This window comes from Lactuca saligna, chromosome 3 (genome assembly GCF_052625555.1).
Source record: "Lactuca saligna cultivar CGN05327 chromosome 3, ASM5262555v1, whole genome shotgun sequence".
NCBI lineage: Eukaryota > Viridiplantae > Streptophyta > Magnoliopsida > Asterales > Asteraceae > Lactuca > Lactuca saligna.
The window spans coordinates 138,573,042-138,645,130 of record NC_136419.1 but is presented as its reverse complement, the minus strand read 5'-3'; positions in this window follow the sequence as shown (position 1 = coordinate 138,645,130).

The window sequence follows — 72,089 nt, the reverse complement described above, 5'->3', positions numbered from 1 at the left end:
TATACTCTCGGAGTGAGGAAGAACAAAGGAATCATCTACGATGAGTCCTAGAAACCCTACGATCGGAGAAGTTATACACGCAGTTCTCCAAGTGTGAATTTTGGATTCGAAAAGTCGAATTCTTAGGACATGTGGTTGGTGAGGAAGGAATCCACGTGGAATCATATAAGGTTAGAGCTGTCGAGAACTAGTCAGCACCGAAGATGCCTACAGATATTCATCAATTTCTACGCCTCGCTGGCTACTACCGCAGATTCATTCAGAACTTCTCTCAGATTGCAAAACCCCTCACTACATTGACTCAGAAAGGCGTGACATTTGAATGGGGAGAGAAATAGGAGAAGGCATTCCAAACCTTGAAGTGATCCCTATGCACCGCACAGGTATTGTCCCTTCCTGAAGGGATAGATGATTTCATGGCATACTGCGATGCATGAAATCAAGGGCTCGGTTGTGTCCTGATGCAACGAGGTAAGGTCATCGCTTGTGCTCGAGACAACTGAAGAAACACGAGACCAACTACACCACGCACGACCTTGAGTTAGGAGCGGTCGTATTCACTCTAAAGATCTGGAGACATTACATGTATGGTACGAAGAGCACAATATACACTGACCACAAAAGCCTCCAACACATACTGAAGCAGAAGGAGCTCAATATGAGACAACGACGGTGGGTCGAACTACTCAATGATTAAGACTGCGAGATTCGTTATCACCCAGGAAAAGCCAATGTAGTAGCAGATGCCCAAAGTAGAAAAGAGTATTATGGCCGAAGGGTCAAGTCGTTAACAATGACTATCCATTCGCATCTATCCGCACAGATTAAGGAGGCTCAGCTCGAAGCTTTAAATCTTGAGAATGTGGCGGGAGAATCCTTACGTGGAATGGATAAGAACTTGGAGGTCAAGGGTGATGGAGCCTATTATTTCATGGACCGAATCTGGACGCTGCGTCACGGTAGTTTTAGAGACTTAGTCATCAAGGAAGCACACAACACTCGATATTCCATTCACCCAGGTTCAGATAAGATGTATCTGGATCTCAAAAAGTTATACTGGTGGCCTAATATGAAATCAGAGATTGCTACCTTCGTGAGTAAATGCCTTACCTGCTCGAAGGTCAAGGTTGAATACCAGAAGCCATCAGGTCTTCTACAGCAACCGGAGATACCAAAGTGGAAGTGGGAGCGGATCACTATGGATTTCATAACTAAGCTACCCAGGATAATGGGTGGGCTGGATACTATATGGGTCATCGTCGACAGATTGACCAAGTCCGCACACTTCCTACCCATCAAGGAAACAGACAAGATGGAGAAACTCACAAGACATACATTAAGGAAATAGTACGGCTGCATGGTGTCCCTAAATCTATTATCTCTGATAGAGATAGTAGGTTTACTTCATGATTTTGGCAATCACTGCAAAGTGCCTTAGGGACGAGGCTGGACATGAGTACAGCTTACCATCCGCAGATCGACGAGCAAAGTGAAAGGACTATCCAAACCCTCGAGGACATGTTGTGGGCATGCGTGATTAACTTTGCTAAGGCATGGGATACCCACTTACCCCTTGTATGGTTTTCTTACAATAACAGTTATCACACGAGCATCAAGGCAGCCCCGTTCGAAGCCCTTTACGACCGGAAGTGCAGATCCCCTCTGTGTTGGGCTGAGGTGGGTGACACTCAGTTAGCTAAAGGACGATTTCCTGACATCGCTCTCACGGTTCCGGAGATCATTCGAGAAATAACCGAGAAGATTGTACAGATTCGCAAACGACTAAAAGCCGCTATGATTCGACAAAAGAGCTACGCAGACAAACAGAGAAAACCCTTGGAATTCCAGGTAGGAGACCGAGTCCTTTTGAAAGTCTCTCCCTTGAAGGGCATGATACGCTTTGGGAAGCGTGGAAAGTTGAATCCAAGATACATAAGGCCTTTCGAGATTCTCGCCAGAATCGGCCCCATAGCTTACAAACTTAATTTACCCAGCGAGCTCAGTAACATACACTCTACCTTCCATGTCTCAAACTTGAAGAAATGTCTATCCGACGAGACTCTCGTAATCCCACTCGACGAGATTAAGGTCAGCGAGGGCCTTAACTTCGTGGAAGAGCCTACCGAGATAATGGACCAAGAAGTCAAACGAACGAAACAGAGCCGCATGCCAATTGTGAAGGTTCGTTGGAACGCCAAACGAGGACCGAAGTTCACTTGGGAGCGCGAGTACCAAATGAAACTCAAGTATCCCCATCTCTTTGCTTAGTTTTATTGTATAGTTCAGCTACCTAGATTCTAAATTTCGAGACGAAATTCCCTCTAACGGGGGATGATGTGACAATCCAAAATTTATTCCATCATTGTAACCCACTTTCCGCTAATAAAATAGTTTTTATTATTATTATTTCAATAAATTTTTGGGGTTAAACAAATAAAATAATTTTTTATTTTATATTTATATTTATTGAAATAAATAAAACATGTGTAATATCCTTAATTTTGTTTAAGAAAATCTAGTTTACAAGGTAAGCCGGGTTACCACCGTTTAATCGAGTAAAACTTTAAACCTCCTTTAACATAAGTATCGGGTAGTCGTATACCGAGTACAACACTCAAGCCCTATATAAGGGTGAGTGGACATTCTTTAGAACCTTTTACCACCCTAAACACTCTCTCTATCTACTCTCTTTCCTCAAGTCCGATTTCATCCCAAAAACCGCAAGTTTCCGCCTCCAAAACGTAAGTTCTCTCATCCTAGCTTGTTCTAAAGATCCTTGCATGTAATTATAGCTTAAAAATCATCCAAAAAGGGAATGAATAAGGAGTTTACGGCCCAAGAACACTCTTAGGCCGTAAACCCCTAAAAAGATGCCAATCATGCCCTAAATCTCTCCTTTAGGATTAGAAACTAGTTTAGGATTAAACCTTGAAGTGTTTGAGTCGTAAATCATCAACTTTGGGGGCTTGAAAGAGGGTTTGCAGCCCAAGAACATTCTTAGACCGTAAACTCCCTCAATCCATGCAAATCAAGCCTTAAACCCCATTTTGGCCTTATACCTTCATTTAGAAATGGTTAGGAATGAGCAAAGGACCTCAAAAACGAAGATTAAGGGCTTCCCAAGAGTTTACTACCGTAAACCATGGGTTTTACGGCCGTAAACTCCCAAGGAGTGGTCCTAGGACCATAAACTCCAAGGGAGTACCCTCCTTTAACCCTAAATACCCCTTAAGCCTCAGATTAATCCCTAGAACTACCCCTAGTATTGTATGAACCCTTAAAGCACTCAAACCCACTTCTTCCATGAGTTTATGGCCGTAAACGCATGGAGGAAATGGTCCCCCAACCGTAAACTCACTCAAGGTGAGTTTTAGAAGAGTAAACTCCATAGTGAGGTCTCATACTCTTTCATTGCAACCCAATAGCCTCCTAACACTTAACCAAAGAATTTTCCTTCACATTAGGATGTATATATGTTTTAGATTAGTGTTTCATCCACTAAATTTATGAAAACATGTTTCTTCATATGTCACTAGGTTTATAAAGTGTGTTCGAGTCCTCACTTGACACCAAACACACAACCGAGATTCTTATCCGATTCACTCGCGTCAGGTGAGTTCATACCCCTTAATTAACCTTTTTAAATGTATTTTTACATGTTTTAGGGGGGGGGGGGATACAAGTAAATCTAATAAGTTCTAATTTCTAATCATATGTGATTTATAGCTTACAAACAAAAAGGATCTCTCTATACTTTTATCAAATTGTCAATAAAATTGTGTTAAATATTCGTCAAACGCATTTTCTAAATTAAGTTGTTGTTAAACTATAATTCAAATTGTATTTGAATTACTTTTCCTTTAAATTATATCGACATCCATATATTTATATAAATAAGACTTGAAGGACTTAGGACCGATAGCTCACCTTATTTCCTATTATTGTTTGATTGTGGTCTTAGGTATTTTGTTATCCATCCGACTGTCGTTGATTTCTTACTTATATATCATATATATTGTGTTAGACATGAAAGTTTTCATCTTATATACTACCTTTGTAAATCAAAGGCATGCGACTCTACACTCTACATAACTATAATAGGTATAGTTAACACTACTGTTTGACACCTCTATCACCAGGATACCCGGTATAACTACTAGTATCACGAATTTAGAGAAGTTTAAGAGAACCCTCTCTATACTATAACTAAAAGTTACTATACTATAATTCAAGAGAATACCCTAATCCAAAATATATCATACTATCCCTCTATACGACACTCTACTATGTAAATACCATGTAACCAGGGCTTCCCGAAAGGAAAGCAACACTACATGTATAGATCTATAAAGGACAGATGCTACGACATCCCGACTGTTATTTACAGTCCAAGCCGACTAGGCCCAGGGATGGCACTACATCACTACACTGCGGATGAGCCGGAAGGTCATCGGACCCTCTATAATCACTCAGTTTAGTTACATGAGAAATCATATCCATATTCAAATTAACACACTAAGAATTAAAGTCTAAACTAATTCCTAAAGTAGTGAACATACGTTGAAGTTGCAACACTACTACAGTAAATCAACAATACTTTTACTCAGCTACACTACTTGTATGAAACATACTACCTAGTTTTAGCACTGATAGTCTTAATGAAAATACTTTTACACACTCAATTGATTTACCTTACACATATCTAAAACTGGAAAATATAGGATTTTCTAGGGATTTCTACTACTCTTAACATTTATTTCAGCTTTTAGATTACTTGATTCTAAACAGTTTTATACAAGAAATGACACTAAAATCTTATGAACTCACCAGCTTTATGCTGATACTTGTTTTCAAAATAACTTGTATCCTCAAGTCAAAGATAGATATGTATTGATGCTAATTTTGAGAAGATGGAGCATATACAAGACTCATCTTTTATTTTTGTTATACTTTTGGTGTCTATCAATTGTACAGAACACGTTTGTATCTAAAATCACTATATTAATGAAATGGTTGTTGTTGCTTGTTTTTACTATTATGTAATTGTTATGATACTGTACATGACATCCTCCACCCAGAAACGTATTTCGCCGTTCTCGGTTTTGGGGTGTGACACAATTGCATACCTATTTGTTCGAAACTCCGCTCTGAACCATTAAGTACCTCCCTTCGTAACATTGCGATTCTGACTTTGCCACAAAGCACCCTCTATGTGTGGGTTTCCCGACCTCATCGTCTTCCGAGTCTGCAGACCACACCTCGACTCGTCCATCTTCATTACTGTCTTCGGGTACAATCAATGCTGGCATAACATTTGATGCATTATTTCTCCTAAGCTCCTCTCTCTTCTTAAGATAGTAAGCCTCGTCCTTTTCACTCTCTTTCTTCTCATTCTGTTTTCTGAATATGCATTCTTTTGCAAAGTGGTTTTTGCCATGATAGTAATTGCATTCATAACCTGAATCACCTAGAAGCTTCTTTACCTTCTTTTCTTCATCATATTGAGAGTTCTTAAAACTCTCATCTCTAGACTTTTTATAACTTAAAATTCCCTGCCTATATTTGTTCCTATAACGAGATAAATTCTTATTGAAGAACTTCTTAGGGTTTGATACTATCAAAGCTTTATCTTCTTTTGAGATTTCGCTATCTGAAATGTTAGATTCAAAATCATCATCTGCGGTATTGTTACCCTTTGCAACCAATTCCAAGGATCCCATGCCAGAAACAAGCTTCATTTCCTTAAGCACCTCTTCTTTGTGAGATCTTAGAATGCCCACGAGTTTAGCCAAAGAATAGCTTTTAAATTTTTCATGTGCCTTCACAGTGGACACAATAGATTTCTAGTGACCTAATACCGTTCATGAACGTGACTTTCTATTCAATAACACATCGCTCAAAATCATATTTGAGCATTCTACTCAGAAATAGGTTGAACTGATTGAAAGTCTGATCTAACTTTTCATTGGGTTTTTGAACAAAATAACTAAACTCAGATAAGTGAGTCATTTGTAAAGATAGTTCTAGATCAACATCGCCCAAATACAACTCCTTTAGCCTATCTCATATATCCTTAGGAGTATCATATGAGCTTACGAGACAAAAAGTATCCGGAGGAACAGCAAACCGTATAGTTGCCCATTAACTTATTCTTTCCATCTTGAGGAACAACAGTGTGTTCAAGAATATGATCTTTGTAATCAACCTGAGTCTTGATTGCCTTCCTTGTCGTTGTATGAGAGTACATCTCTTGTGACATTAAATGCCATATAGTTGAACCGTGTTCTTCAATACAAAGAACGTAATCTTCAATACTACTAGAGAGATCAGAATTCTTGTTGTGTATCCAATACTACTAAAGAGACTGAACAAAAGAGAATGAGGATCTTCGTTCTACATATTATCAAAAGTTCATAAAAAAGTAATATAGAACCAGATATGTAAAACTTGAATTTAGTTCAAGGGATATTAAAAGATCTAGATCTAGGGTATGCAATTGATTTATACTATTGAGACAAAAAGAACATATCCAAGAAAAACGTAAAACCCTAATGGAACTTAACATAAGAATAGCGAATTACTATCTCCTACTCTGATACCAATTGTGAGGACAATAAATAAGATCAATATATTCTATAATAAAGAACGTGAATTTAATAACAAGAGATAAAGATCAAAATGGTGTTGAGTGCTTTGATTAATCAACTCGAGAAGAGTTCTCAATAACTTCTCTATAAGAGCTTTCAAACGGCAATTACGGTAGGAAAATGTTAACCCTAATGTTAAATGCATGCACTATATATAGTCTAAACTAGAAAGCGAATCCGAGAATTGACAGGCACAAACCGTTACAAAACATACTATAATAAGCATACATTTGACACAATACTTTTAAACCCAACAATTTCCCATGAGAATATGAACGTTTCATCACACTTGGGCAACATACTTTATTTCTAATGATGACAATGAACCTATTTATTCATTTTAGCATCAAACTTTATTTCCCATGAGAATATGAACGTTGGATCCCATTTGGGCAACATACTTTATTTCTCATGATGGAAATGAACTTATTTATTCATTTTAGCACCGAACTTTATTTCCCATGAGAATATGAACTTTGCATCCCATTTGGGAAAGATACTTTATTCCTCATGATGACAACGAACCTATTTATTCATTTTAGCATCGAACTTTATTTCCCATGAGAATATGCACGTTGCATCTCATTTGGGAGACATACTTTAATTCTCATGATGACAACGAACCTATTTATTCATTTTACCAACGAACTTAATTTCCCATGAGAATATGAACTTTACATCTCATTTTGGCAACATACTTTATTTCTCATGATGACAACGAACTTTTTTATGCAAACTTATTTACTCATTTTAGCAATATAATTTTATTTATCGAAACTTCTATCAATTTTTTAATACGATTCATGAAACCAATATTTTTGTAAACCTGTGAAGTCACAAACTATTTTTATAGTTGACGCTCGTTTTACATGTTATTTTTCAAATTCATTGTAATATTTTTCTTTGAAGTTGTTCTAACTCATTGTAAACTATAAAGCTTTTAATACTATGGTTGGTGTTGTCTTTATCACTCTTGTGCATCGTGTTTCCTCTTTAGTGGGGTGTGACATCCTTCTCCCTCTTATTTATTGCATCTCCTTCTGGTTTGTTGTTTATTGAATTTTGTTTAGGTCGGAATCAACTTTGTATTTGTAGACTTCAAGACCTACAATGCACGTGTATGCTTCTATATCACGTGTATGGTAGCTTCAGTGTAACGCAGCCACGCAGTGAACACAAAGCGAACTATTCTTTCACTTTTTACTAAAAAAAAGCTTCAGTGTATTCTCCAACATAGCTATGTAAGACGTATTTTTCTTGTTTTGCGCGACGTGTGGATTGATTTTTCCGGTGCATGGGAAGATTCCAACATATTCTCGAACTTCAAGTAATCCAACTCATTTTTATTCATTTTCAACATCTTTTTAGTCAATGCACCCATTTACCTACAAAATACAAATGTCAATGAATTAAGTACCTTTTGATCTATATTTATTATAAAAATATCCATAAAACTACATAAAATGTCCCTAAAATATGTATACTTTGGAACACATCAGACGTTATATCCCTTGTAGTTTTTTTGGTCTCGAGTAGCTTGTTGTTTGTTTGACAAAACTAATCATTATATGTGTGGTATTTTCATCGAAAAGGTTGTATTGTGGTGAAAAATGTTTATTTATTTCTGTATAACGTGACCTTTTGAATTTTCTATCAAGATGTTTTTTTTATATTACTAGGCGATATCTTAAGCATTATGCAGATATAATTAAAATATTTGATAAATATATTTTATTAAAATAAGTATGTCTTTGCTAATAAATTTAAATTACTAATCTTATACTAATTTATTATAAAAATTCGAAGTATTTTAAACAAATGATAACATATATAAATATTAAATCCACATTATAGCAATTATATGTGTTGTGAATGAAAAAAAAAAAAAAAAAAGAAGAACTCAGTTTAGATACAGTTTAGATAGATATATTTTACGGTGATATTATTTTAATAGTATAAATCTACATGTGTGAATTTGCATTTTCAATTTAAGTTTTGTATTTAATATTTTATTTAAACATTTTTACTTTTAAATAATTTTAAAACTATCTTTTAGTGCATGTTTTATATTTAACATTATATTTAAACTTTTATATCTAAAAAAGAAATTTAACTATCTATTTTGAAGGAAAAAAATATATTATAACAAGTAGTTTTAGTTAACCTTTTTTTTTTGATAACTTGACATTTTGATATTTAGGAAACAAAATAGGGTTTCAATATTTTTTTAAACATAAAAAGTAGGTTTTGATCAATTTTTTTTTTTTTGTTAATTTGATATTTTGATTTAGATTTTATATTAAAAAATTTTAACTATTTAGAAAAAAATAGCTTTTGAATATATTTTTCTCTACGTTTATTTGAAAGTTTTATATATGTTTTGAATTTAATATCATATTTAAATTAACAAATTAAGTATATTAAAAGCTTATTGATCTTAGGAATAGTAGATTTGTGGTTATTGGAGATTGGCCACAAAATTTTTTGTATTCGTCTCCTCTGATCCTTCGACTTTAAAGGTTTATACCAACTGGTATAATTTAGGCATTTAAGTTTAATAGGAAAAGTAGATTTGCGGTTATTGGAGATTGGCCACAAAACTTTTTGTATTCGTCTCCTTCGGTCCTTCGACTTTAAAGGCTTATACCAACTGCTATAATTTAAGCATTTAACTTAAATTATATAAAGTTTGCTGAGCTTTGGGTCTTTCAAAAAAAATATTTAACTTTAATATAAAAAGCATAATAATGAAATATCAGTTTGTCGCACCACTTTCCAAATTTTTACACTTTTAGTCTCTTAGTAACTTTTGTTGACCTTCATTTTACCACATCACTTTCCAAATTTTTACACTTTTAATCTCTTACTAGTTGCATTCTAAAAAACACAATCTTTCTATGACTTATGATTTTTGCTTTCACGATATTACAAAAAAAAAAAAAAACAAAAAAACAAAAAAAAAGAGGGCGAAGCCGATGATTTTTAACTAAAATTATATTAAAAATAAATAACTATATTGAAATTACGATAATAATGAAATTAATGTATTAATTTAAGGAGGAAGTTGAAAAGCTGAAGATATTAAATGGATTTGTTGATAGGAAAATGGCTTTTATTATTTATATATATATATATATATATATATATATATATATATATATATATATATATATATATATATATATATATATATATATATATATATATATATATATATATATATATATATATATAAAAGCTGTCTATTCCTTGTGCTTGTTTGATGTCATTATTTGTCTTTATTTTATGTGTGTTTGTCTTGACGGTTTATCATTTTAGTGGGTTATATGCTTATGGTGAAAGTGTTTGTTGTCTTGTATTTTATCATATGCTTTTTCCATGAAGGTGAATTTTCGAATTGTTTTGCCTCATGTCTAATTGTCTACTTATCTTATCAACTTGTTTGGCTTGTTAATTTTGATGCTTGATGGTTTTATGGTAGTTTGTATTACTTGTTGTAGATTGGCTGGGTATCATTTTTATTGGTTCCTATATGTGTAATCTTGCTTGTGGATACGATCGTCATTCCCCATTACTCATGGTCTTCAAATAATCATTATAATCTGATGCTCTTACATTTTTGGGACATAAGTGGGCATATGGTTATCCGTTAGTTTTATTTCATGGGTATCCTAATATTTGGATGCTTATTTTGCTTTTATTGTTTTTGGTAGAAAGGTATTTTGCATGTAGTTTCTTGCTACTGCTTGAAAATGTTGCATGGCTGTTCGTCCGAATATGACTTTGTAGAGTGATGATATGTATACTACAATAAAATCTATTTCTAAGTAGCACTTTTTCATTTGGAATGGTCTATCAATATTAATGGTAATGAATTAGATCCTCCTGGCCATACGAGATAGAAAGATTAACTTGCTACTCATCAGGTGTGATGTGTTGGATTAGGTGTTTAAGCTCATAATTAAAATTAGTATATACTTGATTTGATAGTGATACGGTCCTTTTGGGTTGCCCTCAAACATAGCAATTAGCATGATTATTTTTAGAGATAGAAAGATTAACTTATTATATGAATAATAATTAAATAAATGGTTTGTTAATGTGTTAAGAAAATAATGTATTAATTAGAAATCATATTATTTAATTACTAATTAATCAGAAATTAATTGGAATTAATTTTGAGATTAATTTGATTAATTAAAAGTACAGAGACTGTTTGGTTATTTATTGATAGTTGAGAAAGGAAAACTCTAGAACCTCACAGAATGAAGTGGACAAAAATCTCTAGGGCAGGCCTAGAATATTTAGTCTAAGGCCTCTTAGATAAGGGGATTGGGCTGCTTGGTAACCACACAAGGGAATCTAGGGCTTATCCGGTAAACCCTATCTTTGGCACCAAGTTTCCTCAACTATATAAGGAACCCCTAGTCCTTGTTTTCGTCCATCCATTCCCTCTACAAGCCTTGAGCGAAAATTGCATCTATCCTCTCATCTCTCTTATATTATCCTCTTGCTAGCTTGAGAATGATTCCATTATATGCACGACACTTCTGGTGCTTGCTTCCAAGAGATCAACAAAGGAGAATTCTATCTATTTTCTATAACAACTAAATTGTACGCAATCCTAAAACCTTCTCCTCTACAATTCAAAAATATCCTAGGGTTTCTAGGGTTCTTTTTGATGTTCTTAGTTATAGGTTCAATAGAGAAAACATAGATCCTATGTAGATTGCATGCAAACTTAAGTGTTTTATTTTTGTTTGTTTACCTAAATCCCAACAATGGTATCAAAGCATTTAGTTTGTTTTTCAGTTAAATAGCTATAATAGAAGAGAAGATCAATTAGGGTTTATTGAAATTAAACCCTAAAAGGCCATAATTTCGACTAGGGTTTTAGAAACCCTAGCCTCCACCCCTTGGATTTCGAAATTTAGGGCTAGCGTTTTGAAGTCGTAGCCTTCCTCCCCAAGAAATTTTGAAAGTTAATGGTTATTAGGGTTTTCATATTTTAAATAATTGTTAGTTTAATTGAATTAAAAGTGATAATTATAAAATTGGATAAATCCTATACCCTAATTTTCAAAAATTAGATTGTAAGGATTATGATTAAATTATTTGGTTAATTTGATTACATAATCCTTAATTGATTTAATTTATTTAGTTAATTGTTAATTAAAAGACAACACTTAAATCATTATTAATTTATCTTAAATATTAATTTCCAAATTTAAAATATTCACCCTAGTATTTTGAAAAGTTTAAAATACATCTTATATTATATGTAAAATTAAAAGCTTAATTAGTAGTATATGCGTACCATCACAAAATTCATGGCCAAAAATTTCGTTTTTAAATAATTTATAAGATAAAAACCATCGGTATAAAAAACATTCATAATGATATCTCATGTCACAATCAATATGTCAATAATCCAAAACATGTCATCATAAAAACCATTTTTGTCAAAGGTAAAATACATCAGAGTACACTCCCACGAAACTCCATGCGGAAAACATGTGTGTGTGTGTGTGATGCGCTACTACACCGCCGACTTCTTCCCCGTAGACAAAGAGGTACCTGAAACCAAAACTGAAACCGTAAGCACGAAGCTTAGTGAGTTCCCCATCATACGACATACTATATAATCACATAACATGCATATACTGTTAGGCATATGTGGGTGCCCAACCTACTCTTTCGGTCCTCTCGACCGGATACTGCCTAGCATTTATGGGTGCTGGCCTCCCCTTCGGTCCTCTCGATCGGATATTGCCTATCATATCTGGGTGTTGACCTCCCCTTCGATCCTCTCGACCGAATATTGCCTAGCATATATGGGTGCTGGCCTCCCATTCGGTCCTCTCGACTGGATATTGGGGACTATTTCACCCCTCTACTACTACTACTACTACTACTACTATGTATCATGTAATACATAATTGTATTCTATCTAGCATGATTGGGTATGACTACCCCCTTTTGCCTTATCGACCAAAAATCTTGAGGACTTTCTCCCTTACTGCTACTAGCATATAACATCATATCATACTATCACATAACATATCAGGTTGTAGCAAACCTAGATGAATATATCAGACAGTCATCTAACATATGACTCCTACCGGTAGGCTGGCATTGGTGCCTTAGACCCACCGCTACTAGAAGGTAACTCACCTCATAGGGCTGACTGCTGAAAAGCTGATCGACAAATCTCTGGCTGCTGCTCCGGTGATCATCCGACTATAAATCCATAAAACACTTAATCAAACATTAATAACTACTCTTAGGTAAAAATGACTATTTTACCCCTGACCAAATCAAAGTCAATGTCAACTTTCAGATGACCTGAATCGCCGAGTTGGGCCGCCAACTCGTCGAGTCCATATCCTTTCATCTGACCTTCTTCATGCTTCTACCTGTCGAGCTTAGCAAAGACTCGAGGAGTCTTCCTTCTAAGATAACCTCAAATGAACCTTCATCCGACTCGCCGAGTTGTATAAACAACTCTTCGAGCTCATCTACAACGGGTGGGAGATTGTCTTGGAATCGCTGAGTCAGCTCATGCACTCGTCGAGTCCTATGAACTCCAGGTATATGGCTGAGTCCAAGACGTTGGGCCACTCCCTTGGACCCTCTAAAACCCTTTTAACACTCAACTGGGTTCCTTTGAACCCTAATAGAAAAGGGGAGTCAAGCCTCGAACTCGTAGAGTTCCAAGAACGACTCACTGAGTCGAGGTTGTCCAAGTCACATTTCTCGATTTTTGATGTACAACACTTGTCCAAATGATAGATCTAGGCTCCTAAGATCGATCTAGCACATAAAGTTACGAAATTTACGTGAATGCATGGGACTACGAGCTAAAAGACACTAAAAGAAGCCCTTGAGTTGCATGGCATTTTCCATGGGTGCGAAAGCAGTCCCTTTCTGCCTTCTAACTCCTTGAGGAGCCTGAATATGAAGCCTCAACCCCTAACCATGCTTACAATCATGGTTGGTCACCAACAATGGCTTATAAAGCCCTAAATCTCCCCAAAAGGGATCTAATGCAAGAAGGAGCAAGGTGTCGACTTTATAACTCCCAAGGACTGTAGATGATGCACAAGCTTGACTCTTTCTGGCTCCTCTTGATTCCTATCGATTTTTCCTTCCTTCTTGACACCACAAGCACTAAAACCACCAAAAATCCCTTAGATATTTCACAACACAATTAGGGTTAGAAATGGAGTGTTCTAGGAGCATAAAGGGGCGATGGAGGCTGTATAAGGTCGTTTAAATAAGGTGCAAACCCTCAGATTAGGGTTTTGCCCAGCCAGAGCCTAATCGTCGAGTCTTTCCGCCGATTCAATGAGTCAGCCACTTAACCCCTGGGTCCAATCGTTACTACTCGATGAGTTGGACCACCTACTCGCCGAGTCTCAGTCCAAATTGCAAAAAATACTTGAATGAAATACATACCAGGAATCGAGTGCTACAAATCTCCCCCACTTATTTTAGACTTCGTCCTCAAAGTCTACAGCTCGCTTCTGGAAAAGCTCTGAGTAATGCTCCATCATCTCATCCACCTGCTCCCACGTCCACTTTGAGCCCTTTTCGTGCTACCATTGCACCTTCACCAGCTTGACCCTCTTGTTCGTCAGATCCTTTGACTTTCGATTGAGGATTGCCACAGGCCGTACGGTGTAATTATGGCCATCGTCAACCTAATATCCTTTAGGGGCACCACTGCCAAGTAGTCCACCAGGCACTTCCACAGCTGGGAGATATGGAAAGTGTTGTGGATCTGATTGAGTTTAACTGGCTGATCCAGCCTATACGCTACCTTGCCCACTCGGGCTATAATCCTGAAAGGTCCAATGTACCTGGGGCCATACTTGCCCTGCTTCCTGAACTGGATGACGCCTTTCCAAAGTGATACCTTCAGGAGAACCATATCCCCAACCTGGAACTCCAGGTCTGAATGACACGTGTCGGAAAAGCTTTTCTGCTGACTCTGTGCAGTCTGGAGCCTGCTCCTGAACTATTGAATCCTCTCTGTCATCTTGAGCACCACTTCGGTGCTCCCCATGACCCTCTGGCGAACCTCACCCCAACATATCGGGGTCCTGCACTTTCTCCCGTATAACATTTCAAAGGGAGGGCGATCGATACTCGCATGGTAGCTGTTGTTGTAGGAGAACTTAGCCAATGGAAGATAGGTATCCCAACTACCACCGTAGTCCAACACACACGTCTGCAGCATATCCTCTAGTATCTTGATGGTCCGCTCATTCTGCCCATCCATCTGCGGGTGAAAAGCGGTGCTACAGTGTAGACAAGTACCCAACTCGTCGTGGAATTTCTTCCAAAATCTGGAAGAGAATCGCACATCCATGTCAGAAATCACTGACAATGGTACCCGTGCCACGCCACCACCTCTCGAATGTAAATATCGGCCAACTTCTCGGCCAATATACTTTCTTGTATCGATATAAAATGGGCGCCCTTGGTCAACCGATCCACAATGACCCATATGGAATCCTCTACTCGCGTGGTCCTGGGAAGTTTGGTGATGAAGTCCATGGTGATAACTTCCCATTTCCACATGGGAATATCCAGTGGCTGCATCTTTTCATGTGGCCTCTGATGTTCAGCCTTGACATTCCTACAGGTCAAGCACCACTCCACATACCATGCTACGTCCCGTTTCATGCAGGGCCACCAATAGTCAAGATGAAGATCCCTATACATCTTCGTCGTCCTGGGATGGATAGAAAACCTGGATTTGTGCGCCTCCTCCATCAATGTATGATGTACACCTCCATGATAGGGGACCCACTGTTGGATAAGGTGTCTAAGTCCATAACTATTTCTGGTATGTACTTGACCCGACCCGGCATGGTCCATTTGGGTTGCATGGCACCATGCAATTGGATAGACTAAATGAGAGAAATAACGCTTGGAGATTATTAATATATTATAAGTTCTAATATATTAATAATATTATTTGATTAGTTTGATCAAGAATTAATTTAGAATTAATTAAGTGATCAAAAGATAACTAATTAAATATATGGGTTGATTAAGTAAATCATCCATATCTTGTATAGTGGGCTAAAAGGCTCCATGGATCATCAAGTTGGGTTCCACCCATAGGATGCTCCATGGATGCTCCATGGGAGTTACAAACCCATGGGTCATGGAAATGAAGAGTCATGACACATTAGGGTTTAACCCTAGATGTGTCAACACTATATAAGTAATATGATCTCCTCCCAAATCGGTTACACACATGCAACAAAGAAATAGAGGGCTTGGCCGATTTGAAGAAGTGAGTATACTCTCATAAGTTCTTCCAAGAGCATTTGGTGTTGTGTGAAGCATTTGAGGCATCACCACTTGAGGTGCTAGGCTCACAAGGTTTCAAGGAACACAAGCAACAACAAGGTAAGTTATTCTATCTATACTTTATGTTAAAATTGTTCCCCATGTATGCTAGATAGGAATATAACCTTGGAATTCAACTTTGCATGACAAATTAGACAAACATAGATCCAAGGTTATTAGGGTTGCATGTACACTTAGGAAGTGTTAGAATGCTCAAAACCCATCAGTGGTATCAGAGCCTAGGCTTGTTTGTTCTTATTTGTTCTTAAAAGTTGAAAACAGAATCGAAAATTTGTTGTCTGCGATCGGACTCGCCGAGTCCATAGGGGGGACTCGCCGAGTCCATGAGTATCTTCAACCAACTCGGCGAGTCATGTTCATGCACTCGGCGAGTAGGGTCGAATGAGTGCAGAATTTCGATTCAGTTGCTGGAAAAATGAATTAGAAACATTACCCTAAACTGTTTTAGTAAATATAAACTTGTTTTTGGTGGTGTAATGTTTTGCTAATTCATTTACAACAACTAGTTATCAAAATTACAAAGTTTTATGTAATTTTTGATTATGTTCATATTCATGTTCTTGTTCTTATGATGTTTTAGATGATCATAGGAATTATTTGTAACCTATTTGGTAGTTTAATTCTTGATCATAATGTGTTTTAATGGAAAACCAAGAGTCACACTTGAGTTAAAACCATTAAGAAAAACACAAGAGTTATAAAAATGAAGAGTCTTCATTTTATGACTCTATTAAACTCATAAGTTACAAGAAATGAAAAGTTTTGAAAGTTACAAAACTTGCCCTCAAGTTTTGGAACAAGTAAAGTTAAGTTAAAACTTTAGTTCCAACCCCTAGAATTTTAAAAGTTAAAATTCAACCCTTATACTTATATTATGATGATTTAATAATTATATATATATGTATAAGAACAAGTCGTCTTACCGCTAGTACGCCTCATTCACGAAGCCGGTCTATAAGGTGGGTATAAGGTTGTTGCCTATAAAATGGTGACTTAATGGGTGTATATTCTCACCCACCGCTTGCTTGACTGGTGGAGGGTCGTTAGCCGAACGGGTAAGACAAGGACTTATAAATTCTCATTCAAAGTATGATGAATATATAAAGTAACTAAATGTTTATTAAATTCCCAATCTTAGTTACTTTAGGAAAAATGTGAATAAGGTGCTAATCCATGAAATTACACTTTACACTTTGTCTGAGTCGTTGGTGGAGCGTGTGTGGTTAACCGGCACACTAACTTGGACTTAACAAGGTAGGTAAAGGGTGACTTAAGGTTTATTATAGTATCGGTGGAGCGTGTGTGGTTTACCGGCACATCGATTGAGTGATAAACTTTAAGGGTACCAAGTGATTTGCATGGTTACTTCACACCTCGTTTTGTGATCCTCGGCATCCCAGTCACAAAACCTGGAGGGCACTCCCGAGATTGAAACATGCCTTTGAAAAGTTCATTGGATCTCAAAGAATCTAGGTATTTCTAAAACCAATAAAAAACTAAATATTTAATATTTCGGTTTTCGTGGTGGAAATTGGTGAATCGTCATTCACCTACCTTTCAAATATGGTATAGCTTAGATTACGGCATACCTCTTCTAAGTTATATTATATTGTGATTGGATCCTAGCCTTAATATTACATTTGGGTGTTTTATTAAGGACTCTCTCAAATCTAAACTAAACTTGTTCTTCTCTTTCAGATGTCTTCAAATAATGCTTCTGGCTCGAATCCTAATGGCTCCTTTACTCTTATGAGTCTGTGCGGGAAAGTCACCTTTGATGGATCCAACTTCAATAAGTGGATCAGAAACATCAGGATGATTACCCGCTACGAGGACAAAGAATATGTCCTTGACAAGGAGCTTAAGGAAATTGACGAGTCCACTGCAACTCCCCAGGAGATCGCTGACTTTCATACTCATGAAAGAGATGCAACCAAGGTGGCTTGCATCATGTTAGCCACCATGACAGCTGAACTCCAAAAGTCTTACGAAGACTTCTACCCTTATGAAATGCACCAAGATTTGATGGAAAGATACCATCAAAGTGCACGACAAGAGAGGTACGAAGTCATCTGCTCCATGATAACAACCATGATGAAGGACGGAGAGTCCGTCACGAGCCACATGCAGAAAATGCAAAGGTATGTGGATCGGTTGCTGAAGCTCAATGTGAACTTCCCTGAGGAGCTTGCAATAGATATCATTTTGCACTCCTTACCATCGTGCTATGATCAATTCCGCATGACATATCACATGAACAAGGAAGAGGTCACCCTCAGCAAACTTCAGGGACTTCTCAAGACCGCAGAAACAGGTCTTAAAGGGAAGTCGGTTGCTATCACTCCTACTCCAGAAACAACTCCGGTCTTGGCAATCGGGCAAAGTCGAGGGAGGAAGAGAAAGAGATCTTCAAAGGGTACCAAGGCTCGGACCCTTGATGGCTCTTCTTCAAGTGGAACCAAGAAAGGTTTCATTACTCCTTCTTCTGACCCAAAAGAGGCTGAATGCTTCTATTGCCATGAAAAAGCTCATTGGAAGCGGAACTGCCCAAAGTACCAGCAAGATGTGAAGGATGGGAAAGTCAAACCCAACCATGCAGGTATTTACACTATCATTTCTAATAACTCACCCCATTCGAAATCTTGGGTCCTTGATACAGGTTGCGGAATTCATATTTGCTGTGACTTGCAGGGACTAGGAAGAAGTGAGAATGTGGAGCAAGGAAGAATAAACTTAATCATGGGGAATAGGAAAGTTACACCTGTCACCAAGATTGGAGTTTATACTTTATCGCTAAGTAGTGGGTTAAATTTAGATTTGAATAAATGTTGTTATTCGCCAGAAATGGCAAGAAATATTATTTCCTTTTATGCATTGTACAAACAAGATTTCACCTTTTCGTTTGATAATGAAGTTGGTTCGATTAATGCTTTCTTTAATAATGTACTTTATTTTAAAGCATTACCTTGTGATGGTGTGTATGAAGCTGTATCTATTGTAGATAACTTAGGAATTAATGTTTTGTGTATTGATTCTACTAATAATAATAACTTGGATAAAGCATCATTATGGCATTGTCGTCTTGGACATATAAGCAAGAAACGCATAGGCCAACTCCAAAAGGATGGAGTCTTGGAGTCGTTTGACCTAAAGTCAAATGATAGTTGCGAATCATGCTTACTTGGAAAAATGACAAAGTCACCCTTCACAGGCTCATGTGAAAGGGGTGAAGGTTTGTTGGACCTTATACACACGGATGTGTGTGGACCATTCAAACATGCCACAAGAGATGCTAATCGTTATTATTTGACTTTTACCGATGATTACAGTAGATATGGATATGTCTACTTAATCAAGCATAAGTCAGAGACTTTCGAGAAGTTTAAGGAATTTAAACAGGAAGTCGAGAATCAATTGGGCAGGAACATTAAGATGCTTCGATCCGATCGAGGTGGTGAGTATCTTAGTTCAGAGTTCCTCGACTATCTAAAGGAATGTGGGATTGTCTCACAATTGACACCTCCCAGGACACCACAGTTGAATGGTGTGGCTGAGAGGCGTAATCAAACCTTGTTGGACATGGTTCGTTCCATGATGAGTCGAGCTTCGCTACCAATCTCATTCTGGGGGTATGCCTTAGAGACTACCGCCCATATCCTTAATCTAGTCCCTACAAAGAAAGTTGCCAAAACTCCTCACGAGATGTGGACTGGTAAAGTACCTAAACTAGACCACATCAAGATTTGGGGCTGCGAGGCTTTCGTGAGACGCGAGACTCATGATAAGCTCGAACCCCGAAGCGAGAGGTGTATTTTCATCGGCTACCCACAGCATTCCTTTGGTTACCTCTTCTACAGACCTAGTGACAACGTGGTCTTTGTAGCAAGAAGAGGAGTCTTTCGAGAAAGAGAGTTTATAAGCCAAGGAGACAGTGGGAGGCAAGTTGATCTTGAAGAAATTCAAGAGTCAAGTGGTGAAGGAACTTCAAACTCTAGCCCTCAACTTGAGGAGGAAACTCCTGTTGAGCCAATTGACGAATCTGTACCTCTGAGGCGTTCCACGAGAGTTAGGAGTGCACCTGAGCATTACTATGGATTCCATATTACTGCAGAAGGTGAGACACTTATTAGTGATGAGACACTAGTAAGTCAAGATGACCCTAACAGCTACGAGGAAGCCATGGCAGGCCCCGAGTCTGCCAAATGGAAAGAGGCTATGGATAGCGAGATACAATCCATGTATGACAATCAAGTTTGGAACTTGGTTGAGAATGTACCAGGTCGAAAGACTGTAGGGTGCAAATGGGTTTTCAAGAAGAAGACCGACATGGATGGTAAAGTACACACTTATAAGGCTAGACTGGTTGCAAAGGGCTTCTCTCAAATTCCTGGAGTGGACTATGATGAGACCTTTTCTCCGGTAGCCAAGATTAAGTCTATTCGGGTTCTGTTAGCCATAGCCGCATTTCATGACTATGAAATTTGGCAAATGGATGTCAAAACCGCTTTCCTTAATGGAAAGTTGGCTGAAGATGTTTACATGAGTCAGCCAGAGGGTTTTGTCAGTAACGAGTACCCTAATAGAGTGTGTAAGCTTGAGAATTCCATTTATGGATTAAAGCAAGCACCTCGCAGATGGAATCTTTGCTTTGATGAAAAGGTCAAGGAATTTGGCTTTTCTAGGAGTGAAGATGAATCTTGTGTATATGTCAAGGCTAGTGGGAGTATAGTTAGCTTTTTGGTACTGTATGTGGATGACATACTACTCATAGGAAACGACATTCCAACCCTGCAGGAAGTAAAGTCCTGGCTTGGAAAGTGTTTCGCTATGAAGGACCTTGGTGAAGCTGCCTATATTTTGGGGATAAGAATTTTGAGAGATCGGAGTAAAAGACTAATTGGACTTAGTCAAAGTACCTACTTGGAGAAGGTTCTGAAGAGATTCAGAATGCAAGACTCCAAGAAAGGAGAGTTACCCATCCAGAGTAGCGCCAAGCTGAGTAAGACACAAAGCCCTAGCACTGAGGCTGAGATAGCAGAAATGAGTCGATTACCTTATGCTTCGGCTGTACGTTCGATCATGTATGCTATGACGTGTACTCGACCTGATGTAGCCTTTGCCTTGAGCATGGTTAGCAGGTTTCAGGGGAATCCTGGCAAGGCACACTGGACTGCGGTAAAGAATATTCTCAAGTACCTGCGAAGGACTAAGGACTGGGTCCTTACCCTCGGTGGGAGTGATGACTTGAGAGTTGTAGGGTATAGTGATGCTAGCTTCCAGACTGATAGGGATAACTTCTGCTCTCAGTCGGGCTGGGTCTTTACCCTAAATGGAGGAGCAATTTCTTGGAAGAGTTCCAAGCAAGAGACAGTGGCAGATTCTACTTGTGAATCAGAGTATATTGCAGCTAGCGAAGCGGCAAAGGAGGCGTTATGGCTGAGGAACTTCATTGGAGACCTTGGAGTTGTACCAGCTATTAAAGAGCCGATGGAAATTTTCTGTGATAGTGAAAGTGCTGTTGCCTTAGCCAAGGAACCAAGGGATCACGGGAGATCCAGACACATCGACAGAAAATACCATTTCATCAGACATCGGATCGAAGAAGGACTCCTCGCGGCAAAGAGGGTATCATCAGATGAGAATCCGGCAGATCCCCTCACGAAGGGACTGACTCGGGTTAAGCATCTCCAGCATGCTCGGAGCATAGGGCTGAAGGATGATATTAGATTTAGTAGTTAGATAATCTCGAAATTTGTAAAGTGTAATTGACATTTGATGATGAATAAAAGTGTTTTATTTATGAGTAAAGTGTTGCTATCTCTTGTCGATCGTTTACTATATTTCTTTTGCATGTTTTGACTTCCAGAATAATTTTGTTTGGTATAACATATTATTCAAACCTCCACAGTCGGTCATATGTCGGAAGTAGGTATGAATCAAGACTGTCATGTTTGATTGTAGAGGTCTGGGACAAGGCTACAACAATCATGAGTGCTCATAAGTTCTGAGCATTGGACTCAACCCACGCTCACTGGAATCACTTCATGGAATTCTATCTCGAGTGATCGTGAGACGGTAATATCATATAAGTCTTTAAACCTAGAGATATGATTTGTTACTTACGAGTTGGTTATGTATTGATTGTATGAAAAACGCATTGGTAACTCGATGTTATAAAATCGTGCTCTTATGTGTAATTCAATGAGTAGTAGAACAAACATATGAGTCAAAGTTTATCTGTTCCTTCTTGGATTAGAAGGTGATATCTGGGCCCCTCGATGATTTTGTTTTGACCTATGTACCGGGCCCAGTCAGAACTAAATTGATGTGTTCAATAAAGTTCTTTGTCAAACAAATCGGAAATCGAGAAACAAATGTTGGACAATAAGTAAGACATTGTTCCATGTATTTGTCCGACTGATATCTAGAACAGAGGATTATATGATCACTTATCTTAAATGGCGTACCATCGTCTTCTCAAGTTTCGAGAAACCTTGTAAAGAGCTACGATTGCCGATCGGTTCCTGAAGTCATACTTGCAGTAATAGTTACTAGACTTATCCAAGTGGGAGACTGTTGGATAAGGTTCCTAAGTCCATAACTATTTCTGGTATGTACTTGACCCGACCCGGCATGGTCCATTTGGGTTGCATGGCACCATGCAATTGGATAGACTAAATGAGAGAAATAACGCTTGGAGATTATTAATATATTATAAGTTCTAATATATTAATAATATTATTTGATTAGTTTGATCAAGAATTAATTTAGAATTAATTAAGTGATCAAAAGATAACTAATTAAATATATGGGTTGATTAAGTAAATCATCCATATCTTGTATAGTGGGCTAAAAGGCTCCATGGATCATCAAGTTGGGTTCCACCCATAGGATGCTCCATGGATGCTCCATGGGAGTTACAAACCCATGGGTCATGGAAATGAAGAGTCATGACACATTAGGGTTTAACCCTAGATGTGTCAACACTATATAAGTAATATGATCTCCTCCCAAATCGGTTACATACATGCAACAAAGAAATAGAGGGCTTGGCCGATTTGAAGAAGTGAGTATACTCTCATAAGTTCTTCCAAGAGCATTTGGTGTTGTGTGAAGCATTTGAGGCATCACCACTTGAGGTGCTAGGCTCACAAGGTTTCAAGGAACACAAGCAACAACAAGGTAAGTTATTCTATCTATACTTTATGTTAAAATTGTTCCCCATGTATGCTAGATAGGAATATAACCTTGGAATTCAACTTTGCATGACAAATTAGACAAACATAGATCCAAGGTTATTAGGGTTGCATGTACACTTAGGAAGTGTTAGAATGCTCAAAACCCATCACCCACACCCTATGGTGGAGGGTTAACAACCCTTGGCTATCATAGTCGAAAGAGGAAACTAACCCACAATACGCTCGCTCTTTCGACGTTCCTCCGTCATAGCCTCCTGCTGGGCCTCTCAGATTTGCTCCAACAATAGAGTTACAATGGTCATCCGCATGCAGATATTCCTGATTAGTACTGCCTTTTGGCTAAGCGCATTGGCCACAACATGCAGATATTCCTGATCGGCTCTAACCACCGACCCTGCCTCATGTTCAGATTCGGCTAGTCCATGAGATAACTCGGGCTCTTGTGGTCCGTGTAAATGGTACAACGAACCCCATAGAGGTAATGACACCAAATCTTGAGGGCAAAAACAACTGCCCCCAACTCCAAATCATGCGTCGGGTAGTTCGCCTCCTGAGGCTTCAGCTGCCTCGAAGCGTAAGCAATAACATGCCCTCTCTGCATCAATATCGCATCCAAACCCGAGGTGGACGCATCGTAATACACCACAAAATCCTCCATGCCCTCTGGCAGGGCTAAGATTGGCGCCTCGCACAATCTCTGTCTCAATGTCTCAAACGTCGACTGTTACTCAGGCCCCTAGCGAAAGACCACAGCTTTCCTTATCAGCCTGGTAAGGGGCATGACTATCTTGGAGAAGTCCTTAGTGAATCTCCGATAATAGTTGGCTAATCCTAGGAAACTCCGAATATCATATGGAGACCTTAGATCCTCCCACCTCATCATAACCTCCACCTTGGCCAGATCAACTGATATCTCGTTCTGGTAGACAAGGTGCCCAAGAAACTGCACCTCGCCAACTAGAAATCACACTTGGAGAACTTAGCATACAAGATCTCCCTCCTCAAGGTATCCAAAACCTCTCCTAAGTGTTCCTCATGCAACTCTCAAGTCTTGGAATAAACCATGATGTCATCGATGAAAACTATCACAAAACGATCCAACATCGGTCTTCACATGCTGTTCATGAGATCCATGAATGCGATAGGAGTATTAGTGAGCCCGAAGGGCATCACCACGAACTCATAGTGGCCATAACGTGTCCAAAAAGCAGTCTTTTGTATATCCTCCTCTCTGAACCTCATCTGATGATAACCTAAATGTATATCAATCTTGGAGAACCAAGATGCTCCCTGTAACTGGTCAAAGAGAACATCAATCCTCGGGAGTGGGTAACGGTTCTTCACTGTTACCTTATTCAGCTCTCGATAATCTATACACATCCGATGCGACCCGTCCTTCTTCTTCACAAATAGAATCGGGGCTCCACAGGGCGAACTGCTCAGTCTAATGAATCCCTTGTCTAACAGTTCCTGCAGCTGTGTAGACAACTCCTGCATCTTAGGAGGAGCCAACTAATACGGTGCCTTGGCTATCGGAGTCGCACCAGGGACGAGGTCGATCCTGAACTCCACCTGCCTCTCCGGAGGTATCCCAGGTAACTCCTCGGGGAATACATCTGCAAACTCTCGTACCACGGGAACATTGCCCACCATCGCCTTACCGCCTCCCTGGTATCTATAACACAGGCGACAAATCTTGCACAATCCTACTGATGGTAGCATCTTGCTCTGGCTACTAAGCATAAGGCTGGTCCTCGCTGTGGCCTCTCACCTTGGATAACCAACTCTCCCCCCCCCTTTGGGGTCCTGATCCACACCAACTATTGTGCGTAGTCAATCACTGCCCCATTGGGGATTAGCCAATCTATACCAATAATAACCTTGTTCCCCCGCAAAGGTATGGCAACCAGATCTACCAGGTAATGCTCCTCGAACATCCTCAAGACACAATCTTTATGGACCACAGATGCTCGCACTGACCGGTCATCTGTAATCTCGACCTCTAGAGGGAAATCCAGCATGACCGAAGACTCAGGAAACCTCTTGCTAAGCGCAAGAGAAACAAACGATCAGGTAGTACCCGAGTCAAACAACCCCTGAACCGGTATACCGTTCACATGGAACGATCCTAAACATATGTATATACAAAGCATATATCAATATCAAAAACATCATATAAATAAATCAGAGGGGAAGAATCATACCCGTCACCACATCGGGTGCGGCGCTCGATAGTCAACTGGAAGGCCCGACTCCTCACCACTGGAGTGTCTGACTTGCCCTGCCAGCCATCAGTAACCGCAGGGTCGTTGGGGCTAGTGCCTTCGTTGGTGCCGATAATGTCAAGTGGGTGCAATTGGCCTTCTTATAGCCCCTTTGGTTGCAGCGAAAAAAAAAAAACTCAAATGTTTGAATAGTGGGTGCACGAGAGGTACAATCCTTGCTGAAATTCCCCAACTTGCCGCACTTATAGCAGCCCGACAATCCCAACTTGCATGCTCCCTCCTGTAACTTGCCGCATTTCCTACAGCGTCCTCAGCCCTGCTGGCCTTTTGGTCCAGCATCTGAATGTCGCCTCGTAGCATCTCATGATAAGGGTAGGGTGAGCTAAAAAACAGACATGCTCCCGAATGTCGCCTCGTAGCATATCATGATAAGGGGTCCTCCTCATATCCTTGTATCTTGCATACTGGGGCACCAGTAACGCCTTCTCCTGGAACTTGGCGGTGATCTCCACCACTATCTCAATCATCTGTCTCATATCTAGGAAATCCCGAGGCAACTGTTGGAGTTCCACCGCAGGTGCGAACTCAGCCCTGAACCGGGTCACAAAATCCGGCCATGTCATAGCCTTAATAGCTGAGGCTCCCAAAGAGTCACCAACCGACTCCCATAAAATCTCTAGCCCTGTCTCTCAAGCAACCTGCTGCATATCACACCTTCGACCCCTCAGGGAAGAAGCTGGTCAACTGCGCAAACTCAATGTCTGCAATCCACTGTCTGGACACAATGGAGTCTTTCACCCCATGAAAATCCGACACACCACTGCCCCTAAAGTCCTGAAAGGACAATGTGCATGATCATGACTGGCTGGTTGCCATGTCACTACTAAGTGCCCTGAGGCGATCCTCCAATAACTCGATAATCCCTTCCTAGTTTGACCCAAAGATGACCGGGGTCGCATCAAAGATGCCTCTAGTGATCTCGGACGCGATGAACTCGTGTAGTCTCTCATCCACTGGTTCGGAACCTGAACCCGAACCCGATTCCTCTCCTGAACTACCAACTGTTAGCCTCGGATGTAGCACCACCATTCTTCAATACATAATTACAACTATTAGTGATATTGATACATCTAGAGGGATCACATCAATCGCAAGTTTCCTGGTCTCATCTCAGCCTTCCTCGACTCAAGTACAGATCCTCTGCTTTTAGTAGTACGGGCCTATACTACCTTCCAAATCTATCCATACTTTCCTCAAGAACAGTCTTGACTCGACCAAATCCCTTCTACTACTACTAATGATCTCTGCTACTCCCATCCTAGGCTTTCCCTAAGGTACCTGTCACTCCACCCAAACCAGTCCTCAGCTACTGAAGGCCTCTTTGCAATGCCAATTAGCCACCATATGGATACAGTTACATGCCACGAGGCTTAGATAATCCTTCGAGTAAGGGACTCATCCCTACAACGGTTATGACTCAAACAAGAGCTACACAGTAGGGTCAAATCCAACACTCTGAGATTATTCAAACCTGATAGCATGTGACCTAACGTACCCACCTAATAGGTAACTCCCATCACTTTGAGCCCCACATAGCACAAAGCAAGCAGCATTCAGAAAAAATGGAAACAAGCTCAAGAAATTCTATCCACATAACTGGAATTTGTACTAGCGTGCGACATAAGCTCATGTAATCAAGCATAACCTAAGTAGGCTATCCTATCTCTATCTAATCAACACTATTATGCAGTTCAAAAGCACATATAACAGGTAGATAAGGCATCCTTCCTAGATCCTTAGTCCTAATCTAGCGTGTTGTTCTACTGAAACTGATAATCATCACATAAACTTGTATGAGTACTTTGAGGAAAAACTTACTTGAGCTAGGTCGGTCACGCACATCACACACCTCATTCTTTCTTAAAACTTTTTAACTTAGCTTTTAGAAAACCATTTTCTTTGTAAAGAATCTTTTAATACATCGGTTTGAGTCCAAAAATCCCCGAGGGTGTCTCTAAATCCCTTAAACCAGGACTCTGATACCAACTTGTAACATCCCAAATTCATGACCAAAAATTTCGTTTTTAAATAAATTATAAGATAAAAATCATCGGTATAAAAAACATTCATAACGATATCTCATGTCACAATCAATATGTCAATAATCCAAAACATGTCAGCACAAAAACCATTTTTGTCAAAGGTAAAATAAATCAGAGTACACTCCCAGGAAACTCCATGCGGAAAACATGTGTGTGTGTGTGTGATGCATTGCTACACCGCCGACTCTTTCCCCTTAAACGAAGAGGTACAGGAAACCAAAACTGAAACTGTTAGCATGAAGCTTAGTAAGTTCCCCCATCGTACCACATACCATATAATCACATAACATGCATATACTGTCAGGCATATTTGGGTGCCCGACCTACCCCTTCGGTCCTCTCAATTGGATACTACCTAGCATATCTGGGTGCTGGCCTCCCCTTCGGTTATCTCGACCGGATATTTTCTAGAATACCTGGGTGTTGGCCTCCCCTTCGGTCCTCTCAACCGGATACTAGGGCCTATTTCACCCCTCTACTACTACTACATAACATGTAACATATAATCGTATTTTATCTATCATGGCTGGGTAAGACTACCCCCTTTGTCCTTATCGACCAGAAATCTTGAGGACTGTCTCCCCTACTGCTACTAGCATATAACATCATATTATAGTAGTACATAACATATCAGGTAGTAGCAAACCAAGATGAATATCATAGAGACAGTCATCTGACATAAGACTCCTACAGGTAGGCCAACATTAGTGCCTTATACCCACCGCTACTGGAAGGTAACTCACCTCATAGGACTGACTGCTGAAAAGCTGATTGACAGATGTCTGACCGCTGCTCCGGTGATGCTACGACTATCATCCACAGAACACTTAAGCAAACACTAATAACTACTCTTAGGGAAAAAAATAATATTTTACCCCTGGCCAAGTCAAAGTTAAAGTCAACTTTCAGTTGACCTGACTCGCCGAGTTGAGCCACCAACTCATCGAGTCCCTATCCTTTTATCTGACCTTCATCAAGCTTCTACTCATCGAGTTTAGCAACGACTTGACGAGTCCTCCTTCTAAGATAACCTCGAATGAACCTTCATCCAACTCGCCGAGTTGTATGAACAACTCGTCGAGTTTATGCCCATCGAATGAACATGTCCTTACGTTGACTCTCCGAGTTTTATAAACAACTCGTTAAGTTCATCTTTAATGGGTGGGAGATTGTCTTGGACTTGTTGAGTTTGCTCATGCACTCGTCGAGTCTTATGAACTCCATGTCTATGGCTAAGTCCAGTACATTGGGCCACTCCCTTGGACCCTCTAAAACCCTTCTAACACTCAACTAGGTTCCTTTGAACCCTAACAGAAATAGGGAGTCAAGCCTCGGACTTGCCGAGTCCCAAGAACGAATCGTCGAGTCAGGTTTGTCAAAGTCTCATTTCTCGATTTTTGATGTACAACACTTGTCCAAATGATAGATCTAGGCTCCTAAGATCGATCTATCACTTAAAGTTATGAACTTTACGTGCATGCATGGGACAATGAGCTAAAAGACCCTAAAAGAAGCTCTTGAGTTGCATGGGGATTTCCATGAGTGCATAGGAAGTCCTTTTCTTCCTTCTAACTCCTTAAGGAGCCTGGATCTGAAGCCTCAACCCCCAACCATGCTTGCAATCATGGTTGGTCACAAAGAATGGCTTATAAAAGCCCTAAAGCTCCCCAAAAGGGATCTAATGCAAGAAGGAGCAAGGTGTCGACTTTATACCTCCCAAGGACTGTAGATGATGCACAAGCTTGACTCTTTCTGTTCTCCTCTTGATTCCTCTTGGGTTTTCCTTCCTTTTTGACACCACAAGCACTAAAACCACCAAAAAGCCCTTAGATCTTTCACAACACAGTTAGGGTTCGAAATGGAGTGTTCTAGGAGCATAAAAGGGAGATGGAGGCTATATAAGGTCATTTAAATAGGGTGAAAACCCTCAGATTAGGGTTTTTTCCAGCCAGAGCCTACTCGTCGAGTCTTTCTGCCGACTCTTCGAGTCTGCCACTTAACCGTCGTGTCCAACCATTACTACTCATCGAGTTAACCATCTACTCGCCGAGTCTCAGTCCAAATTGCGAAAAATACTTGAATGAAATACATACCAGGAACCGGGTGCTACAATATGTATAAGACTAAAGTCAGCTTAATCGCTAGTAAGCTTCATTCACGAATCCATCCTATAAGGGGATTTTAAGGAAGCGGCCTATAAAATAACCGCCATTGGGTATATACTCTTAACCACCACTCTCTTGTATGGTAGAGGGTTCTTAGCTGAACGGATTTGATAGGACACTAATTCTCGTTAAAAGTATAATGCTATTAAAAGTAACTAAACATTTTATTAAAAATCCCAATGTTAGTTACTTTAGGAAAAATATGAATTTGTCTGCTAACCTGTAAAATTGCACATTACACTTTATAAGTCATTAGTGGAGTGCGCGTGGTTAACCAGCACACTAATAGGGACCGATAAAGATTTTTAATGTGTATATCTTAAATTATCATTGTTGATGGAGCGTGTGTGGTTTACCAGCACATCAATTGAAATGATAAACAACATTGCGGTTACTAAGCACATTTGCATGGTTATTCACATCTTGTTTGTGACCCCTGGCATTATAGTCACAAATAGAAGAGCATAATCTAAGATTAAACATGCCATTGAATAGTTTCAATGAATCTCAGAAGATCTAGGAATTTAACTTAATTTCGATTATTTTTTGGTGGAACTGGTAAATAGTCATTTACCGACCATTATAAAATTTACAACTAGATTACGACATCCATTTTCTAAGTTGTGAATTATATAGTTGGATCCTGACGTTAATATTTTATTTTTGGGTTTCTATATTAAGGAATATTGTTAACTAACTAAAACTACTTTCATTTATAGATGTCTACCAAGGTTGATGCTTCCGCTTCCTTATCCTCCTCCCATCATAACTTCTCCTTGCTATCGATCTACTCCAAAGTTATTTTGTATTGTCCCAGTTATAATGATTGGATGTGAAACATCAAAATGGCACTTCACTTTGAGAACAAAGATGTCCTCGAAAAAGAACTCATTGAAGTCGAACAGGCCAATGTCATTCCTGAAGAATACACCTCCTATCAAAAACACTATGTCGATGCAAAAAAAGTTGCTTTCGTCATGGTCGCCACAATGACCCGTGAGTTGCAGATATTCTATGAAGATTATTGGCCGTATGAGATGAAAAAGAACCTTATGTAAAAGTAATATAAGTGAGCTCATCAAGAAATGTACGAGGTGGTAAAGTCCCTCATGGCGTGTAAAATGAAAGAGGGAGCACCTGGTGTAGCCATGTGCAAAGAATGCAACGTTATGTGTAGTGCCTTGTTAGGCTTAATGTGTAATTTGATGAGGAGTTGGATATTGACATTGTTTTGAAATCCTTGCCAAGTTGTTATGATCAATTGATTCTAACTTATCATTTGAACAACAATGAGACCACCTTGGCTAAGTTGCACAATCTACTACAAACAACTGATGAAGGAATGAGAGGTATGAACTCAAATCCTAATCCTACTAGTGATCCTGTTCTGGTGATTGGTCAAGGAAAGGGAAGAAGAGGAACGGTCCTCCAAAACTAAACTGGATGGGAAAGTCGCATGCTGGATCATCAAGTAATGGACCCAAAGGAAAATCCAGCTCTAACGCTCTTCCAGTTTTTGATTCCAAAGAGGCCACCTGCTTTTACTGCAACGACAAATAGAATTGGAAATGAAGATGCCCAAAGTACCTGCAAGACATCAAGGATGGCAAGGTGAAGCCATCTTCTGTAGGCATGTGCACTATTTCATCTAATAATTCATCATCTTCTCGTTCTTGGGTCCTTGATACAGGATATGGTTTTCACATTTGTTCTGATTTGCAAAGGCTAAGAGAAAGTGAGGAGGTGGAGAACGGAAGAATTAACCTAATCATGGGGAATTGATGATCTTCACCTATCACCAAGATTGGAGTTTAGAGTCTAGTGCTTAGTAGTGGTGTTAGTTTAGATTTAATAAATTGTTGCTACTCGTCTGAAATGACACATAACATTATTTCCTTTCATGCATTATTCATAAAAGGTTTCAGATAGTCTTTTAATGGTTTAATGGTTCTATTTCATTTTATAAAAATGGTGTTTTTATATTTGAAGTTTTACCGTGTAATGGTGTGTATGAAACGGTGATGTGTGTAGACAATTTAGGTAATAATGTATTTCAAATTGATTCGTCTAATGGTATAGAAAAAGCATGCTTGTGGCATTGTTGTCTTGGACACATCAACATGAAACACATCACCCAACTCCAAAAGGATGGAGTGATGGAATCATTTGACCTAAGGTCAGATGATGCATGAGAATCTTGTATTTTGGGTAAGATGACAAAATCACCTTTCACTAAAGAGGTGAAGGTTTGTTGGACATCATACACACAGATGTGTTTGGGCCGTTGAAATCCACTATAAGGGATGCAAATCGATATTATGTAACATTTACATAAGATTATAGTAGATATGGTTATATTTACTTAATAAAACATAAATTAGAAACCTTTGAAAAGTTCAAAGAGTCTAAACATGAAATAGAGAATCAATTAGGATGTAAGATAAAGATGTGCCAATTAGATAGAGGAGGAGAGTATCTTATTATCGAGTTACACTACTACCTCAAGGAATATGAAATAGTTTCACATTTAACCCTCTTAGGACACCACAACTTAATGGTTTAGTTGATAGGCACAAGCAAATTTTGTTTGACATTGTTTGTTCCATGATGAGTCGAGCTTCTCTTCCAATTTCATTTTGGGGGTCTACCGCCTATATTCTTAATCTTGTCCCAACTAAGAAGGTTGCCAAAACACCTCATGAGATGTGGCACAGAAAGTTCCCTCGTTAGCACATATTAAGGTTTGGGGTTGTGAAGCTTTCATTAGACAAGAGACTTACGACAAGCTTGAACGTCGAAGTGAGAGATGTATTTTCATCTGCTACCCACATAAGTCCTTTGGATATTTGTTCTACAGACCTAGTGAGAATGTGGTCTTTGAAGCACTCAGAGGAGTCTTTCACGAGACATAGCTCATATGCAAAGAGGATAGTGGGAGCACCATTGACCTTGAAGATATTCAAGAGTTAACCAATGAAGGAACCTCTAAAGATGCTTGGTTTCAACCATAGGAAGAAATTCCAGTTGAATATTCATTGCCTCTTCATCGCTCTAGTATATTTAGCATGCCACCTGTGTTTTATGGTTTCCATATAACTACAGATGGTGATATGTTTAGTAGTGATAGTACAATGGTAAATTTGGATGAGTCATCTAAATAACTGGAAGCAATGGCAGGCATTGAGGCAACTAAATGGAAAGAGGCAATTGACATCAAGATCAAGTCCATGTATGACGACCAAGTTTGGAATTTGGTTGAACATCAACCTGGTCGGAAGACAGTTGGTTGCAAATGGATCTTTAAGAAGAAGACTGACATGGATGGTAACAAGCCCACATTCAAAGAACGAATGGTTGCAAAGGGATTTACTTAAACACAGTGGTTGAATATGGTGAGACCTTCTCACTAGTGGCTAAGATAAAATATATTTGGATAATGCTAGTCGCAACTGCTTTTCATGACTATGAAATTTAGCAGATGGATGTCAAAACCGCTTTCCTTCATGGGAAATTTCCTAAGGATGTTTACATGGGTCAACCAGAGGGATTTTTATATGAAAGTTTCCTAATAGAGTGTGTAAGCTTGAGAAATCAATCTATGGATTGAAACAAGCATCTCACATATGGAATCTTTTCTTCGACGAGAAAGTCAAGGAGTTTGGTTTCTCTATAAGTGAAAATGCGTCGTGTGTATATTTCAGAACTAGTAGGAGTATTGTAACCTTCCTAGTATTGTATGTTGATGAAATACTTCGTATAGGAAACGACATTCAAACTTTGCAAGATGTTAAATTTTGGCTTGGAATCTATTTCGCTATGAAGGACCTAGGTAAGGCTGCCTATATTGTGGGGATAAAAATTCTAATGGATAGGAGTAAAAGACTAATTGGACTTAGTCAAAGTAAATACTTAGAAAAGGTGCTAAAACATTTTAGTATGGAAATTTCCAGGAAAGGAGAACTACCCATTAAGACTAATACCAAACTGAGTAAGACTCAGGGTTCGAGTACCGATGCAGAGATAATAAAAATATGTCGGATTCCATACACATTCGTTTTCGGATCAATCTTGTATGCTATGAAATGTACTCGCCCTAACGTGTCCTTTACTTTAACCATGGATTGTAACATCCCAAAAATACAGGCCAAACATTTCATTTTTAAATAAGTCATTACATAAAACCATTAGTATAAAAAACATTCATAGTAATGTCTTGTGTCAAAACCCAAGTGTTAATAATCAAAATATAATATCATGAAACCATATCAGAGTGTAATCCTAAGGATCTCGTGTGCGGAAGACATAGTGTGATGCGCTGCGATCAAGCCGACTCCTTTCCTTTGAAGCAAAGCACCTGAAACCAAAATTGTAAACCGTAAGCACTAAGCTTAGCGAGTTCCCCCATCATACCACATACCATACAATCACATAGCATGCATACATAATGTACAATCATAAAACATACCATACTTGTTAGACATTTCTGGAGTTCCCGACCTACCGGGTACGGCCATTCTGGGGTGTCGACCTACCCGTGCGGCAATTCTGGGGTGCCGTCCTACCCGTGCGGCCATTCTGGGATGCCGACCACCCTTCGGTCCTAACAACCGACCCTCAGGGACTATTTCACCCCTACCACTACTACTATCACATATCATAACATAACATACTATCAGACATATCTGGGGTGTCTGACTACCCTTTGCTCCTAACAACCGAAGTCGGGGACTGTTCCCCTCCTACTACCCCTAACACATATCTCAGATCATGCTAGCATATAATCATGACATCACATATTGTCAGACGTATCTGGGGTGTCGGACTACCCTTCGGTCCTAACAACTGCACTCTACTAGTATAACACATCAAGCTAGCATATAACATATCAGGTAGTAGCAAAACTAGATGATATCACAAAGACAATCATCTAACACACAACTCCTACTGGTGGGTCGACATTGCGTCCGTAGACCCACCGCTACTGGAAGGTAACTCACCTCACACTGCTGACGTCCCGCAGACTTGATCCCACACTGCAGAAGTCCCGCAGACCCAGCCCCAACTGCTGGATGACAGATTCCCGAACAGTCGACACCAAAATAACACCCAATTAATAATTGGGTCCCAATGCATGAACATAAATATATACTTGGATAATTACTACATTAACCATAAATACATACTTGGATAATTACTACATTACCCCAAGGATGGCTTTATTCAAGCCCAAGGCCCAATCCAAAGGCCCAAAAGTCAATTATGAGTAAAGACCAACATATGGCCCAATTTTCCAAATTGGGCCCAAACCTTTATAAGGTCTTACCATAAGGCCCAACCAAAAGTCTAGTCCAACATTTGACCTTCTAATGGCCCAATATCATATAATCCTTAAGGTCCAAACTATGGCCCATCTATGGTCCAATTTTCCAAATTGGGCCTAACTCTTCAAAGCACATTAATTATTCTAGTCCGATTGCTTGACTTTGAATGGCCCTATAATAATGCAATCATCAAGGCCTAATAATAAACCCAAGTGAAATTAGGTTTCACATAAATTTTGATTAGGGTTAAGTTTCCTACTTAACCCATTAAGGACTTAATCCATTAAGTCCAATAATGCTTAGATTAATATTTGCCAATGATTATTATTTAATATATCAAGTTATTAAATAATTATCGTGTGTGTGACCACATTAATTCTTAAAGTTAGGTTATCATTGGCATTAGGGTGTTCCAATCAAAATATTAGCCCATTTATCAATTTGTTGGCCTTTTTATGACAATTAGGGCTTTATTGGGCCTAATAAGCCCACTAAAATCTTATTAACCCCATATGGGTTTAATTGGGTCCATTAGAGTCCATTAAGCTTCATAGGTCCCATTAGAGCTCCTTTGAGCCCATTAGTGTTTCCAGCACCCCAAACGAATCTATCACAAGAGGCAAAGCGCACCGCCACCCGGCACGGTGGTCGATGGTGGCAGGAGGTGACAGCCACCAACCTACGGTGGTGATTTTCAGTTTTCTTTTTCGTTATTCCAATTTTTAATTTACATTTTACAACGCTAAATATCCAAATAACACACTAAACAAATGAACACACACCCACACAGCCACCTTTTGTTGGCCAGCAGCAGTAGAAGTGGCGGCAGCCAGCATGGCTGGCGGCCATAGTGGGTATCCTTTCCATTTTCCGGCTATCAACACTACCATCAACACACACACATGAGTTAGACACATGAAACACCCCCATATGATCACAAAAGCAACTCTAGCCACCCCCTGGTGGTGGTTAGCAATGATAGCACCAAGGAGAGAGGACAGCGGCAGAATGGCCGTTGAAACAGATGCAGCGGCGACATGATGACGATCCCTATAAGCTTAGAACGAATCACCAGAAAGGGATGAGAGGGATGGTGGAATCATGAGCGACAGAAGCGGTGGAAGGAGGCGATTCTCCCTCGTCTTCAGCAACGATAACTATCGGTAACTTCGTCTCTTCGTCGGAATGGATCACAGCGACAGCAACGAGGCGGAAAGGGGTCGGCAGTATTGGTCACCATTGGCAATTGATGAAGTAGCAGCGCATGGAGGCTGTTCGACGGTTCTAGGTGGTTGGAGAACGGAGGTAATGAACGATGGTGTCGTCCATTCAACTCCCACAACCCCGTCATCGAATTTCCTCAACCAGTTGGACTCATCCTTCCCGGCTGAAAGCACGATGGAAGTCTGATTGTCACGATGGAATTGAAGGATTTCCAATCCTTCTCGCTTCCTAGTATCCCCTTGATGACTACCTATGCTTGCCAAAGCTAGCGTTTAATCACCGATTAAACCTTAAGATCTCACATCCTCGGAAATCTCGATGAGTACTCTTGACATTTGATCTAGTTGGACACCTTGATCCATCTATCATGTTGTTAGTTAAAGGTCTCAATCTTCACTCTGGTTGACGAATCCTCGTTCTCATTTCCAATCTTGCAGTACCACTGAACTCTAACTGAACACAGCCCATTCGGAAATACAATTCTCCTGAACATGCAATGACCAACCACTTATGCATCTAACACTCGCATCTAACTCTACCCTTTTTCATGTCACCAGCTCTGTCCTAGTAATGGTAGTGCCTTGAACTCCAAAGTTCATCCATAGACAATTACTGACCATACTTGAACAATGATAGAACTCCTGAACACTGACTTCACTGTAGAAGTATTACTCTAACCCTGACCGAGGATCTTCCCAAACAATACTGCTGCACAGATCTCAACAAAGATCCAAAATGATAACGGTACACGCGGAACCCGCTCCGCAAGATGCATCCCTTGCAGGATGGCATATATGATCCTTGATAACCCAAACACTAGATGGAAACCGACCTGAGATCTAACTTATCCAAACTTACTCATAACTCCAACACGATACGTAACCCCAACATCCATCTAATAGCAATAGAAGATGACATACCCGAAACATCTGGAGGAATACTAATCACCTTCTGCTGACATGACCAACCCCGCTACCCTATAGTAACCTAAACCCTCGGAGCAACAAAGTCTCTTGTACACTGTCTTGTACGTGCTGCATTGACTCTGGTCCTGCTGGCCCTTCACCTGATGATCCGAAATCATAGGTCCCTTCCCAAGACCCCTACTATACGCACCTGGCACACATCTCTCTTTTTAGGGTGCTCCAAAATCGATCTTGCATCTGCAACTCTTGGAAATCATATCATTCAGTGTTTGACACCCTGTCACGCACACTAGCTCGCTTGCCAATGTCTAAGTTGCAACAACTGGAACATCCTTTGTCCCTAAATTGGGTCACAAAGTCTTCCCTGAAGCTTCTTAGATTCTCCAAGGCTCTCACTGATTCGAGTATGGATCCTATGCTTTCAGTAGTACGGGCCCAATACTACCTTCCACACCTATCCATACTTTCCTCAGCAATCCTCACGGATCCTCCAAGTCACTTCCTCAACTGGTACACCCAAGTTTAACTGAACCTCATTACTAACTCACTGAAATATATCCTAGGCTTCCCTAGGTTCCCGAAGTCACAAGTCCTCAACTGCTGAAATATTCGCAGTAATGTCAACTAGCTACCTCATGAATATAGCCACATGCCATAGAGATCAGATAATCCTTCAAGTAATAGACTCATCCCTATAACGGTTAGACTCAAACGAGAGCTGCGCAATAGGGTCAAATACATCACTCTGAGATTATCCAGCCTGTGCCACATGTGACTTAGCATATTCACTTAATAGCTAACTCACATTAGTAAGAGTCCACAAAGCACAAAGCAAGCAACATTCAGACAATGGAAAATCTAACCATCATATTCCAATCAAATCATTTTATCCTCTAATCAAGAATTTGTACATGCAATTCAAAGGCTCATACAATCAGGCATAACCTAAATAGGCTATCCTATCACTGATTGATCAGTACTAGCATGCAAGTTTACAAGCACATATAATAGACATATAAGGCATCCTCCTAGATCCTTAGCCCTAATCTAGCATGTAGTTCTCATAAGCATATCATATAATAACATCTCATAACATGTATGGATATCTTGGGGAAGACTTACTTGAGCTCGACTGATTGCGCGCATCACACACCTTATTCTTTTCAAAGTTCTTTGCTCTTTTCAAACTTCTTTTATAAAATGATTTTACATTTGAAAATTTTCCTACCAAGTCCTTAGTTTGAGATCAGACACACCCGAGAGTGTGTCTGAATCCCTCAAACCAAGGCTCTAATACCAACTTGTAACATCCCAAAAATACAGGCCAAAAATTTCATTTTTAAATAAGTTATTACATAAAACCATTAGTATAAAAAACATTCATAGTAATGTCTTGTGTCAAAACCCAAGTGTTAATAATCAAAATATGATATCATGAAACCATATCAGAGTGTAATCCCAAGGATCTCGTGTGCGGAAGACATAGTGTGGTGTGCTGCGATCAAGCCGACTCCTTTCCTTTGAAACAAAGCACTTAAAAACTGTAAACTGTAAGCACGAAGCTTAGTGAGTTCCCCCATAATACTACATACCATACAATCACATAGCATACATACTGTACAATCATATAACATACCATACTTTTCAGTCATTTTTGGGGTGCCGGACCTACCCGATGCGGCCAATCTGGGGTGCCGACCTACCAGTGCGGCCATTTTGGGGTGTTGTCCTACCCGTGCGACCATTCTGGGGTGTCGACCACCCTTTGGTCCTAACAACCGAACCTCGAGGAATATTTCACCCCTACCACTACTATTATCATATATAATAACATAACATACTATCAAACATATTTGGGGTCTCTGACTACCCTTCGGTCCTAATAACCGAACTCGGGGACTATTCCCTTCCTACTACCCCTAACAGATATCTCAGATCATGCTAGCATATAATCATGACGTCACATACTGTCACACATATCTGGGGTGTCTAACTACCCTTCGTTCCTAACAACCAAACTCTACTACTATAACACATCAAGCTAGCATATAACATATCAAGTAGTAGCAAAACTAGATGATATCACAAAGACAATCATCTAACACACAAATCCTACTGGTGGGCCGACATTGTGGCCACAGACCCATCGCTACTGGAAGGTAACTCACCTCACACTGCTGACATCCCGCAGACTCAATCCCACACTGCTGAAGTCCGGTAGACCCAACCCCAGCTGCTGGATGACAAATTCCCGAACTGTCGACACCAAAATAACACCCAATTAATAATTGGCTCCCAACGCATTACCGAAAATACATACTTGGATAATTACTACATTAACCATAAATACATACTTGGATAATTACTACATTACCCCAAGGTTGGCTTTATTCAAGCCCAAGTCCCAATCCAAAGGCCCAAAAGTCAACTATGAGTCAAAGCCCAACATATGGCCCAATTTTCCAAATTAGACCCAAACCTTTATAAGGTCTTACCATAAGGCCCAACCAAAAGTCCAATCCAACATTTGACCTTTTAATGGACCAATATCATATAATCCTTAAGTTCCAAACTATGGCCCATCTATGGCCTAAATTCCCAAATTGGGCCTAACTCCTCAAAGCCCATTAATCATTCTAGTCCAATTGCTTGACTTTGAATGGCCGAATAATAATGCAATCATCAAGGCCCAATAGAATGGCCCAATAATAAACCCAAGTGAAATTAGGGTTTCACATAAAATGTTGATTAGGGTTAAGTTTCCTACTTAACCCATTAAGGACTTAATCCATCAAGTCCAATATTGCTTAGATTAATCTTTGCCAATGATTATTATTTAATATCTCAAGTTATTAAATAATTCTCGTGTGTGTGTGACCCCATTAATTCTTAAAGTTAGGTTATCATTGGAATTAGGGTGTTCCAATCCAAATATTAGCTCATTTATCAATTTGTTGGCCTTTTATGACAATTAGGGCTTTATTGGGCCTAATAAGCCCACTAAAATCTTATTAAGCCCATATGGGTTTAATTGGGTCCATTAGAGTCCATTCAGCTTCATTGGGCACATTAGAGCTCCTTTGAGCTCATTAGGGTTTCCAGCACCACAACGAATCTATCACAAGAGGCAAAGCGCACCGCCACCCGACACGGCGGCAGGTGGTTGCAGGAGGCGGCAGCCACCAGCCTACGGTGGTATTTTTTGTTTTCTTTTAATTATTCCAATTCGTAATTTATATTTTCCAATGCTAAATATACAAGTAACACACTAAACAAATGAACACATACCCACACAACCACCTTTTGTTGGTCGGCGGCGGCCGCCACCATGGCTGGTAGCCATGGTGGGTATCCTTTCCATTTTCCGGCTATCAACACTACCCTCAACACACACACACACATATGAGCTGGACACATGAAACACCCCCATATGATCACAAAAGCAACTCCAGCCACCCCCGGTGGCGGTTAGCGACAACAGCACCAAGGAGAGACGGCGGCGTCAGAATGGCCGTTGAAACAGATGCAGCGGCGACATGACGACGATGGCTATAAGCTTAGAACGAATCACCGGAAAGGGAAAAAGGGATGGTGGAACCGTGAGCGACAGAAGCGGCAGCAGGAGACGCTTCGCCCTCGTCTTCAGCAGCGGCGACTATCGGTAGCTTCGTCTTTTCATCAGAATGGATCACAGCGACAGCAACGAGGCGGAAAGGAGTCAGCAACGCTGGTCACCATTGGCGATTGATGAAGTAGCAGTGCATGGAGGCTGTTCGACTGTTCCAGGTGGTCGGAGAACGGACGTAATGAATGATGGTGTCGTCCATTCAACTCCCACAGCCCGATTATCGAACATCCTCAACCAGTTGGACTCATCCTCGCCGGCTGCAAGAACGAGAGAAGTCTGATGGTCACGGTGGTTGCTTGGCTGATCTGAGATAGGATGGTAGCGGCGCCGGTAGGGAGGTATAAGGTTGGGAGGTGGTTGTAACATGTTCTTTAGGGCTAGGGTTCACATTGAATAAATACCCGTCACCCATTCAAACTTCATTACGTAATGTCGCAAATAGTCCCTCTCCACAGGATTCTTTTCACAAAAAGTACATAATGTACTCTTTCCACCTCTGCTCACATAATTCCTTACACATTTAGTCCCATAGTTACCATTCAGCCCCTCTTTTACAAATTATTCTCAAATAAAGTCCATATGTTACCCTTTTAACCCTAGCCATCAAAACTCTTTACAAATCGAGTCCATAATTTACCATTTAGCCCTTGCTTCTCATGATCTATCCATATTGAGTCCCAATAATTTACCAACTGGTCCCTACCTTCATAAATATTTACAAAACCAATCAGGAACTGACACTTTTAACCCTCAATTACTAAATTATGCTAATTTACTCCTTGAAACCAACACCTCTGTATATAATTATTGATTTGGGGTTACTATTCCTTCATCAATTATTTATTTATTTATAAAAAAATAAACGAGTGTTACATGGATAGCAGTGAAGAATATTCTCACTTATCTGCGAAGGACTAAGGATTGGGTTCTACTACTTGGTGGCAGTGATACATTGAGTGCAAGTGGGTATAGTAACGCCAACTTTTAAACAGATAAAGACAACTTTTGTTCTCAATCCGGATGGGTGTTTACTTTAAATAGAGGAGCAGTTACTTGGAAACATTCCAAGCAAGAGACAGTGGCGGATTCCACCTGTGAGTTAGAGTACCTAAAGGCAAGTGAAGCATCAAATGAAGAAATTTGGTTGAATAACTTCATTAGAAAACTTGGAGTTGTTCCAACCATTAAGTAGTCAATGAAAATTTTCAATGATAATGAAGGCAGGATTGCCTTGACAAAGGATCCAAGAGATCATGGAAGATCAAGACATATGGACAGAAAGTACCATTTCATCAAACATAGAGTAGAAGAAGGTCACTTTATTATGAAGAGAATATCATTTGAAGAGAATCCTACTTATCCAAACATAAAGGGTGTGAGTAGGGAAAAACACACTCATCATACCTGGAGCATAGGTCTGAGAGATGATATTAGTTTTAGTAGTTAGTTAAATTTTGGTTGAAACTTGTAAACATAGTACATGTAATAGATTTTTGGTGATTAACTAATAAAGAATTATTAATGAGTTTGTTTACTACATTTTGTCAATTGTTTATTCTTGTGTTTCATTTTGCACGTTTTACTTCCCGAATAACACGATTATCCAAACTCCATAGTCGTTCGTACTTTTCGAAGTAAGTAGTGAATTTAGACTATCCTGAATTGAATTGTAGATTATCTAAAGAGTTTTATACATTGCAATCGTGTTGCTACAGTGTTTATGAGTACTTAGAATTGGAGATTTAAGTATTGGACAAACCCACTCTCAAAGAATTACTTCACGGAACGAGTAATTTTGAGACGATAATATAAAACAGGTATATATATATATATATATATATATATATATATATATATATATATATGAGTTGTAGTTTACAAGTCGGTTGCGCATTGATAATACGTAAACACATCAATAAATTGATGTTATAAAACGTATTGTTATGCATGATTTGATGAGTAAATGGTGCAAACATATAATTCAAAGTTTATTCATTCCTTTTCCTTAATGGGAAAGTGATATCTTTGGTCCCTTCAGTGATTTGGTGTTGACTTATAGTGTCAGGCCCGGCCATGACTAAATTGATGTGTTCAATTACAAGTTCTATGTCATTAGAAATCTTAAATCAGGAAACAAATTCTTGTACAATGTGATTGATTCTATTCCATGTCTCATATTAGATTGATATCTTGCAGAATGGATGACTATATGATCACTTATCTTAGGACACGTAACTGACTGGGTTAGAGTTCTACAACGACTTTTGGAAGCTACAACGACTTTTGGAAGCTACAATTTGCTGATTGTCAATTATAGTTATAGACTTATCCAAGTGGGAGACTGTTGGATTAGGTGTTTAAGCCTATAATTAAAATTAGTATATACTTGAATTGACAGTGGCACAGTCCTTTTGGGTTTCCTTCAAACATAAATAAATGGTTTATTAATGTGTTATGAAAATAAGATATTAATTATAAATCATATTATTTAATTAATAATTAAATAGAAATTAATTTGAATTAATTTTGGGATTAATTGGATTAATTAAAAGTACAAGGACTCTTTGGTTATTTATTGATAGTTGAGAAATGAAGGCTCTAGATCCACATGGAATGAAGTGAATGAAAATCTCTATGGCAAGCCTAGAAGATTTCACCCAAGGGCCTTTGGATAAGGGGATTGGGTTTCTTTGTCACCAAGTACGGGAATCTAGGGCTTATCCCTTCAACCCTAACTTTGGCACCAAGTTTCGTAAACTATATAAGGAACCCCTAGCCCTTGTTTTCATCCATCCCTTCCCTCTTCAAGCCTGGATGAAAATTGAATATCCCCTATCCTCTCTCTTATATTATCCTCTTGCTAGCTTGGGTGTGACTCCATGAGAGGCACGTCATTTGTAGTGCTTGCTTCCAAGAGATCAACAATGGAGAATTCTACTTAATTGCTATAACAACTAAAACTCTCTGCTCTAAATTTCTAAAATATCCTAGGGTTTCTAGGGTTCTTTTTGATATTCTTAGTTGTAGGTTCAATAGATAAAACATAAATCCTATTTAGGTTGCATGCAAACTTAAGGGTTTTATTTTTGTTTGTTTACCTAAATCCCAACATGATGTTGGTGGTATTAACGTATCCTACATATTCCTTGGTAGTCCCACAAAGAAGTGATTATACTGGATTGATTGAGATTCCCGTGCCAAAGTACATCTTGTTGATATAAACTACATCAATAAATATTTCCATGGATTTGTTGTTGTGTTGTAACATAAAGATATCTCCTTTCATTTGTCCTTATTGAATTTTGGCTTCAATTTTTTTTAAGTTCTTGCATTTAATTGTGCCGTGTCATGTGGTTCCATGGAATTCACAGGATTTTTTGTTATCCCATGGTGGTTGCTTCTCGGTTTTCATTTTTTATTTTATTTTTTGCATTAGTTGTTGCTTGTTTTTTGTAACTAGACACCTAGTTTCAATTTCCTAATTCCTTGTTGGGATCTTAGAGGTTGCCCCGACATGTTTGGTTGTTGGTATTTATTGTTTGGGTGCCTGCACTGGCTTGACTATATGGTACCCAAATTTCTTTTGTACCATTGTGGTTTACTTTGTCACTACCATCTCCGTTATCTTCTCTAATGTTGTATCTTCTTGCTTCAAGAACCCTAGGACGCTTTTGATTAAGTCTCTCGGTCACTTTCATCAATTTCTGGCTAGTTCGTTTAAAAAGGCTCCTCGCCTTATCATATACATGAATGCTGTGATGATCATATTGTTCACATGCTCTAGCGCATTAAGCATTGTCCTATTAGACTTTTGTACATACGGTTATGGATTTTCACATTCCCTTTTTCTATAACCCATAATGGCTTGCGTATCTACTGTGTATTTTTTCTACTAGACAAAATGGCTAACACATTCCTCTTTTATTTTATTAAAATTTCTAATGTTATTTGACAGTTGACTTTTATACCATAGTCGTGCTATACTATATAAAGTTTTTGGAAAGAATATGCATTAGTACTTCTCAACTAGGTGGTATGAATGCATTGTCTACTTGTAAATTGCTCTGTAATCATCTGGGTCCCTGATGTTCTCTACTTTGTTATTTATGGTAGGTGTGTTCCAATTTATAGTTGGTATTCTTAGATGCTTCTTTCCAGGAAACTTTATCAGATCTTGATATTATATTTTGATTTAGTAGTTATGCCCATTAGCGTTCTTGATCAATTGATGTAGAGATAGTTTCTGGCCATTGTATTGGCTACAACAGAGGTTGTTTACAAGCTTGTTTTCGTAAACAATTGTTTGGTGCGATGGATGGCAAAATGATTTGGTATTGGATATATGTTAAGGTGATGTTATTGACGTATATGGTTGTACCATGTGGTGTGTGTTTTTGGTGGGCATGAAAAATTTTGGTATAACAACAGAGGTACGACATTGGTTCATGTCGCTTCTTGGCTGTTCTGGTGATTTTGTATCTTGTTCATTTATCTAGTGATACTTTCATGCTTGGCGTTGGAGTTGTTACTTCTTTCGACCAAGCCTAAGTTTGATAGTATGTTGGGTGTGGCATGGTTTTCTTCATTTATTGTTGTTCCTTGATTTGTTCTCTATTTTCCTTGGGTACAGATGTTTTGTGTGTTTCCACAACTATAGTCTGACATTTACCTAGAGTTTTATGTATAGGTGATTCTTAGTCATTTATAAGCTTTTCAGAAAGGTTTACATTATGTTAACTGAGATAAAGGGGTAAGTAGTAAGTTATGTAGTTGTGTTTTTTCTGACATTGTCTTCTAGGACTTCAGTATAATGCACAGATGGAGTCCATGATGCTACATCATCTCCACCAGGTTGGTTTTGGTGTTGCTAGAAGTTGTAAGGTTGTTGTAACATCCCGGAATATCAAGAGTAGAGTTGAAGGGCTAAAAGTGTAAATTTGAAGGGCAACTTGGTGAGTCCATGGATGGACTCGACGATTAGGGTTGCGACTTTGGTCGCGTGTCAAGTGGCCTACTCGGTGAGTCCAAAGATGGACTCGACGAGTAGGTACTGAGTGGAGAAAACCCTAAATCCGGGAGATGAGCCCTATTTAAAGGACATTATACCCTCTCCTCAGCCTCTTTGATCTCCCTTGAAGTCCAGAAACCCTAGAAAGCGTGATTCTAGAAGATTGGAGTGCATTTGGAGCTTGGGGAGGTGCTTGTTGAAGAAATATTGAAGGAGAAGAGTCTTGGATCAAAGGGCTTTGCTAAGATTCGGATTCCTTGCTGTTGGGGGCTTCATTTTGAGGTAATATCTCGTTCTTGGGCTGTGTTCTTCTAGATTCATCATTTTGGGGTTGTGTGGGAAGCTTAGATTTGTGGCATCTTGAGTTTGAAGGATAGATCTGAGGTTACTACCTTAGATCTGGAGTGGAGAAGGTCTTAAGTGCATTAGAGTCCCTGTTCTTGTGTAGTTGATGGACTTATCTTGTCACAAAACCAAACCCTAGAGTGAAAATGCCTAGATCATCTTGGATTCACGTAAAGATTGTCACTTTATGTGATGGATGGCCTTAGGATGAGTAGATCTATGGTTTGGATCATCTGCATGGGTTGGAAAGCCTCTGTATGGATTTAGACCCGGTGGTACCCGACGAGTCACATGGGTGGACTCGGCGAGTTGCTTGAAGAAAGAGTGGAACTCGACGAGTTGAAAGAACAACTCGACGAGTAGGTTGAAGATTGTCGTAGACTCGGCGAGTCTGTTCTTGGACTCGGCGAGTCTGGTCGTAAGGTCCAAGTTTCTTTTGGAAGTGCTGTGACTCGGTGAGTGAAGGGATGACTCAGTGAGTTATGTGCGAGTGGGCTCAGAGTTGTTGGACTCGGCGAGTCTCGGGGTGACTCGGCGAGTTGGGTCGTGAATTAAAAGAGGTTCTGTGTATGAGGACTCAGCGAGTCATTGGGTTGACTCGGCGAGTAGAGTTAGTCAACGGCAGACCTTGACTTTAACTTTGACCAAGGGTTAACCGGTTGATTTCCAGGGGTAATTTGGTAATTATTGGTATTTATTGGATTCAGTCTTTTGGGTATTGTCAGTGTTGGAGTTCGGGTCGGAGGTTGTAGCAGCGTGATCTTATCCTTTCAGTCAGCAGTTGCGAGGTGAGTTATCCCTACTATATCAACAGGGTCTAAGGCACCAAGGCCGGCCCTTTATCGGATTGAGATCCGGGTATCCGTTGTTATGTTATTGCTTGCATCCGGATAGTTAGGATGGTATGCGTTAGAGACCTGTTTAAGGTCGGTATCCTGATATATATGATGATGCTATGCTAGTGACCGGGTAGGTTAGTATCCTGTTAGAGTATGTTGTGCTATGTGATCTGCTAGATCGGTTTGATTGAATATGAATTGTTATGTGATTGTATGTTTATGTGCACATGGTTGTTTGGACTGTAGTTAGGTTGAGGCAGGTCCTGCTTTGTTCTGTAGGCCAAGATACCCAGGGCAGACCGGTTGTTCCGAAGGCCTAGCGAACGGTTCGGATAGGATGTAGGCCCCACGAGGGCGGACCAGACATGTCGAGCCTCGGAGAGTGGACCAGGCCGACTGAAGGCCTGATGCGGGCGGACCAATCATAATGTAGACTCAGAGAGTGGACCAGGTGGGTTGAAGGCCCGGTGAGGGCGGACCAACCACGCTGCAGACTCGAAGGACATGATTGGACTCGGAGGGTGGACCAGGTGAATTGAAGGCCCGACACGGCGGTACACTCTCATAGTAGACCCGATATGCATGGCTGTTCTGTGATTCGTTATGATATAGCATGTTATCTGTATGGTATATGTGGTTGGTATTTTGGGGGTATCTCACTAAGCTTTCGGGCTTACAGTTGTAGTTTAATGTTTTTCAGGTTCTTTAGGAGACTGTGGGAAGGCAAAGGCGTGATCGTACCGCTCCTCGTGTTTATGTTTTATGAAATGGACCTGGGAATACTCTGATAATAAATGTATTGAAAACCTTTTTGTAATAACTTAATGAATTGGGTTGTTTTTGAAAAGTTTAAATTTTATTGAAAATTTGGGTCGTTACAAGTTGGTATCAGAGCCTTGGTTTGAGTGAATTGGAGGGACACTTGTGTGACTCTAGTCTCAAATCGAGGAGGGTTTTCAAAAGAGAATTTAAAATGGTTTTCAAAATAAGTAAAGGAGGACGCGGAAGTACGATCAGCCAGAGCCAGTAAGTAACCCCAAATTACCATACATGATATTTGTTTTATTGAGCTTTGATAGAACAGCATGCTAGAGTTAGGCTAGGGATCTTCAGGATTTCATGATGTGTTGCCTGATTTATGATGCCTGCTAGCCTAGGGTTTCCTTGTGAGAGATTTCTAGTGTTCCTCTAGTAGTGAGGATAGAGCGTTGTTATGTATGTTTTCACTAGGGTGTTGTGGTAGTACTTCATACAAATGTGGGTAGGTGTGGAAGGTAGTATGGGCTCGTACTACTGAAAGCACAGGACCCATACGCGTATCAGGGAAACCATGACCTCTAGGGTTGGGTTGAGAGTTGGTTCCCGGGATAGTGGGAAGTGTCTGAGATTTTGGTGGTTTATTTTCAGTATGGAGATTTCAGGGCATGTTAGGAGTGGATTCGGGTCAGGATCGGGAGCAGGAGAGGGAGTTCCAGGCGGGTCCGTACCGCCCAAGGTTATAGGCCAGATGAGCACAGGCGATTTGGATGCGAGGATTCGTGAGATCCTGCATGATGAGGTTGCTGCATTGTTCTGAGCCGAGCTACCGGAACTGTTTGGGTCGATCAAGACCGCTATGGTAGAGTATTTTGATGAGCGCTATGCAGCTCTCACGGAGACGGCTGCCGCAACGGCTACAACGGCTGTAGCAGCGGCAGGGTGGAGGAGCTAGTAGAGGTTTTCAATATCGGGACTTTGATAATATGAAGCCTCCCACCTTTGATGGAGTTCAGGATCCAATTGTTGCTATGAGATGGTTATCAGACGTGGATGGGTGTTTCTTCACATGTTCATGGCCTGCTGTTCAGAGGGTGAGGTGTGCTCTGAACCTATTAAGGCTCAGGGCAAAGGATTGGTGGAGGTTGACCACGGGGTCATATTCGGATGCGCAGAGTGCTGCGGTTTCATGGGATCAGTTCATAGAGATGTTCAGCACTCGCTATGTTCTACATGTTGAGAGGGAGAGGTTGGCTCAGGAGTTCCTTGAGCTGAAGCAGGATTCGGAGTCGGTGACGGAAATCACCAGGATGTTTACTGAGAGGGCGATGTTTTGCCCTGAGTTCACTTCGGAGCAGGCTCAGATGTCCCGATATCTGAGTATGCTAAAGAGAGACGTCAGATAGTTTGTGTCCACGAAGAGGTGCGAGACCTTGTTGGAGTTGCAGGAGGCAGCCAGGCGGCGAGAGTTAGAGATTGAGTTGCAGTTGCATGAGCTGAGGAAAACTCCGGTGCAGTCGCAACCAGCAACGAATCGGTCTAAGACCGTTGATTCCAGGACGGGAAATCAGGGCAGCCACGTTTTTGGGAAGTGTGGGAGGGGTCACACCGGAGTTTGTCGGTCCGGTGGTGCTTGCCGCAAGTGCGGAAAGGAGGGGCACTATGCGAGGGATTGTCGGCAGTTAGTGCCGGTTCGGGATTTGAGGATTTGTTATCTTTGTCATCAGGTTGGGGACTTGAGGGTCAACTGCCCACAGCTTGTAGGACCTGTGCAGGCTCCAGCACCGGCCACTTTGAGGATCACAGGAGGAGGTCAGGGTGGAGCGGAGCCCCCAAGGGCTCAGGGTCGTGCTTTTCAGGTTTCAACAGAGGAGGTCAGGGTAGTGCCGGATGCAGTTGTGGGTATGTTCTTCTTAATGTCTTATTATTTTATGGTTATTGTGGAGTATTGTTTATCTGCTAGTCTTTTTGCGTAGATTTCGGTATTGTATTCTTTGGTTTTGAGGGTTATGGCTTGGTTATGGACTTAGTGTTTGGAAATTCGTTGGTTATCTTTCATGAGGGTTGTTCGTGGGAATCGGGTGGATATCGGGTGGCAGTTGCAATCTGAGGAGTGGTTAGTGGGGGATCGAGATCTTTCGTGTCGGGATCATCTGTATTGTTATGCGATTGGTGAAGGTTGTTCGTGTTAGTGGGAAACGGTTCGCGTGAAAGAGTATGTGTCATGAAGGGTTGTTGAGGGAGGTCGGTGATGGCGACCAGTGGTTGTTAGTCAGTGCCCTGAGTGGGGGAGAATTGGAAAATTCTCCAGAAGATCGATGAGCATGGTAGGATGTTTGGCTGCTTGGGTTTCAGCAGTGGGTCTATCAGTCGAGAGTATAGACCGGTATGAGTAAGTGGCAGGCGTGCAGGGTGAGATGCAGACCAAGGGTATTTGATTGTATAGGGCCTGGGATCAGTCCGGGATCGAGTATGTATGATGGAGATAGAGTTCGGAACCCCTAGGGGGCTAGAACAGTATGCATGGGAGGATTTCCCGGAGATGTAACTCGAAATGTTGATTGCTAGTTGAGCGGTCCGGATAGATTGAAGGCCAATAGGCATTCCACTCAGGCCGAAGGCTCGGTGAACGGTCCAGCTAGTTTGAAGGTCCTGGAGGGCGGTCCAGGTCGGCTGAAGGTTATGAGACTGGTCCAGTTTGGTTGAAGGCCTGGTAAGGCGGTCCAGTCATGCTGAAGACTCTGTATGTGTCGTTAGATCGGTGCAAGGTAATGGATTGAGTATGTCGTGATATGTTAGCGTTGCAAGGTCTGGCCCCGAATATTGATCACAATCAGTGGAGGAAGTCCATGGACTCGAGAGTCTTCGCGATTGGATTCAGAGTATGTATGGTGCATGGGATAGCGGTTATTCTACAAAGGGGTGGTGTAGCGTTGGTTGAGCACCGTGGCACTTGTCGTGGTGACAAGGCGGTCAAGTGGTTTTCCTTGGTAAGGAAAGAGGGAGGAATGTAATTCCGAAGGGGAGTGCAAATTCACGGAAGTGAAAGCAGTAGTGCAGGGTTATGATCGGAGTGGTCCAATTGTAGTCATTAAGCAGCGCGTGTGCGGCGGTGGTATGGGATGACATCATGTGGGGATGTCTGCTGAGGTCGCAGGAGGAAATTCCGAGGTTGTAAAGTCAAGAGGCTCGTAAGGGATGCAGGTATGGAGTTTTGGATTCCCAGCATGTTTTCGGTGAAGGAATTGTGTAGCAGTGGTTCATCGTGAGGGATGTTTTGAGGGTCGTCAGTGTGATGGGTTTCCTAACCCGAGGATGCTAGAGCTAGTTCAGCATGTGCATGCGATTGCAAGAGGAGAACTCATGGGAGTTGCTCTAAAGAGTGTGTCTTTCTGTCAGCATGGAATGGATAGAGTTGGACTCGGATCGGGAATTAGGTGGTGCATAGTTATTTATAGTTCATTTGGGTCGATTAATGGTTGTGATTTGGAGCAGTGTTGCATCATGAGTGATACTCAGCTGTTATGTGTGGTTATCAGAGGGTAAATTCAGTGGCTGGCTTGTGACGGTGGTCAGGACACCGCGAGATAGGAGAAAGTGAGTTTATGGTTTCCATGGTTGTGCGTTGAGGAGCTTGGTTGGGTTAACGCCAGGAGTTGTAATGCGAGAGAATTTCTAGAGTCGAGTTATCGCAAGCTTCGAGGACGAAGCCTATTGTAAGTGGGGGAGAATTGTAACATCTCGGAATATCAAGAGTAGAGTTGAAGGGCTAAAAGTGTAAATTTGAAGGGCAACTCGGCGAGTCCAATGATGGACTCGGCGAGTAGGGTCGCGACTTTGGTCGCGTGTCAAGTGGCCTACTCGGCGAGTCCAAAGATGGACTCGGCGAGTAGGTCCTTAGTGGAGAAAACCCTAAATCCGGGGGATGAGCCCTATTTAAAGGACATTATACCCTCTCCCCAGCCTCTTTGATCTCCCTTGAAGTCCAGAAACCCTAGAAAGCGTGATTCTGGAAGATTGGAGTGAATTTGGAGCTTGGGGAGGTGCTTGTTGAAGAAATATTGAAGGAGAAGAGTCTTGGATCAAAGGGCTTTGCTTAGATTCGGATTCCTTGCTGTTGGGGGCTTCATTTTGATGTAATATCTCGTTCTTGGGCCGTGTTCTTCTAGATTCATCATTTTGGGGTTGTGTGGGAAGCTTAGATTTGTGGCATCTTGAGTTTGATGGATAGATCTGAGGTTGCTACCTCAGATATGGAGTGGAGAAGGTCTTAAGTGCATTAGAGTCCCTGTTCATGTGTAGTTGATGGAGCTATCTTGTCCCAAACCCAAACCCTCGAGTGAAAATGCCTAGATCTTCTTGGATTCACGTAAAGATTGCCACTTTACGTGATGGATGGCCTTAGGAGGAATATAACTATGGTTTGGATCATTTGCATGGCTTGGAAAGCCTTTGTATGAATTCAGACCTGGTGGTACTCGACGAGTCACATGGATGGACTCGGCGAGTTGCTTGAAGAAAGACTAGAACTCGGCGAGTTGAAAGAACAACTCGGCGAGTAGGTTGAAGATAGTCGTAGACTCGGCGAGTCTGGTCGTAAGGTCCAAGTTTCTTTTGGAAGTGATGTGACTCGGTGAGTGAATGGATGACTCGGTGAGTTATGTGCGAGTGGGCTCAGAGTTGTTGGACTCGACGAGTCTCGGGGTGACTCGGCGATTTGGGTCGCGAATTGAAGGAGGTTCTGTGTGTGAGGACTCGGCGAGTCATCGGGTTCAATCGGCGAGTAGAGTTAGTCAGGGGTAGACCTTGACTTTAACTTTGACCAAGGGTTGACCAGTTGATTTCCAGCGGTACTTTGTTAATTATTGGTATTTATTGGATTCAGTCTTTTGGGTATTGTTAGTGTTGGAGTTTGGGTCGGAGGTTGCAGCTGCGTGATCTTATCCTTTCAGTCAACAGTTGCGAGGTGAGTTATCCCCACTATATCAACAGGGTCTAAGGCACCAAGGTCGGCCCTTTATCGGATTGTGATCCGAGTATCTGTTGTTATGTTGTTGCTTTGATATGTTGCATCTGGATAGTTAGGATGGTATTCGTTAGAGACCTGGTTAAGGTCGGTATCCTGATATATAGGATGATGCTATGCTAGTGACTGGTTAGGTCAGTATCCTGTTAGAGTATGTTGTGTTATGTGATCTGCTAATCGGTTTGACTGAATATGAATTGTTATGTGATTTTATGTTTATGTGCACATGGTTGTTTGGACTGGAGTTGGGTTGAGGCAGGTCCTGCTTCGTGTTGTAGGCCAAGATACCCAGGGTGGACCGGTTGTTTCGAAGGCCCAGCGAGCGGTCCGGATAGGCTGTAGGCCCTACGAGGGCGGACCATACATGCCGAGGCTCCGAGAGTGGACCAGGCCGACTGAAGGCCCGATGCGGGCAAACCAGTCATACTGTAGGCTCAGAGAGTGGACCAGGTGGGTTGAAGGCTCAGTGCGGGCAGACCAACCACGCTGCAGACTCGAAGGACATGATTGGACTCAGAGGGTGGACCAGGTGAACTGAAGGCCCGACACGGCGGACCAGTCTCACAGTAGACCCGATATGGATGGCTGTTCTGTGATTCGTTATGATATAGCATGTTATGTGTATGGTATATGTGGTTGGTATTTTGGGGGTATCTCACTAAGCTTTCGGGCTTACAGTTGTGGTTTAATGTTTTTCAGGTTCTTCAGGAGACTATGGCAAGGAAAAGGCGTGATCGTACCGCTCCTCGTGTTCATGTTTTATGAAATGGAACTGGGAATACTCTGATAATAAATGTATTGAAAACCTTTTTGTAATAACTTAATGAATTGGGTTGTTTTTGAAAAGTTTAAATTTTATTGAAAATTTGGGTCGTTACAGTTGTAGAGGAGTGGATAGCTTCCTGGAAATGATAAGACAATAAGGACCAAGAGTATCATTAGGAGGGTTCCTGGTAGTGCTATATGGTTCCTACGTTAGAATAATCAAGTCGTGGTATTGTAATATGAATGATCTAGAACAATTTTCTTAACTTGTATATGCTCTATGTTCTTATCCGTTTTATACGATTATGAGCTTGCATTGAGGGATACATATAATACCATTTCTAATATTTGCTTATAGGTGGAGCTTATCCTAGATTTATGGGTTTCTTATTATATAAAGTTGCCTTTAGTCCTTTATAGTAGATTTATTAGATATTTTTAGGCTTCTTGGTATTTTCCTGTCAATTAGGTCTACTCAACTTGTCCATTTTTTTCTATTGTACGTATCTGTTATCTTTTGGTGATCGGTACCTATAGCATCCCCAAAATCATGGCCAGAAAAGAGCGGTTTAATTTATGCTTTTAAAATGATTTCAGAGGTATCCTTTGATTAAAACAGTTGCAGAATTTGATCCCAAAACGAAATATGATAAAAATAAGATTTACCAAAGCATTTGTTAAATAAATGTATTTTTCGTTATATTACAATAATTGGGATGTCATGTTTCGATAAACAGACCAAAAGCATAAAGATTTCAATACAGACCTTACAACAGTTATTTACAACAATAGGTCTATAATCCAAAATATCCTGACAAATAAACTGAGTGGGTCAGGCTTGGGATCCTGGTGAGCATATAGGGTTTTCAACCCACAATAAATAATTATATTTAATTCCACCAAGCAGCAATAACCCAATTACCCATTCCCGTTATTCTCACTTTACGTCCCTAAGACGGCTAACACAAAGGACCTACTCTTAGAATATTTCATCGGGATGACAACCCATGAATTTCGGGGTTTCCCAGCAATATATGTCAAATAAGGCAACCATGAGTGGGATGGAGGACAACGAATGAACACCCAAGTTCATTAACACCTAGACGTGGCAAACCTGCTAGCGTTCCATAGGACTGTCTAGAAAAGTCTGTAGCCATCATCTAAACTCTGCTAGATGACTAAATCAAAAACAACATCAAGGCCTCTCATCTGTTTATGACACATTAAATATCTACCCATGTTCTACCCAACATATTCGTAGATAAAAATATATATATTTTTATACATAGTTAAAAACCTGTATAGCATTCTCATTCAATGCATATTCCAAACAACATATGAGACACATACACATAACATGTATTTCATTGAGATTAAATCATATCTATGAGATAGAAGAAAATGAATATACATTCACACATATAACAACAAAATATACACATAACACATATTTCGTATAAAATACTTCATAACTATGCGTTAGAAGAAAGTGACTACACACTCACTTGATCAGAAGATGATCGGACAACACTAAAGCTTGTAGAAGTAATATTCTTCGGCAGATTTGGAAGATCTTCACAAAAACCGGGCTCCTCACGGGCAGAGCTTTTGCTCGGGAATTTTATTTCAAAAAATCTTCGGCGCTTCGGGACTTTCTTCGGGTCTCGGGAATGATACTGGGGCTTCGGGATATTTCTTGCATGGAAATGAAGGTAAAACGGGAGAGAGAGAAGAGGAATTGAGCAAAGAAACTCAGAAGTCTCGACTCCCTTTTATGATCCTCGATTTACGTTGGGCGTAAATCCTAGTTACGCTGGGCGTAACCCGGATAAGATCGCTGACTCCCCCCCTTTGAAAAATATTAGAATTTATAATTAAATTTAGTATTTTAATTATTTAATAAACTTCAAAAATTCATCTCTTCCTCATACGGACTCCGTTTCCGACGTTCTTTATATCCCTGCGTAGGTGAGACTACGATCTACAACTTTCATATAGACTCCATCGGCTAATTTTGACTTTATTTTTATTATTTATTTTTAGTAGGCCGGGACCGGAAAACTCCGTTATAAATTCATAACTTCTTCATATGACGTCCGTTTTTGTCTGTCTTGTTATCGTTTCACTATTAGTAACGAGATCTTCAATTATCGTTTAGATTGTTTTGGCTAAAAAGCGCTCGGTCTCAAATCGAGTATTTGGGCTGCAAGTGCTAAGTCGAAACTTCGGAAAATCATAACTTCCTCATATGAAGTCAGATTTGGGCGTTCTTTTTATGCACGCTCTCGGTTTAACGAACTCTATGACTTTAGTTTAGATTAAAAAGGCTAAATATCTCTCTAACGTATATTTCAGTTTTTACATCATTCAGCGTCGCCGGTTCTCTCACGAAACTTCGACAGGTCATAACTTCTTTGTTATAACTCGGATTTTAGCATTCTTTATATCTCCGGAATCCTTGTTTCAACCACTACATCTTCATTCAAAGATATCGAGCTTATCTCAGACTTTAATTTTGATGCTTATTTTATTCTTAATTTATTAAATTATAATAGTTAAGAAAATAAACACAAAATTCACATAATACTCAAATATTTCATCATTAATACTTCATAAAGAGTTACAAGCATTAAACTAGACTATTACATCAACAATAATGCCTAGCCTGGAAACGCGGGTGTTACAATTCTCCCCCCCCCCTTAGGATGACTCCGTCAACGGAATCACACATCAACAAACAAATGCTGATAGCGATTCAACATGTCACTCTCCGTTTCGCAGGTGAGATTTGACCCATTCGTATGTTTCCAATGGACAAGCACTAATTCGACCATCTTGCGTCGAAGCTTCTTAGTCTTTCAGTTAACAATTGCCTCTGGTTCTTCAATTAACCTCTTGTTTTCATCAATTCTAAATTCAGAAATTGGAATTATATCGGAAACTTCTCCCGTGAACTTCCTCAAATAACACATATGAAAAGTATTATGAATATCATTCAGTTATGCAGGTAATTCGAGTTTGTATGCTTGGTTCCCAATTCTATGAAGAACTTTAAACGGTCCAATAAACCTTGGACTCAACTTTCCCCTTTTACCAAATCTTATAAGTCCCTTCCACGGTGAGACTTTAAGTAAAACCGAATCTCCAACTTCAAAAGTCATCGGTCTTCTTTTCTTATCATCATAGCTCTTTTGATGATCCTGAGCTGCTAACATTCTTTCCCTGATTATTTTCATCTTTTCAGCAGTTTGATGTGATGAGTTTTATACAAACAATCCTATGTGTGCATGCAACCCTAATTTGGATCTATGTTTTCACTATTAGATACACAACATTATGAACACATGAATAAAACCCTAATGTAGCCTACTATTTTCGAAAATCACATAGAAGGTTAGATAACATACCTCTTGTTGTTATATTGCAATAACAACTTAAATCTTCAAACCCTAAGTCTTGAAAGCAAGCACCACAAGTGTAGTGCCTCTAATGGCTCACAAACACCACAAGCAATTGGAGAGGCTATAGAGAGAGAAAGGAGGAAGTAGAAATCGGATCTAGATACCCTAGGGATCAAGTGGATGATTTCTTATGCCTTAGGGGTCTTTATATAGGGTCGAGATTAGGGTTTTAGTCCTTATCCTTATCTAGTTGCTTGCCCACCAAGCAATCTTAAGATAAGCCTTGATAACCCTTATCCCTTGGACCTTTGGACGATTTCAAGGATATCCTATCCCTTGAATTCGCCCATCCTACCACTAGGATAACCATTGCCCTATTTTGCAACTATCACATAATTACAATTCAGCCCCTCTAGTTTAATTAATTATACTTGATCACAAAATTAATTCCTAATTAATTATTGACCAATATTACTTAAACAAATATGATTTCTCCTTTAATATATTATTCTTATAACATATTAATAAATCATAATAACCACTTTCTCTATTTATTTCTCCAGTCAAGTTGCTTTGGTGAAGGCAACCCAAAAGGACCATGCACAACCGGTCAAGTACTTACCAAATATGGTTACGGGCTTAGACACTAATCCAACATGATGAACCATCTCGGGCCCCATAAAATTATTTTCCCCAGCCTCAAGCCAACAAGACGGTGTACGACACTTATGTCCGTACAAAGCTTGATAAGGTGCCAACTTTATGCTCGAGTGGAAAATATTATTGTATGAAAATTCTATCAAAGGTAAATGCTCATCCTAGTTACCTAGGAATTCCAGGGTACATGCTCTCAGCATATCTTCAACTGTTTGTATCGTTATTTCACTCTGATCATCAGTCTGTGGATGGTATGTTGTACTTAAACACAACTTGGTACCCATTTCCTCTTGTAGATTTTCCAAAACCTTGAGGTGAAACGGCCGTCACGATCCGACACAATCATTAATGGAACACCGTGAAGCCTCACAATTTCCTTCTCGTAAGAATTCACAAGCTTATCCATAGACCATTTCTCATGTAGTGACCGTTCTTTGTTCTCGGCAGTTTAGTGATAAAATCCATTGCAATGTCTTCCCATTTACCCATGGGTACATGAAAAGGTTCTAAATTCCCATATGGTTTCTGATGTTGTGCCTTAACTCTCACACAAGTTACACACTCGGCCACATACTTTGCAACATCAAGCTTCATCGTCGACCACCAGTAGTAGGGTTTCAGGTCCCTATACATTTTAGTGCTGCCGGGATGAATTGAGTACATGGTCTTGTGAGCTTCTTCCATTAGAAGATCTATAATTCCTCTAGACTTAGGTACCCAAATCCGATCTTGGAACACCTTCAGTCCGTGACTGTTTATACCGAATACTAACATTTTACCCAAACGTTCTTCCTTTTGGTCATTCTTTTATGAAGCTTCTTCTTGAGCTTTCTTTATACGACCTCAATTCTCAACGCTCTTGGCCTTTTTCTGTCAACATTGACTTTCCGACTGAGAGCATCAGCAACAACATTAGCTTTATCGGGGTGGTAAAGTATCTCATAGTCGTAGTCCTTGAGTAATTCTATCCAGCATCATTGCCTCATATTCAATTCTTTCTGATTAAAGAGATATTGGAGACTCTTATGATCAGTGAAAAGCTTGCACTTCGTTCCATAGAGGTAATGTATCCATATTTTCAGTGCAAATACTACCGCGGCCAACTCCAAATCATGAGTGGGGTAGTTCTTTTCATGCACTTTCAGTTGTCGAGATCCATATTGTTGGGTTTAATATGTGTTGCGTCTTAGGCTCGTTTCTTAGCCCAGTTTTGTATCTGGATTGGGCTTGTCAATCCATGAATTAATATATAGGGTTTTAGTATTTATAGATTCTTGCATGCATCTTGGTACATAGTTTTTTAGTCGAATATTCATAACATTTTGGTTTCTATCGATTGTAACCCTAAAAGCCTCTACAACGGAAGTTCTTCGTCGAGCTCTGCCGAGGCGTGAATCTATTGAATCATTCAGCACATTGTTGGTTCATTCTATTGTTTGTTATTTTGTTTGCATGATTCTGATAAACCTGTGTATGATCTAATCGATCAAAGAGTATTTTCAACTCATTAATTGGTATCAGAGCAGGAGGCTGTGTAATTCATACACATCTCTTCTGTCAAAGAAGTGATTAGGGTTCATTACGCATTCATTGATATTTATTGAGCTGTCACTCCTTAATTGACTATCTCATTAATTATTAATCTTGCCCTAATATTACGTATTACAAAGTCTGATCTTATAATAGGTTAGACGATCAAGCAGGGATGATTCTCAATCCAATCCCATCAACATCTCTAACAACATCAGATCAATAACCAAGATCCCAATCCTCTACGTTCAATACTACGAAGTGTGGACACACCATTTTGAAGATTAAGTTATTGGATCAGAAGATAATAGGTATCTTATATGGGAAGCAATCACAATTGGCCCATTCGCTCATTCAAGCACTTCAAGAATCATCAAAACTCAGAAGGAGAAGCAGCAAGGAACTCATTAAATTTTGGTACGTCTCTCGATCTCGGATAACTAAACTAAATACATTAAAAGATTAATTTAATGTAAATTCTTCCCAGTAAGGCGAAAGTCGCAGCACTATTATAAAATTTAAAATTCATTAGGTAAAACTGTAGTGGCTAAACATATACGTTACGGCCATGTATATTTAAGATGGACAGACCTAGAGTGAGCGAATGCCGCCTCATCTCCTGTTCCTCGTTTGGTTGTGGATTTAGGTCGGGGTCGCTCAGTCGACAATCCTCCCCACCTTAAATGTACATGACTAGTATATGGGAGGAAATTATAGAAATGCCTTGTGAGAACCCATTCATGAAAAGATACTCTATTCGGAAACACTTAGAACTCTCTATAGTTCCGCGTCGACTCTATCGGTCCAAGTATCCGCGGTAGTGATACGTAGAATGAAACCCGAGACGCCTCGAACTTGTGTGCCTGTTCAGCACATGACTCTATCGATCTTCACTTTATATCATGTTGGAGTGTTCTAACTTCAACGACTCTATTGATCATGGTTTGACTTCGTGCAACCATGTGTACATTCTTAGTGCTGTGTAAAAAGAGCTTTCTCCATAGCCATACCGGCAAATAAAGGTTCTTCTGAACCTGAACCTAACACAAATAAACCAACCTAATACGATCCGTCAATCATCCCTCTTATCTCAAACCTTTCGAAGTACCCACAGGAGGGTACCATACACTGTTGATCGACCCCTCGTAGTCAGATGAACACAGAAGCAAAACACACTACAAGATACTCCAGAAGACAACCAACCGAAGCATACTCCGTAGATTCCCTCGGAAAACCCTTCGCACCTCGCACATCAGGTTCATGAACCCAGAAGATAGAACTCATGAGACTGACCGCTATAATCAGGTATATGCATAAGGGTGGCATATAATTGAGATCAAAAAGATTTAAGGTGTGTGTCTCCTCCCTATTCCCTGTTCCTTGTTGGGTTGTGGGTTTGGGGTGGAGTCGCACAGCTGAACGTCCTGCCGACCTCGACTATATACTGCTCGCATACACGCGGTATTTGCGGTCAGGCTTGGTATGAGCTCTACCACAAACCACTTCACAAAACACTTTCACCTTAATCCATAAAATAGGAGCCGGAGTCAAGAAAATCACTACGAGTTGAACTGTTAAAGTTCCGGGTGAGAAAACTTTATACTCACTAGATTCGACCTAGACCAAGAAAACACAGAACTTTTGGAAGAGTAGTGGCAGTAGATGCACTAACTACTCAGACACTTTACCCACCCTGTTACAGACAGCTAGTGCCTATCATCCTCCACCCTATTGCATGGAGGAAATCATCGTCGCCCTGTAGACGATGAAATACATTCTCTGAAGTGAACACTAGGATACCGAGAACCACAGGATAACCTTCGCAGCCAAGAATATTTGGTCAAGTGTGGAAGTAACTGCGTTAAATCTCATGACCCGGATCCCGAAGAGATCATAGGCTTGACACCAGCCTTGGTGTTAGTCGAAGGGTTATGCAGGAACATACATCTTCCACACTAGGATAAACCACAGTCTTAGAGATTCATTGGACTATTAGGTGCTCCACAAATACCATATCACGCAGAGATGATAGAACTACCTCCCGATATAGTCCAACAATCGTCTAGTGAAGCCCTATCACTCCGACCCTTAGGGTTTCCGTATCTCGAGATTCTTAAGTGCAGATCCACTTTGCACGACCTTGAGACAGACACTCTACAGCAAACCGATGATCACAGTCACGCAATCCACACGGAAATCTAGAAAGTCTCTATCAGCCAATTGAAAGAAAACACGAAACCGAAGACCACCCGAACTTCCTAAGGACTAACCTGAAGGACTACACATCCAGTACAAGTGAGAACGTTAGGAACTTCGAAATGGCGATCACGCCAGTGATGATCTTGCCATAGAAGTACACTATGTTCTAAGTACTGAAAAGCTCTACCCTTCCGAGAGCGTAGGACCATATGGGAATTCTCATGGAGATTTGGTCCAACCCTATTCAGACCGCTACTGATTTCAGATATACCACAAGATTCACACCTGATCGATCCACTTCTTAGACTTGATATGTGATTTCCCAACAAAACTCTTCGTGCCTCACTCATCTTGATAGGATCCATCGAGAACCCTAACCTTGTAGATACACCAGTTGGAACCCACTAACTACACAAGACGAAATTCGCATCCCGTACGCGAGGGTCTGTTGAAATGATAAACACAGACCAGAGATCACTTGGGAATGCGAGGACAACCACATAGGGAGTACTCTCTTACCTCTACTTGGCCATTCATACCTACTTCCTTGCCTAGATCTGAATTTCGGGACGAAATTCACTCTAACGGGGGGATGATGTGACAACCCAAGTTGTTCCGTTACATTTCCCCGTTACCGTCAACGAAATAATCCACTGTTCAAAAGTTTTGTGAATGAGAAGTCATCAAAGTTAATAAATATTTCAATTGTTTATGTTTATATGCCGTTAAGTCGTGATAAAAGGAAATAAAAACACATCACACACATTTCCATTAAATTGGAAAATGTCAAGTTTTATAGTTACGACCACTAAATCGGGTGCGACCAAAAGCCCTGTTTAACGGCAGTATCGGGAAAAATACCACTAAGCCCCTACTCAAAACCCTATATGAGGGTGAGTGGAGTCCATTGGAGACTTTTTACACTCTCTCTCTATATACTCTCTCTCTAGATTCGTTTTCACCCCGAAACCGCAACCAAACGCTTCCAAATTGTAAGTCCGCTTACCCTAGCTTATTCTAAACATAGTGATTTATGTTTATAGCCCAAAAATAATCCAAGAAGGCATGGAATAAGGAGTTTACGGCCCAGGAACATTCTAGGGCCGTAAACCCCTAAAATGGTGCCAATCATGCCTTTAAACTTGACCACAAGCTTAGAAACTATTAGGGGATATAGCCTAGGGGTGTTTAAACACTAAAATGCATGGATTTAGGACTCAAAGAAGAGTTTACGGCCCAAGCACATGCTTAGGCCGTAAACTCCCCAAGTCATGGTCCCAAATGCACTCCAAACTCCTCCTAGGGCTTTCTACATAATTTAGGAACTTATCCTCTTGAGTTTAGACCCTTGAAACACTCCAAAATGAATTATTAAAAGGAGTTTACGGCCAGGTCTATACGAAGGCCGTAAACACCCCTAAATGTGCCCAAAAGTGTGGTTTTTACCCCCCAAATGGCCTTAGACATTTACCATAAAATACTAGGAAGGATTTAAGGACTTAAACACATGTAATGGTGGGGTAAAAAGGAGTTTACGGCCCAAACAAGTGTCTAGACTGTAAACTCCCCAAAACACACTCAAATGGTAGTTTTAATCCCCCAAAATGGCATCACACTTCATTATAAATTGCTAGGAATGTATTTAGGGCTTAAGACTTCACAAAATACAAGGTATGAGAGTTTATGGGCGTAAACTCCCTTAGGAGTGGTCCCTTGGCCGTAAACTCCAATAGAATGCCCTTAGAAGCCTCCAATCCACTCATGCCTTTTATGAAAAGTACTTAGAAAAATCCCATGAACAAGCTAGAAGCCTTAAAACACCCTAGAACCCATCACCATGAGTTTACGGCCGTAAACTCATGGTGAGTAGTCCCTGGGCCGTAAACTATGTATTACGGGGGGTATACTTGGATAGCAAACTCCATTCCTTAGCCATTCACACCCTTAAACGCTACCCGGGACACCCAAACACTTAGCCAAAGTGTTTTCCGCTCCTATGAGCGCGTATATTTGTTTAATTAGTATTAAATAAGCTAATCACATGTAAACATATGTTATCATATGTTAAATAGGTCATTGTGCGTGTTCGAGTCCTTACGTGGCAACGAACGCCCAAACAACACTCTCGTTGGACCTACTTACATCAGGTGAGTTCATACCCCTGAATGAACCTTTTAATTTTTTTAAATGTTTTATAGGGGGGGAATACAAGTTAAACATGCTAGTTATCATGTCAATCACACGTGATTGATAACCCGAATGCACAAGATTTTACCACTTTACACTGTTTTTACCAGGTGGGACACTATAATGATTTTTATTTATTTCATAGCTTTTACTTATACTGATTTATCCAAATCCATTCTGAATTTGTTTATGAAAGATCCTATAAGGTTTTTAAACATATTTTACAAAAGAATACAATTTGTGATTTTCTCTGTACATAAAGGCTTTTCATTTAAGATTTCCCTTTTTGACGTATACTTTTACTTGTTAAATACTGCTACTTTGCTTATACTTATTTTATACTCTGACTCGATAACGCTTTCACTTATACCTATAGTCGCTTATACTTGATGACGCTTATACTTATTCACGCTCTTACTTAGTAATATAGACTCTACTTCACTTATACTTGATATCAAATCTACTTCAATTATACTGGATATCTACTCTACTTCACTTATACTTGATACGCTCTCGCTTCACTTATTTTCGCCTCTACTTCGTGACGTGCTTATACTTGTTCGACACTTCTACTTCACTTGCGACCGTGCCTACTTCACTTGTTAGACACTCCTACTTCACAAGAATCACTTATACTTGATACACTTTTACTTTACGATTTTGTCATTCCACACTGTATGAATTCACACCACGATGATATGTCTTCAATTATTACACACTCAGCCGTAGTTAGATGTACGTCTGTGCTTATATAGATACATATAAGTAACGATTGAAAGACTTAGAAAGGCTCATCCGCCCTATTTCCTTTTCTTCGTTGAGATGTGGTCTGGTGGGATCGGGTAGCCATTCGAAAGTCGTTTGGTTCATTAGTTATATACTATGTATATGAGTATGGACATACAAGAAATTCTCTAGTCTAATCAGTTGAGAGTCTCTACCTCTATTCTACACTTACTTTAGAAACACACTACCCACTGGTTGAAAGTCCCTATCTCTAACACGTCACTTGCATCAGAAATCCACTTCCTTCTAGAAACACACTATCCTCTATTTGGGATGCATTTTCGGGACGCGACCTTCTCCGTCGTCTAGTTAGTAACCAGAGTCTCCTTTAGGGAGAGCGGACATTGTGTGTATAGGCCTATACGGGATTGACAACCCCGCACCCTGACTGCTAGATACAGTCCACGGCCTACCAAGCCAAGGGGTGACAAATGTCACATTGTATAGATGCTTGTAGGGCGTCTAGAACTCTAGTCAGTATGGTTACGAGTATCCTGGGTTGCCTTATGATTCATGGCTTTAAGGTAACGGTATTTCATCAGCGATTTACACTGTATGCTGATGTCACCGCTTTCAGAGTCATACTGTTTGACCTTGCTAGATGTATCTTTCATGTGATACTGTCTGCGGTCTATAGTCTCTGCTTGACCTTGCGAGATGTACCTTTCATTTGGTATCGTCTGCGGTCTGTCTTCACTGTTATGACCCTACAAGATGTACCTCTCATTTGGTATCGTCTTCGGTCTACGTTCACCGTTTTAGACCTTACCAGTTGTACCTTCATTTGGTACTTGCTGGGGTCTGTGTCTCCACTTGTTGGACTAAACCAGGCGTATTGTATGTTTGATACTTTCCTGGAGTATATGGTTCTTTGCCTTAGTCAGCAGTCCTCACTGCTGAGGCATATGATATTCCCAGATGTCGTTGCTTTCCTCAATAATCAAATTCAGTATTTTGATAATTATAGCAATTTAGGGAAAACTACTTTTTACCCTACATCACTGACCAGTCTTGGTAGAAGGCTGCTTTTATTAAAGAAAATATAGGATTTTCTGGAAAGGACTCTAATACACTGAAATCTCTTAAACTACTACTTTATAAAGTTAGTTGACTAAATGACACTAAATACTTATGAACTCACCAGCATTTGTAAAAATACTGATACTCGCTTTTCAAATAACTTGTATTCTCAGGTTAGCATTAGACAGGTACATCCCCGGAGCTGATGATGAAGATAGCTTAGTACCACGCTGTACTTATACTATTACTTGTATTACTTTAAAGTGTTGTAATGTAACCTTGTAAAACTATTACTATTAATGCAATGTTTTGTTGTACTTTGATTACTATAATGCATGTGTTGTGATACTTGACATGACGTCATCCACCCCAGAACGTTTCCGCCATTCCGGTTTTGGGGTGTGACAAGATGCAACCCAAATGCACCATGCCGGTCGAGTCAAGTATATACCAAATAAGTTATGGACTTAGACACCTTATCCAATAGACTCCCACTTGGATAAGTCTAATAACTGTATTTGCCTATAACTTCAGGAACCAACCAGCAATCGTAGCTCTCGAAAACTCCATCGAACTATGAAGCGCCATTTTAAGAAAAGTGATCACATAATCCTCTGTTCTCATGATATCAGCCGGACAAACGCATGGAACTATGTCTTGTTTATTGTCTAGCAGTTGTTTCTCGATTTTACGATTTTTTTGATGAAGAACTTCACTGAGCACATCGGTTTAGTTCTGACCGGGCCCGGTACATGGGTCAACACAAAATCATCGAGGGGCCCAGATATCGCTTCTATTTCTAGAAGGAACAGATAAACTTCGACTGATATGCTTGTTCTACTACTTATTGAATCATACACAAAGGCACGTTTTATAACATCAAGTTACTGATGCGTTTACGTGCAATCAATGCACAACCAACTCATAGGTAACAACTCATATCTCTAAGTTTGAAGATTTATATGATATTATCGTCTCACGATCACTCGAGATAAATTCCATGAAGTGATACAAGTGAGCGTGTGTTTATTACCAATACTCATAACTTATGAGTACTCATGAATGTTGCAGCAACCATTGCCATGTCTAAACACCTTTTAGCCATCTACAAACGCAATTCATGACAATCTTGATTCATACCTACTTGCTACGTATGATCGATTGTGGAGGTTTGAATAAATTAATTATTCTGGAAGTCAAAACATGCAAAACTGAAACAATAGTAAATAATCGACAATGATAGTAACACTTTACTCATAAATAAATCACAAATTTTATTCATCATCAAACGTCGATTACATTTTACAAGTTTCAGGAAAACTATCTAATCTGTAAAACTAATATCGTCCCTCGGCTCGATGCATCTCGCATGCTGAAAATGCTTAATCCTCGTCAGTCCCTTCGTAAGGGGATCTGCAAGATTCTCATCCGATGATATCCTCCTTGCCACGAGGAGTCCTTCTTCAATCTTGTGTCTTATGAAGTGATATTTTATGTCAATGTGTCGGCATCTGCCATGATCTCTTGGTTCCTTGGCTAAGGCAACCGCACTATTGTTGTCACAGAAAATCTGCATAGGTTCCTTAATAGCTGGTACAACTCCAAGGTCTCCGATGAAGTTCTTTAGCCATATCGCCTCCTTCGCTGCTTCACTTGCTGCTATATACTCTAATTCACAAGGTAAAGATCCAGCCCGACTGAGAGCGGAAATTATCCCTATCAGTCTGAAAACTAGCATCACTATACCCTAATACTCTCAAGTCATCACTCCCACCAAGGGTAAGGACCCAGTCCTTAGTCCTCCGCAGGTACTTGAGAATGTTCTTTACCGCAGTCCAATGAGCCTTTCCAGGGTTCCCCTGATACCTGCTGACCATGCTCAAAGCAAATGCCACATCAGGGCGGGTACATGTCATAGCATACATGATCGAGCCAACTGCGGAAGCATACGGTAATTGGCTCATCTCAGTTAACTCTGCCTCTGTACTCGGACTCTGAGTCTTACTCAGTTTGGTATTGCTTTGGATCGGTAAATCTCCTTTCTTGGAATTCTCCATGTTGAACCTTTTCAACACCTTATCCAAGTAGATACTCTGGCTAAGTCCAATTAGTCTTCTACTCCTTTCTCTTAATATCCTTATCCCTAGGATATAGGCAGCCTCCCCTAGGTCCTTCATAGCAAAGAACTTCCCAAGCTAGGACTTAACCTCCTGCAAGGTTGGGATGTCATTTCCTATGAGTAGTATGTCATCCACATACAGTAGCAAGAAGCTAATTATGCTCCTACTAGCTCTGCCATACACGTAAGACTCATCTTCGCTTCCCGAGAAGCCAAACTCTTTTACCTTCTCATCAAAACAAAGATTCCAGCTGCGAGATGCTTGTTTTAATCCATAAATGGATTTCTCAAGCTTGCATACTCTATTGGGTACTCTGCACTGACAAAACCCTCTGGCTGATTCATGTACACATCCTCAGCCAACTTTCCGTTAAGGAAAGCGGTTTTGACATCCATTTGCCATATTTCATAATCATGAAATGCGGCAATGGCTAACATAACCCTAATAGACTTAATCTTTGCTACCGGTGAGAAGGTTTCATCATAATCAATACCTTGAGTTTGAGTAAAACCCTTCGCAACCAGTCGAGCCTTATAAGTATGCACTTTTCCTTCCATGTATGTCTTCTTCTTGAAGATCCATTTGCACCCGACTGTTTTACGGCCTGGTACATGGTCAACCAAGTTCCAAACTTGATTTTCATACATGGACTGTATCTCGCTGTCCATAGCCTCCTTCCATTTAGCAGACTCTGGGCCTGCCATGGCTTCCTTAACACTGCTGGGTTCATCCAAATTTACCAATGTACTATCACTGATAAACGTATCACCTTCCGTAGTAATATGAAATCCATAATAAAATGAAGGTGTGTTTCTAACCCGTGTGGAACGCCTCGGAGGTACAGACTCGTCAGCTGGATCAACAGGAGTTTCCTCCTCAGGTTGATTGCTAGTGTCTGAGGTTCCTTCACCAATTGATTCTTGAATTTCTTCAAGATCAATCTGCCTCCCACTGTCTCCTTGGCTTATAAATTCTTTCTCACGAAAGATCCATCTCCGTGCTACAAAGACCACATTCTCATTGGGTCTGTAGAAGAGGTAACCAAAGGATTTCTGTGGGTAGCCGATGAAAATACACCTTTCACTTTGGGGTTCAAGCTTATCATGAGTTTCATGCCTCACGAAAGCTTCACAACCCCAAATTTTGATGTGGTCCAAATTGGGAACCTTCCTAGTCCACATCTCATGAGGTGTTTTGGTAGCCTTCTTTATAGGGACTAGATTAAGGATATGGGCGGCAGTCTCTAAGGCATACCCCCAAAAAGAGATTGGTAACGAAAATCGACTCATCATAGAGCGAACCATGTCCAACAAGGTTCGATTATGCCCCTCAACCACACCATTCAGCTATGGTGTCCTGGGAGGAGTCAATTGTGAGACAATCCCACACTCCTTAAGATAGTCACTGAACTCGGTACTAAGATACTCACCACCTCGATCGGATCGAACCATCTTAATGTTCCTGCCCAATTGATTTTCTACTTCCTGTTTGAATTCCTTAAACCTTTCAAAGGTTTCTGACTTATGTTTGATTAAGTAGACATACCCATATCTACTAAAATCATCAATAAAAGTCACATAATACCGATTAGCATCCCTTGTGGCGGTTTTGAATGGCCCACGTACATCAGTATGTATTAGGTCCAACAAACCCTCAGCCCTCTCACAAGTTCCAGTGAAGGGTGATTTTGTCATCTTTCCAAGTAGACAAGATTCACAATTGTCATCCGATTTAAGGTCAAATGATTCCAAGACTCCACTCTTTTGGAGTTGGCCTATGCGTTTCTTGTTTACGTGTCCAAGACGACAATGCCACAACGATGCTTTATCTAGGCTAGTAGAAGAATCAATATACAACACATTATTTCCTAAGTTGTCTACTATCGACACAGTTTCATACACACCATCACAAGGTAATGCTTTAAAATAAAACACATTATTAAAGAAAGCATTAATACCACCACATTCATTATCAAACGAAAAGGTAAAACCTTGTTTGTACAAAGCATGAAAAGAAATAATATTCCTCGCCATTTCAGACGAGTACACACATTTATTCAAATCTAATTTTAACCCATTATTAAGCAACAAAGTATAAAGTCCAATCTTGGAAACAGGTGAAGCCTTTCTATTCCCCATGATCAAGTTTATCTTCCTGTGCTCCACATTCTCACTTCTTCTTAGGCCCTGCAAATCAGAACATATGTGAATACCACATGCTGTATCAAGCACCCAAGAGTTAGAATATGTTGAGTAATTAGACAATATAGTGTAAATACCTGCATGAGTGGGTTTCACTTTCCCATCCTTTAGATCCTGCAAGTACTTAGGGCAGTTTCGCTTCCAGTGTGCCTTTTCATGGCAATAAAAGCATTCAGCATCCTTGGGAATGGCAGAAGGAGTGATAGAGCCGCTCTTGGTCTTCGATGAGGAGCCTTCAAGAGACTTTCCCTTGGTACCCTTCGAAGGGTGCTTCCTCTTCTTCCCTTTGCCTTGCCCAATAGCCAAAATAGGGGTAGATGTTGGAGTAGGAGTAGTAGAGGTAACAACCGCCTTGCCCTTAAGACTGGATTCCGCGGTCTTCAAGAGTCCTTGAAACTTGCTGAGGGTAACTTCCTCCTTGTTCATATGATATGTCATTCGAAAATGATCATAACAAGAAGGCAAGGAGTGCAAAATGATGTCAATTGCCAACTCCTCAAGGATGTTAACATTCAGCTTCAGCAAACGGTCCACATACCTTTGCATCTTTTGCATGTGGACCATGACGGATTCACCGTCCTTCATGCGGGTTGTTATTATGGAGGTGATTATTTCATACCGCTCCTGATGAGCACTCTGATGGTACCTATCCATCAAGTCTTGGTGCATCTCAAAAGGGTAGAAATCTTCATACGACTTTTGGAGCTCGGCTGTCATCGTGGCGATCATGATACATGCCACCTTAGTAGCATCTCTCTCATGAGTCCTGAATTAAGCGATCTCCTCAGGAGTAGCAGTAGACTCATCAAGTTCTTTTAACTCCTTATCGATGACATATTTTTTGTCCTCATAACGAGTAACCATCCTGGTGTTCCTAATCCAATCCATGAAGTTGGAACCATCAAAGATGACCCTTCCACTAAGATTCATGAGAGAGAAAGAACCAGTTGGGTTAGAGCCCGAAGCATTAGTGTTGGAACACATCTGAAACAAGAGAGTAAGTTTAGATTAGATATATAGAATCCTTAATAAGACACCCAAATGTAATATTAAGGCTAGGACCTAATCACAATATATTATACTTAGAACAGGGATGCCGTAATCTAAGTAATAATATATTTGAAAGGTAGGTGAATGACGATTCACTAATTTCCACCACAAAAACGAAATGATTTATTAGGTTTAATTGGATTTGAAATTCCTAGATTCTTTTGAGATTCACTGAACTTTTCAATGGCATGTTTCAATCTCGATTGTGCCTTTCAAGTTTTGTGACTAGGATGCCGAGGATCACAAAACGAGGTGTGAATAACGATGCTAATTCACTTGGTACCCTTAATATTATCACCTAATCAATGTGCTGGTTAACCACACACACTCCATTGATCTATGAAAAACATTAAGTCACCCTTCATGATCCTTACTAGTCCTAGTTAGTGTGCTGGTTAACCACACACGCTCCACCAACGACTTGGTAAGGTACAAAGTGTGAATTCGATGGACTAGCACCATGTTCACATTTTTCCTATAGTAACTAAGATTGAGAATTAAAAGAGTTTAGTTACTTTATAATAATCATTATACTTTTAACGAGGATTTAAAGTCATTGTCCAACCCGTTCGGCTAACGACCCTCCACCAGTCAAGCAAGCGGTGGGTGAGAGTATACACCCATTAAGTCGCCATTTTATAGGCAACAACCTTATACCCACCTTATAGACCGGCTTCTTGAATGAGGCCTACTAATGGTAAAACGACTTATTCTTATACATATATATAATAATTAACCATTAATGTTATAAATAGTATAAGGGTTGAATTTTAACTATTAAAACTCTAAGGGTTGGAATTAAAGTTTATTAAAGTGTGTGAAACTTTACAAATTCCAAAACTTGAGGGCAAGTTTTGTAACTATGCAAAACTCTTCATTTCATAACTTATGAATTAAAGGTTCATAAAAATGAAGACTCTTCATTTTCATGTAACTTATGTGTTTTAAGTGTGTGTTAAATAAAAGTGACATTTGGAAATCCATAACTTGAGGACAAATTATGGACTCCATTAAAACACATAAATGATCAAGAATTAATCCTAAACAATTCAGCAAATAATTCCTATCATTTTCTAAATTCATAAGAACATGAACATGATCATCAAACATTCAAAAATTATATGAACACATAAAATCATGGAATTTTGATATATGCTATTGTAAATGGATTAGAACAACCATTACACCAACTAAAATAAGTTTTATAACACCAAAACAGTTTAGGGTAATGTTTCTAGTCCATTTCTAGCAGCAAAAGTTGAAAAACTACACTCTTTCGATCCTACTCGTCGAGTGCATGAACTTACTCGACGAGTAGGTTGAAGTTTACCTTGGACTCGTCGAGTCCCCCCCATGGACTCGGCGAGTCCACCAT